The 72,089-nt window shown below is 38.4% G+C and overlaps 2 protein-coding genes, 1 long non-coding RNA gene and 2 pseudogenes across 5 annotated transcripts; 2 read left to right on the top strand and 3 right to left on the bottom strand.

The window, feature by feature from the left end:
• Nucleotides 1–15,473: 15,473 nt before the first annotated feature.
• LOC128127778 (receptor-like protein EIX2) lies at nt 15,474–18,602 on the bottom strand. Its single transcript, XM_052766465.1, has one exon. It carries the CDS (start codon nt 18,600–18,602, stop codon nt 15,474–15,476), a length of 3,129 nt encoding a protein of 1,042 aa, XP_052622425.1.
• A 1,303-nt stretch (nt 18,603–19,905) lies between these two features.
• On the bottom strand, nt 19,906–24,546 carry LOC128127585 (uncharacterized). Of its 3 annotated transcripts, none has more exons than XR_008225473.1 (4): nt 24,251–24,546; nt 22,878–23,205; nt 21,529–21,613; nt 19,906–21,026 (listed from the first exon to the last, which is right to left on the bottom strand). It is a non-coding gene; the product is annotated as an uncharacterized LOC128127585 (long non-coding RNA). The 3 variants fall into 3 exon arrangements; XR_008225472.1 differs by lacking the exon at nt 24,251–24,546 and adding an exon at nt 22,439–22,570 and having other exon boundaries at nt 22,878–24,093; XR_008225471.1 differs by lacking the exon at nt 24,251–24,546 and having other exon boundaries at nt 22,878–24,093.
• Nucleotides 24,547–34,851: 10,305 nt separating this feature from the next.
• On the top strand, nt 34,852–43,554 carry LOC128127777 (disease resistance protein RPV1-like; annotated as a pseudogene).
• Nucleotides 43,555–43,708: 154 nt separating this feature from the next.
• Nucleotides 43,709–53,985, top strand: LOC111914805 (disease resistance protein Roq1). The gene is made up of 7 exons (XM_052766464.1): nt 43,709–44,027; nt 44,086–44,270; nt 44,364–44,570; nt 51,005–51,859; nt 51,943–52,515; nt 53,286–53,361; nt 53,456–53,985. The coding sequence occupies exons 1-7, from the start codon at nt 43,709–43,711 to the stop codon at nt 53,587–53,589; spliced, it is 2,349 nt and encodes a 782-aa protein (XP_052622424.1). The 3' UTR covers nt 53,590–53,985.
• A 254-nt stretch (nt 53,986–54,239) lies between these two features.
• LOC111913710 (kinesin-like protein KIN-14S) lies at nt 54,240–65,387 on the bottom strand (annotated as a pseudogene).
• Nucleotides 65,388–72,089: the final 6,702 nt, after the last annotated feature.

Genomic DNA, 72,089 nt, shown 5'->3' with positions numbered 1-72,089 from the left:
GGTGTCCAGTCCGTCCGACGTTTTGGGCAGCTTGGTCACGAAGTCCATAGAAATCCCCTCCCATTTCCACTCAGGGATTGTCGGTTGCTGTAACAATCCTGAAGGTTTCTGGTACTCCACCTTTACTTTGGCGCACGTAAGGCATTTACTAACATAGGTCGCGATTTCCGCCTTCATGTTAGGCCACCAATAGTGTTGTTTAATGTCCAAATACATCTTGTCCGATCCAGGATGAATGGAGTATCGTGTCTTGTGGGCTTCCTTCATAACGGTCTCCCTAAATCCTCCGATTTTTGGGACCCAAATACGGTTCATGAAGTAGTATACCCCATTCTCTCTTGCTTCTAGGTTCTTTTCCTTCCCGCGCAATGCCTCGCTAATTCTATTTCCCGCTTTCATAGCCTCCGGCTGGACTGATGCAATTTGAGTGGCCAGATGAGATTGAATGGTTATCGAGTGCGTTTTCGTACGGCGATTAGTGTACTCCTTCCGACTTAATGCATCAGCTACCACGTTGGCCTTACCTGGATGGTACTTGATCTCGCATTCGTAGTCGTTTAGCAATTCCACCCATCTTCGCTGTCTCATGTTCAGCTCCTTCTGATTCAAGATGTGCTGGAGGCTCTTGTGGTCCATGAAGATGGTGCACTTTGTACCGTACAGGTAGTGCCTCCAAATTTTTAGAGCAAAGACCACGGCTCCCAGTTCTAGGTCATGGGTCGTGTAATTTACCTCGTGCGTCTTTAGTTGGCGGGACGCATATGCTATCACTCTTCCACGTTGCATGAGAACGCAACCTAAGCCCTGATTCGACGCGTCACAGTAGACTACAAAATCTTCCGTTCCTTCAGGCAGAGATAGTACAGGAGCGCTACAGCGAGCTTGCTTCAAGGTTCGAAACGCAATCTCTTGTCGGTCTGTCCACTTGAATGGCACGCCCTTTTGTGTAAGCAAGGTAAGCGGCTTGGCGATCTTAGAGAAGTTTTGGATGAATCTCCTATAGTAGCCTGCTAGGCCTAAGAACTGACGAATTTCTATGGGCGTAGTCGGAGTTGTCCATCCTTCCATAGCTTTGACCTTAGAGGGGTCCACATGAATTCCGTCTTGGCTAACCACGTGGCCTAGGAAATTCACACTCCGAAGCCAGAACTCACACTTGGAGAGTTTGGCGTAAAGCTTTTCCGATCGCAGAGTGTCTAGAATTTGTCGTAGATGTTGGCCATGCTCCTCTTTGCTTCGAGAATAGACGAGGATGTCATCGATAAATACAATGACGAAGTTGTCAAGGAACGGTCGACATATTCGATTCATTAGGTCCATAAATGCGGCAGGTGCATTTGTTAGACCGAAGGGCATTACGACGAATTCATAATGTCCATAGCGGGTTCGGAAAGCGGTTTTGGGAATATCCTCTTCTCGGACCTTGAGTTGGTGGTATCCAGACCGTAGATCTATTTTGGAGAAATAACTAGCTCCTTGGAGCTGGTCGAATAGATCATCGATTCGTGGGAGTGGGTAGCGGTTTTTAACAGTGAGTTTATTCAACTCTCTGTAATAGATGCACATTCTGAAAGATCCGTCCTTCTTTTTGACAAAGAGCACCGGAGCTCCCCACGGCGAGTAGCTAGGTCGGATAAATCCCTTGTCCAGAAGCTCACTGAGTTGGCTGGACAATTCCTGCATTTCAGCAGGAGCCAACCGATATGGTGATTTAGCGAGAGGAGTCGCTCCTGGAACAAGGTCGATTCGGAACTCAACCTGTCTCTCTGGGGGTACTCCTGGAAGATCTTCAGGAAACACGTCCGGGAATTCACACGCTACCGGAATATCTTGGATGTTAGTTTCTTCTTTGGTCCTGTCCACTATGTGAGCCAAGAACGCCAAATTGTTCTTTCGCAGATGTTTTTGTGCTTTGATGCACGAGATGAGGCGAAGATTCGTACTGGGTTTGTCTCCGTAAATCACTAGGGTTTCGTGATTCGGAAGACGAAGGCGAACGGCCTTCTCGTGGCACAAAATCTCAGCATGGTGGGGGGCTTAACCAATCCATGCCGATAATTACATCGAAACTCCTAATTGATACTGGCATTAGGTCTATTCGAAAAACGTGCTAGTTAAGGGTTAGGGTACATCCGGTGTAGATCTCCTCAGTGGATTCGGTTTTCCCATTGGCCATTTCCACCGTATATGTTTCATTTAGCTTCTGGGGTTGTTGTTTTAATAAATGTTTAAACTTCTCGCTCACGAAACTTCGCTCCGCTCCGGTATCAAATAAGATGCATGCATAAGTGTGGTTTAGGAGGAACGTACCGGTCACAACTGCGGGATCCTGAACTGCATCACTCTGACCCATAGTCAGCATTCTTCCTGCCCCTCTGTTTCCTGAGTTGTTGTTAGGGCAATCTCGGCGGAAATGCCCCGTCCTTCCACACCCGAAGCAGGTGTGGCTAGGCCCTGCATTATTGCCGCCGGCATTGGTGTTGTTGTTATTGCGGTAGTTGTTGTTGTTGTTGTTGTTCTGGTTGTTTCCCTGACTCTGGTTCCTAGGAGGGTACGTCCTGCAGAACCTTGCAGTGTGTCCCCTCCGGTTGCAACTGGTGCAATGGAGTTCCCTGCATTCGCCGTGATGGTGGAGGCCGCACTTATTGCAACTGGGAAGATTACCGGAGTAGGGTCTTGAAGCATTTGAAGCAGCTGAGGCTGGAGCATGTGGTGTGGCTGGAACCGGTGCGGTGACAGCGTTAACTGCCACTGTTTGCTGCTTTTTAGAGGTCTCGGGGCCCTGACGCCCCTTCCTCTTGGGGTTCTTCCCTCTCCTGCCATCACCCTCCTTTTTCTTCTCAGTCTCTACTGGCTTCTCGCCCCTTTTGTTGTTATGATCGTACAACCTCTTGGCCAATCTCTTCGCACTGTCAAACGTTTCAGGGTTCGCAGCTATCACATTCCCTTGAATGGGGGATGTCAGTCCCCAGATGAATCGTTCAACCTTCTTTCCTTCTGACGTGATCATACCCGGGCACAATAAAGATAATTCGCTGAATCTCGAGATGTAGGCGTCGATGTTAGCATTCTGCACCATGAGGTTCCATAGTTCCTGCTCCATCTTTTGTATTTCGCCTCGGGGGCAGTACTCATCCATTAACATTTCTTTCATTTCTGCCCATGGGATAGAGTTGGCGACAGGGAGCGTCATAGCTTCCACATGTCCGTTCCACCAAGTGAGGGCTTGGTCCACAAAAGTGCAGGCCGCGAACTTCACCTTCATCTGCTCGGGGCAATCGCATATCTCGAACACCGACTCTACCTTCTCGATCCATCGCTTCAAGGTAATCACCCCTCCAGTGTCGTTGAAAGTCTGGGGTTTAGCGTTCGCAAAGTCCTTGTAGGTGCACGTTTTAGTGGGTCCTTGATTCGTCCCGTTGTTCGAACTTCCGGAGCCTTGCCCATTGCCTCCTCCGTTGTTCCCTCGGTGAAGTTGTGCCATAGCTGCGGTGACCGCAACGGACATGGCTGCCTGGAAAGCAGTGGTGTCGACTTCGGGCGAAGTTGGCTCGGGATTTCCGCGAGTAGCTCGGCGAGGCATCTTTCTGTCATGAAACGGAGAGATGTTGAGTGTATGTGGTCTCTGTGAGGTCGTGATCCTACTAACTAGACGTATGGTACAAACCTAAACATTTCTATCATCAAGCATACAATCATAACTTCTCAACACATAACAACTTGTAATATCATAGCAAAACACATAAAAGTTTATTAATATTATCCGCGTTTAGTACAAGAAAATTTGCTCGTAAGAGCATACATAAGTGACACTAATCCGACAGCATAACGGCTCCATGAGTAGTGTAGTCACTTAAACATAGAGCCTAAGTACATAATATAGTTCCTAATGTCCTACCATGATAAGTCCATCCCTAATCGCGATGTGCTGCGTCTGGAGGTGGTGCCGAAGATGTGGATGCTCCCTGAAGACGAGCCACTAGGCGTTCTGCGTCCTGAAGTCGAGACTCCCACCTTACCTGCCTCATGTGAAACTCCCGGAGGACATCACGCGTCTCCTGCTCCGCACGCTCGACCCTAGTCCACAACTGGCGCACTTGATCAGCAGTGCCCTGAGCAAGGTCGCCGGTGTCCCGTAATCGTCTCACCATGACCGGTAGGGCTCGGTTGGCCGGTCCTCCGTCCCTCAGATCAAAGAACTCCCGTGACATGCCAAACGGGGGTCGCTGTCCCTGATGTCTGCTCCATCTCCAAAGATCGATGCCCCAAGGAGGGGTAGGTCCAGTGGGACCCACACGATAAGCAGGCACCCTGATCGGGTAAGGGGGGTTGATGACCTCGGACTCTGCGTCCGAGCTACCCCCTTCGCTATCATCGAGCTCCTCTTCGAAATGCTCTTCGTCTTCTTCGGGTTCGGCAGGCTCTCCCTCGACTTCTGCCTCCGGTTCCCCGTCAGATTCTTCGTCAGGGTCTTCCTCAGGTTCCTCTTCAGGCTCTTCCTCAGGCTCCTCCTCCTCTAGCCACCCGTTGTTTCCCTGATTAGGGAAATAGGGGTCTCCAGGGTGATGAAAACCAGCCATGCTGTCTGCGCGAGTACGTAAATATGCTAACATTATTCCTAGGTGCTATGACTATTGTACAGACCAAGCAAACGTTCTCTTGTTGATGATAAAGGGTATAGTTTTAGGTTCCCTAGCTATCCCGATCTCATCAAGACGTGTGTTAGTTTTACTTTGGAGAGAATGTAGTTGATCAGGCTACATTCACTCCTAGGTATCACTAAGAACAGTCTCGAATCAACCGAGATACCAGCATTATTGTGTTTGATTCGGCGTTAGGTTCTTATCCCTAATGCAAGCAAGCGTGTTTTATTTACTTGTTTTGTTCAGAGTTCTGTTAGTCCCTCTTTTTGGTTTATAGTTGCATATCAATGTATGGCTCGACATGCTAGTTCACTATAAACAAAGCTCTGATACCAACCTGTCACACCCCCAAACCAGGCGGCGGAAACGTTCGGGGGCTGTCGTGACTCAATTGAATACCATAACATTGTATATATATGAAACGTAACAACATTCGTCACCATGCATTAATATTGTACAACCAGTAAAGTTTACATGAAGTACATTGTTCAACCATTACATTCCCAAAATAAATTGTTCGATTCGTACATAAATAAACGGCAAGCCATCACAGAATACGATTTCCTTTGATTCACTGGTTCCCTGAGAATACAAGTATTTAAAAAAAACGTCAACATATGAAATGTTGGTGAGTTCATAAGTTGTATTTGAAACAATGTTTCGTATCGTTTGAAAACCACCAGAAAATCCGATATTTTCTGAAAAGAGAAGCTTTTGAAAACGTTTGTGAAGATCCATATGTATGCTTGTTTGTTTCTATACTTGTAAAAAGAAAAAAAAAAGATTGTTTATTGCAATTGTAGGTATTTCGAATCTGTATGTATTGAAAACCCTAGGAAAACCCGATGTTTTCCTAATTTTTTTGAATTCCATGAATTTACATTGAAACCATTGCAACGCATGAAGTTATCATTACCAGGCGACATTGGATTATTTTTTAGCATGATTGTCTGCTACAAACACGCGTTACACAAACGACTAGTCTATAGCAATACTGACGATCCCGTAGGCGTCGTCCGTACTAATCACGTTATCCAACCGCCCTGACTACGTGTAGTCCTACATCCGAAGAGAAAGAGGACACGAAGGCCTCGATGACTCCATTAGCCGGTTGGGGATAAAAGGTACGAGGGGTCCCAGACCCGCCTCGCATAAAAGGTAGACTCTACTAGCGACACCAAAGGACCCTTGGGGACTAGTAGCATACAAGCCATTGAAAGTCCGGTTACGTCGTGTCGGATCGGTAAAACCCAACACTTCGTAAGATAGAAGTCTTCGGGCCTTAAGATCAGGTCGTTGGGCTAGCTAGGCTCAACGAACAAGATTTTACACTTGTGGGGCCCAAAGATAGTGCGTAGACGTCTGTGCACACTCGCATGTATAATGAATTCCAAATCGTTATTTGTATGAATCGTAGTGTTGTAGTATCATAGTGTCGTCGTGTTAGTAGTTTCGGATTTTTATTGGTTCGAGACCGAACCAATTCGTTTAACAACGACTTTTGGTGTTGTAATGTATTGTATTTTGTCGATAGTCGTGGTACCATTATTTGGTCAAATTGCATGCATTGAATTAGTCTTGAAAATTTTCTGTTTTCAGCCCCTCCTTGTTTGTAAAATTTACCTTTTCAACCCTTTATTTTAAATACTTTCCAGTTTGGTCCTTAAATCAATTTTCTTGACATTTTAACACCAAAAATTATTGAAATAAATATTTTCCAGCATATTTTTCATAGAAAACAGCTTAAGTCCCTGAAATTTCAGTTTTCTCGGTTATAACCCTTCTTTTTCGCAATTTTGACAATTTTGGCCCAAATTGTAAAATTTTTGCAACTTTGGTCCTTTTTAAATTTAAAAAGCATTTCAAACCTCTGAAAAGGACTTGGAACACTTATAGTCCACTGTTTTACAGAAAATCACAGTTTTGGCCCTCCAAAACAGAAAAATTCGCATAATGGGCCTCATTGGGCCGAAATTGTCATTTTTAGCCCATTAAGCTTGAAATTTATGTTTTTAATCCTCTAAATGAGTATATTTCCAGAAATTGTTTTATTGAAACTGTTTTGACACACTTCATCCATCAGAATTCGTGATATGTCAATTTGGGCCCTTAATTTTGTATTTTTCACATTTTAGGTCCAAAATTTGTGTTTTTAGCCCAAAGGAAATTGTTACTAAACCACTTAGCTATTTTTCTTGAAACACTTTGTATGTAGAAATACATTTGATGCTAAAATCATTTAACTTAAGATATATCTCGGTTTTGAGGGGTTTTATGGCTAGATCCAACATTATAGCACACAAAAGCATACATGTAAGCATGGAAATCATACAAGGCATACAAAACACATATAGATCTACACTTTCACTTGTATTCCCCCCCCCCCCTCCCACAAAACTCATAAAAACAGAAAATAGGGGGTATGAAGCTCACCTTAGGATGTAGTTTCGGTTTTTGGTGAGAAGATGGAAGAAAAATGAAGTGATTTTTGGCCTTAGCACCCTTTGATGAAGATTTCGACCTCTAGGATGCAAGATCACAAGAGTGAATGAATTTAGAAGAGATTTTAATGAAGTAGAGGGAGTTAGATCATAAGTTAAACATTAACTTACCTTAGATGGTGAATTTCTTTAGGATGATTCTTATGCTTCAAGCCAAATTTTCGAGACTTTTGAATGGAGAGAGAGGATGATTTCTTGAGTAATTTAGAGAGAGTTTGTGAAGTGTGTGTGTGGGGGTTACTCTCGGCCGAAACAAGAAGGGAGAGGGAGAGAGAAGAAAAGACCTTGAGGTGATGTTTGCATGGAAGAATGAGAATGCATGGATGTTTGAAGGGTAATGCTTAGATATCCTCCATACAAAGATGATGTGTCATGCAAGAAGTCAACTCCTCCCTTTTATTTGGGCTTGGGCCGAGAATGGTGGGGGAAAAGAGAATGTTTGGGCCTTAAATGCTTAAGCCCAATTTTCATGGTTAAGTTGAGTGATTTTTGGTCCAAATAAATATAAAGGTGATTTTTATGACTTGTTAGGGTCAAATTAGGTTAATTATGGTTCATAGTCATTAATTTATTTCATTCTAGGCCCAATGTGGCCCAAAATGTTGAAATAAATTGGTGTGGGTCCAATTAGAGCCCAATTAGGGTTCTAAGCCCATGATAGTCTAATTGGAAGCTTATTGGTCCATTTGGATCCAATAAGGGTGTCCTAGTCCAGAATGGACTTAAACAAGGACTTCTAGGGTTTCCAATTGTTTGATGACTATTTGTAGTACTTGTATAATGTATTTGATTGAAGTTTTTGAAGTCATAATCATAGGTGTTACACATGTTCTTAAGTTTTGATTCACATTAGCTTGAATGTATAGATTACATGACACAAAATTTCCAGTTGTGACATCATCCCCCCGTTAGAGGGAATTTCGTCCCGATATTCTGTTTGAAAGCTAGATTTGAGAATGCTAGAATAGGTGAGGGTACTTTTTCTTCATTTGGTCTTCGCGTTCCCACGTGAATTCTGGCCCACGCTTTGCGTTCCACCGTACCTTCACGATCGGGATGCGGCTCTGTTTAGTACGCTTCACCTCCCTGTCCATGATTTCGACTGGTTCTTCGACGAACAGGAGATTCTCATTGATTTCGATTTCGTCAAGAGGAATGACAAGGGTTTCGTCTGATAGGCACTTCTTTAGGTTTGAGACATGGAACACGGGGTGTACACCGTTTAGCTCCGCGGGTAGTTGTAGTCTGTAGGCTACCGGACCTATTCGGGCGACGATTTCGAAAGGTCCAATGTATCGCGGGTTCAGCTTTCCCCGTTTTCCGAAACGTATAACCCCTTTCCAGGGTGAGACCTTCAACAATACTCGATCACCGACCTGGAATTCTAAGGGCTTTCGCCGTCTATCAGCGTAGCTCTTTTGTCGGTCACGCGATGCTTGTAATCGAGCCCTGATCTGGACGATCTTTTCTATGGTTTCGCGAATGATCTCCGGTCCCGTTAGTGTCCTGTTTGACGTATGCGTTTTTGCTAGCTGGGTGTCACCTACTTCCGCCCAACATAACGGTGATCTACATTTACGCCCGTACAGTGCTTCGAAAGGAGCCACCTTGATGCTCGAATGGTAACTATTGTTATATGAAAACTCGATCAACGGTAGGTGGGTATCCCAAGACTTTCCAAAGTCTATCACACATGCACGAAGCATGTCTTCAAGCGTTTGAATGGTTCGTTCACTTTGACCGTCCGTTTGTGGGTGATATGCGGTGCTCATATCTAGATGAGTGCCCATTGCCTTGTGGAGTGACTGCCAAAAGCGCGACGTGAATCTACTGTCCCTATCCGAGATGATAGATTTTGGCACTCCATGGAGTCTTACGATTTCTCGTAGGTACAAACGCGTCAGTCTCTCCATCTTGTAGGACTCTTTGATTGGTAAGAAATGGGCAGATTTCGTCAGTCGGTCGATTATTACCCATATGGTGTCCAGTCCGTCCGACGTTTTGGGCAGCTTGGTCACGAAGTCCATAGAAATCCCCTCCCATTTCCACTCAGGGATTGTCGGTTGCTGTAACAATCCTGAAGGTTTCTGGTACTCCACCTTTACTTTGGCGCACGTAAGGCATTTACTAACATAGGTCGCGATTTCCGCCTTCATGTTAGGCCACCAATAGTGTTGTTTAATGTCCAAATACATCTTGTCCGATCCAGGATGAATGGAGTATCGTGTCTTGTGGGCTTCCTTCATAACGGTCTCCCTAAATCCTCCGATTTTTGGGACCCAAATACGGTTCATGAAGTAGTATACCGCATTCTCTCTTGCTTCTAGGTTCTTTTCCATCCTGCGCAATGCCTCGCTAATTCTATTTCCCGCTTTCATAGCCTCCGGCTGGACTGATGCAATTTGAGTGGCCAGATGAGATTGAATGGTTATCGAGTGCGTTTTCGTACGGCGATTAGTGTACTCCTTCCGACTTAATGCATCAGCTACCACGTTGGCCTTACCTGGATGGTACTTGATCTCGCATTCGTAGTCGTTTAGCAATTCCACCCATCTTCGCTGTCTCATGTTCAGCTCCTTCTGATTCAAGATGTGCTGGAGGCTCTTGTGGTCCATGAAGATGGTGCACTTTGTACCGTACAGGTAGTGCCTCCAAATTTTTAGAGCAAAGACCACGGCTCCCAGTTCTAGGTCATGGGTCGTGTAGTTTACCTCGTGCGTCTTTAGTTGGCGGGACGCATATGCTATCACTCTTCCACGTTGCATGAGAACGCAACCTAAGCCCTGATTCGACGCGTCACAGTAGACTACAAAATCTTCCGTTCCTTCAGGCAGAGATAGTACAGGAGCGCTACAGAGAGCTTGCTTCAAGGTTCGAAACGCAATCTCTTCTCGGTCTGTCCACTTGAATGGCACGCCCTTTTGTGTAAGCAAGGTAAGCGGCTTGGCGATCTTAGAGAAGTTTTGGATGAATCTCCTATAGTAGCCTGCTAGGCCTAAGAACTGACGAATTTCTGTGGGCGTAGTCGGAGTTGTCCATCCTTCCACAGCTTTGACCTTAGAGGGGTCCACATGAATTCTGTCTTGGCTAACCACGTGGCCTAGGAAATTCACACTCCGAAGCCAGAACTCACACTTGGAGAGTTTGGCGTAAAGCTTTTCCGATCGCAGAGTGTCTAGAATTTGTCATAGATGTTGGCCATGCTCCTCTTTGCTTCGAGAATAGACGAGGATGTCATCGATAAATACAATGACGAAGTTGTCAAGGAACGGTCGACATATTCGATTCATTAGGTCCATAAATGCGGCAGGTGCATTTGTTAGACCGAAGGGCATTACGACGAATTCATAATGTCCATAGCGGGTTCGGAAAGCGGTTTTGGGAATATCCTCTTCTCGGACCTTGAGTTGGTGGTATCCAGACCGTAGATCTATTTTGGAGAAATAACTAGCTCCTTGGAGCTGGTCGAATAGATCATCGATTCATGGGAGTGGGTAGCGGTTTTAATGAGGATTTAGGGTTACCAAAACTAACGAGTTTCGTTAGTTTTACCATAATCACTCTCAAGAATCGAAATATCATACTAGCGGGACACCAGCCAAGGGCTATTCCCCTTGGACCCCGCTAGGGGCGCTGCCCCTAGACCCCGCCAAAGGGGTGTTGCCCCTTTGGAAACCCCGGACCCAGGGGCGCTGCCTCTAGACCCCCGACTAGTCGTCGAACCGGCTACTAAGTTGATCTTATACATGCGTGCACTCCGTACCAACCCGTATACATATTAGAAAACAAATTAAGATGCCCCTTAGCTCACATGATAATTCAAGTTACATAAAATGACATGGTGAAACTAAAATCACCAACATCTTACTCCTCTGCATATTGTTCTTTACACGAGAACCACAATGATTCTTTGTATCCTGGCTGCCACTGCAGGTAGCAACGCTGACACCAAATGTTCCGACGATGTAAGAACTTTATTTTGCTATTCTGATGACCAGATATGTCCTCTGCACCGTCAACAACCATTCTCACACACTCTGAGACCAAAATACTCGTTGTAGATCATCAACTACTCGAAATTGCTTTGCTTGTGATCAATCTTCTCAAAAACAATGTATCCTTGTTATCATCTCCGACAACCCCCATCGATGTCGCCCTCTTATCTAACCACCACCTCCTACGATTACAAAAGCCTAGTATAGGGTGGAGTTACCAGATTCTTTGTAGCGGTCGTTTATCACTGTTGTGTGTAACTCAACTCAATCGCCATCATGTTTGGACAACATTAACCTCCTTCAAGTAACACACATGGGAGGAGCTCTGACGGTTCTGAACATGATAATCAATTTTCCTGAAGTTGGCTGACCATCGACCAGAAACCATTCCCAAATTCATCTTGAAAACTGACAAGCAGAAAGAACACATAATTTATATCAAGCGATTCTTTTTATATATCGAACTTCAAGTTAAATTTCCATGGGACTCTAAAACATGAAACGAAAAACATTTCTGTAAAATTTGATGATCAAAATCCCTAATAGAAAATCTCAATTTGTTTATACCTAAAATAGAAATAGAGTTATTATGTTCGATGAGAAACTAAACGGACAAAACACACAATCGAAGGAAGGCGTCGAGAAATTGAGAAAAATGTTAGAAATAACTGAAATTGAAAAGGAAAGATATGTGTATAAACACATGCGTCTCCTGTGTACTCGTTTCCTAAGTACTTCTCCATTGATCTTCTTTGTATGCACTAGAGTTTTGGTAATGTGGAGGCAGGGGATGAAACTGAGCAATGTGTATGTGTGTTTGTGCGCGCCTTTCTCTTGCCTTTATCTCCACATATGGGAAGACTTTTTAACTGTTATTGGTTTATCACTAAACCAACCGCCATATGATTGATATGTAGATGAAAGTTTGACAGATGGGAAGAAATTAGAATGACGAAGCTACATGTCAACACTTTCTAGCCAAATAAAAAAGGCAAATAACAAACTAACCGATTATAATGGGTTTGTTACATAAATTAGCGGTAAAACACAAGTTGGTTCCCTTCATATGCAAAATATATAAATAAATAAATAATAATATGACAAACATTTTAAAATAAAACGATAAATTGGTTGGGCTAAAGTGACAATGAAACAAACAAGTTGGGAGCACGTTGAAAATTATCCAAAGTGTAATCTAATACTTAGAATCTCTTGAAATGATACACGAAATTGTAAATTTAAATACCGATATTATGATTTCGATATATCTAAGTCGGAAATGAGATACACGAACATGTGGATTTGTTAATAGGAAAAGGGAAAATGTCATCTTATCCTAACGAACTTGTCAAGTTTGTTTTTAAAAGGTCACCCAATTAATCTTTTTTGTACATTAAGGGAACGACATATACATTGACCAGTTGAAATGGTCCCTTGACCTGTAATAAAGAGTTTCTATGACAAATCAGTAAAAAAAAACGGTGAGGTGGCTGCCTAGTCACAGCTGATGTGGCAATTGACTATGGTCCACAGTCAACCCTTGTTCCCCAAGATTGGACACCCCCTTATATAAATAAAGCGATGTCCTAATGAGTTTATCACGCCCACTTTGTTACCCTTATCGGTCTCTTCGTTTGTTCTTCCTTTCGTTTCCCACTTTGTGAGTCCATCGAACCACCACTTCGAGATCTGCAACCATTAAAGAACACAACCCATAAACGTTTATTAGAAAAATTGCTACAATGCACGTGATGAAAGTTAATTGTAAAAAAACATATATGAATGGAACAAGAATGGTTTGACTTTGACTGTAGGTAGCAACTAAATTACAACATAACCTATATATGGTGTGTATCTAATACTGACTAACAAAGTATGCAAGTACAACCAGGGACACCCTTTATACCAGAAATGTAACTTCTAGCAACCTTAAAACAGATGTGAGATGAAATATAAGTCATAAGATGAAATGAAGGCATCACCTGAGTGAGTATATAATATTTCTCTTTAAGACTAAACACACTAGGTTTATCAAATGAAGGCATCACCTGAGTTAGCATTCACACACATATCGAGAAGCTGCAAAACAAAGAATCAAGCCAATCAATGCATGATTATTTCATCAATAATTGCAAGTTATTGAGCATATTATGGTTTACACATGATACAATTAACATCAACCTAAAAATCCATTACCGATAAACACCCGTATGTCGGTTTATGTATCTGAGTAAAAGATCGAAAGAACATAAAAACTCGCAAAGACCTTGAAGTAGATGTAATCATCGGCGTTGAAACACCTTCATAAAGATGAATATAGTACCAATTATTGATTGAAAAATGGAAATTTCAAACTTCATGGTTGGATTCACAAAACAACCACCATGCTTTTTTTTACAAGAATTAGTATACAATACTTACCTAGTTCTTCATGATGTTAATTGGGTCATAAGGGCCTTGTAATGACCGATTGCTTCTTGTAAAACAGCACCCATTTGCTAATTTGTTAGTTATTCCAAAATCAAATGATTTTCGTGAAGAAAAATCACGAATTTACTTCAGAAAGGGAAGAACAGAATATTATCCATAATTGAATTTATTACCCACCCATGTTCAAGGTAAGCTTTTGGACGTTGTACATTGAAATCAAGATCCCATCTTTGCAAAGAGATCAACGAATTCTACCAGTGAAGTTTTTGTGGAACCTCAAAACTACCAAATATGTAAGTTTTTTCCCGATACATTTGGGAATATTTCCACCGAGTTTATTGTCACCCAAATCTATGACTTCCTAAACTTGTAGATTCTCTAATTCCCGAGGAAATTTAAGCAATATAATAATGAATTACGAGCAATTGAACATGGAATGCTACTAGAGAGCTGATTTGAGCTTAATCTCATGCAGATTCCAAACACAATTGGTAATTTTCACCTGATACAATAGACAAATTTAATAATTTATTGTTCCATTAAAAATATAACCAAAACTGCAATGTTCAAAGGCATTTTAATATATATAAACTTACACTATTTTTAGATGAAGGGTAAGATGGTAACTTTACTTGGAACATGACCAAAATTGCTATAAAACATCAAAATAACCACCAATATTGCAACAAATTTTTTTATTGTTTTGGAACAAAAATGCTTTTTTGAGGATAACTAGTCAAATCTATTCATAAGAAGTCTAATTACTTTCACGGTAAACCTCACATATGAATTTGAAGTCGATAAAGTAGCCTCCAAAGTTCACCTATTTGTTCTGTTATCATTTTTTACACTTTATTAAACCTTAAAACATGGGCTCCTTTAACTGAATGCAACATTCATTTTATTTATTTGTTTGTGTTTATTATTTAATCAGGTTGTGGTATATATTAGACAATGTGTTTTCAAATTATATGGTTCAGGCAAAATATTTTATCCACTTGAAGCAATTCAAAGTACACAACAAAACTCACCAGTAATTAACATGGTTTAATGGAGGAGAGGAGCAATCATGAAGAGCCATGCGATGATGCACTCAAAATGATCTAAATTAAGAAACAAAATTTATAAAGTAAAGAACAAGGTTACGCATGATACAGTATCAGAAGTGACTTTATGACCCTCTTTACATCTATTGTCAATGATGATATGCCTTGTTGAGGATTACATAACATAAATGATGATGAGAAAAACATAGCTATCCTATCCTATCCAAAACCAACAGTTTTCTGTAACAAATACCAACAATACAACTTCATGTCAATCAGAGTGATTGTTTAATTAGACTGAACACCATACAAACAAACACAAAAATATGAGATTAACCCTAATCTAATCTCATAACTTGTACTCATGAGAATATAATCAAACAATCAACCAAGATCACTGCCATTGCAGATTCATACTAGACCATAGTCCTCTCTAAATACCAAATCCAACAAAAAAAAAAAACTCCACCTTTCACCCAAACATCCTCTTTCTATACATGAAAAAACTAGAAATTTTACAAATGAAGAAATAAATAACGAGTCAATTACATGTTTCTTACTTACTTGGACCAATGTAGATGAAAACCGGGGGCAGCAGCAGAAGGTCGAGAATTAAAAAGAAAAAAAAAATCTACAACTCAAATACATAGTAATCTAAATCTACAACTTGATCATGTATAAATACCAAATCCAAAAGAAATTTTGTAAATTAGCACCTCTAAACAACACTGATATGACAAAGGTCATACAAATACAAAATCCAAATAGTAATACATTAGAATAAGCATATCTCAAAAGCAAAACCATCACTGATAACATGCATTCAAGAACTACTTGCATTCCACATGATCTATGCAGCTATTCTCTTCCTCTCTTGAACTTGGCAACTCTTACCACAACTGCAACGTATATCTTATCCATGGTTTCCTCAGCAAACATGAAAAGTTTGTGTCTCCACTGCTTCTTGAACATCAGAACTCCAATAACACCCCAAAACCCTGTTCCAAAACCACTCATTATATCCACATAAAACAACCATACCTCCATCTTCTCATCAGCTGCTTTGTGTTTCTTCTTGCTTGTTGTTGTTGGATCTTGATGATTTGAGCAACTATTTGGCAGTGGAGGTCCACATAGACCTTTGTTCCCAGCATAAATTGATGGATCATCAATAAGCGTCTGCAGTTGATTTCCTGTTGGAATTTGACCCGACAAATTGTTGTGTGACAGATTCAAATGGCTCAAAAAGTTCAGAGCTGCCATGCTTGGAGGGATGCTCCCGCTCAACTTGTTTTTTGAGAAATCAAGAGTTTCCAAATTCATCATCTTTCCAATGCTCTCTGGAATACCCCCTCTCAGATGATTATTAGACAGATTCAGACCCACCAACATAGAAAGTGCAGTTAGCTCAACCGGTATTTCTCCCACAAGTTTATTGCTTGAAAGGTCCATGTTATAAACCATTCTCCAAGTTGTTGTATATTCAAGATCAACACCTTTCATGACCTGAATCACATTCTTATCAGAATCGAAATCTGGATAATGCTCATATATCGAGTGACTCACAACCATGCCATTTAAGTTTCCTACACACGGAGGGATGGTTCCGGTTAAGTTGTTGTATGCAAGATCCAAAATTTGAAGATTTGAATTTTTGCAAAGAGATGGAGGAATTCTACCAGTGAAGTTGTTTTTGTGTAACCTCAAAACCACCAAAGATGTAAGTTTTTTCCCTATCCAATTGGGTATATTTCCATATAATTTATTGTCACCCAAATCTAAGACTCCCAAACCTTGTAGATTCCCTAATTCTGGAGGAACTTCACCAGTAAAGTTATTTTTGTTCAAATTTAACCAAAATAATGATGAAATAAGAGCAATTGAGCTAGGAATGGCACCAGAGAGCTGATTTGAGCTTATACTCATGATAACCAAACCCTGCAGATTCCCCACACAGTTGGGAATTTTCCCACTTAACATGTTTCTTGAAAGATCAAGCCCTTTCAAATCTGTTCTTCTGCATAATGACCTTGGAATTGACCCACTGAAAAGGTTATATTCCAGAAGTAATACAGGTAAATACCAATATACATCATCATTTTTCGCATTAGGAAGGTTTTTCAAAGATCCGCTGAGTTTGTTGTGAGAGAGATCTAAGACAGGAATGATGGGCATCTTCCGCAGCCATGTGGGCAGCGGCCCCGAAAGTGTAGCATTGGACAACTCTAACCTCTTAAGTTTCCTCTGATGTCGAAGCCACTGCGGAAATCCATTCCCGATATTGCAAGAGCTGAGAGAAAGATATGTCAACTGGAATGGAGGTATCCACCCACATGAAACATTGAATGTCAGCTTAGTGTTGGAAGAACTATCCAAGTACTTCAACATCGAAAGGTTAGCCAAATGGGCTTCAGTAACTGCTCCTTCCAAAGAATTGTTAGAGATATAGAGATGACGGAGTTTGGCAAGTTGCCCAATTGAAACTGGAATAGTCCCTTCTAACAAATTAGATTCTAGATACAATTCTGTTAAAGCTGCTAATTTTCCAAGGGATTCTGGAATTGAACCATTCAATTGGTTAGAAGAAAGGGCGAGTTGGGTAAGATTCCCAAGGAATTCTGGAATGGGACCAGTCAACTGGTTTTCAGATAGATCAAGTACTTGTAAAAATCTTAATCCTGTTACAGATTCAGGGATTGAACCAGTCAGTCCATTCTGCGATAGATCAAGGTGTCTTAAATTCGCCAGTCTTCCAAGTGTTTCTGGAATTCTACCATTTAAACTCCGACTTAATTCCAGAAACTCCAAAGCATATATGGAGCACTCCGATGCATTTTTTGGTGAGTCAGTCATTTCCATATCAAACTCATTATATGTTACACTTAATCGTTTCAGGTGGCACTGTCTCCAGATACCAACATGCTCAATTTGCTTAAACTTGTTACTAGAAAGATGAAGGACTAGAAGTTTAGGCAGAATAGGAAGAGATGAATTTAACATGGTATCTGAAAGGTCAAGGACTTCTAGGGAGCTCATGTTTGTCAATACAGATGGAAATATGCTTCCAAGTGGATTATCGCTAAGATCGAGGTGTTGGATGTTATCCAGCCCACAACCTGACATATGAAGCTCTGACAAAGAAGGGATCATGCTTAGTAGGTTTGGAAAGTTCCATGCCAATAAACTAAGATTAAATCCAGAAAGACTGAGGAATGTTAGGGATGTCATGTTTTGAAGAAGGAAGGGGAGTGGACCTTTGAAAGAATTGTAGCCAAGATCGAGGTGTTTTATATTAGGAAGTATTCTACTGGAATTAAGAAAAGGACCAAGATTAACATTGGAAAGTCTACAATGTGACAAACTTAACTCTTTTAAGGAGGGAATCATGTGAAGCATCATGTCCCAGTTTTGTGCTCCACTAAGATCCACATAACTCAAGTTGAGAAGCTCGAGTGACGAAAGGCCAAAAGCCCATGCCATATCATCTGCCTTGAGTTCATTATAATTTGAACTGAGATCAAGAACCTTTAAATTAGAAAGATTTCCAATGTGAGGAGGAATAATACCATCAAAATTAGCATCAGAGAGATTCAGGTAACTCAGGTGTTTCAAGGATCCAATAAACTCAGGGATCTGACTTCCTTGGAAATCATTCCCACTCAAGTCGAGGTATTTGAGATGCCTCAACTCTGCCAAAGAAGAGCTCACCTTTTTACCAACTAAGTAGTCATAGAAGTAATCTCCTTTGAGATGAAGGCGTTGAACATTTCCAGTGACACCGTCACACTGGATTCCTTCCCACAGGCAACACTCATTTCCAACCCATGATGACATCATTCCTGAGTCATCTTCGACAATACTGTGTTTGAAGTTGAGAAGAGCAAGTCGCTCTTTCTCAGAGCAAAGGACACTAACATTTCCAACCCCCAAACAAGTATATGTGGCTGCAAACAAAAACACACATATGAAAATGAGATGGATCCCCATTATCAACCTTAACTCAGTTTTAGTTTAGAAGAAAGTTGAAGTAGAAAGATGGGTTGTGATGAAGAAGTGATGGGTTATTATGATGAAGCAACGAGTACATTTATAAAGCCATAAATGAATATTGGAAGACTTGGAAGTCAAAGGAGAATTTGTATCCACAACCTTATATTCTTATGCTATTTTTTTTTTTTTTGTCTGTCAATCAAAAAAAGTGATTTGTGGGACAAGACTATTCCACACAGCACATGGAATTCTATTTCGCCACAAATTTTTAACAAAATATGAATTGAATAAAATGCAGTATTTGACAAACAAGCATCTCCATTTTGATAAATCATAGATACATTATAAATATTTTTAAGTGATGGTTACAATTATAAACTGGGAATTTAAAATCATGGCTAAATATGAAACTGCTAGATGGGTTGAGTAAGCCAAATGAGTGGAAATCTAATGCTTACAAGCTTCTAATCACATTATTTAGAAATCATGTTATTATTGAGTTTAAATAAAAACAGTGTTCAAGATTACTAATCAATATGTTCACATTTATGATACACAAGAGGCTCCATTTAGTTTTATTATTATTTTTGACATTACTTGTATCAGAACTTGGCCTCCCTAAATCACATGCAATATTCAGTTTCTTTATTTGTCTTATGTTATTATATGAAAATAATAATTTTAATTTATCACAACAAAATTACAAGTTGCAAACTAAGCAGTATATCATGCACTACTACATTATTCAAGTGTTTTAAAAAATGTGATGAAACAAGTTTATCCACATGCTTTTGGTCTTTGTCTATATCTACTTTTCCCCAAAATAGGCATGGAAATCAATGTTTAATTTGTATCCACAAAATTGTATTTTTTGATCATGAGCTAATACTTCCAATCTCTTGAATCACATTATTTATAAAAACTATATTATTATTTTTATAAATTAAAATACACAAACTTGTGAATTCAAAAACTATATTATTGTTTTAATATATTTAAGTCAGAAATGATACATGTTCTTGGGAATTTCTTCAGAAGAAAATGATACATAAGACTTTGAAGTCAACATGGAAGTCAACGGACAATTTGTATCCACAAACTTGTATTCTTTTGGTCCAGGTTCACTTTTAATTTTCTGTTAATCAAAATAAGTGGTTTTGGTTCAAGTTTATTCCCCATAGCACACGTAATTACTTGGTCACAAGTCTTTAACAATTTATGAATTGAAAAAAGCACAATATATATTGACAAACAAGCATTTATGTGTTTGAGAAATCAAAGATAGATTATAAATTATTGTTCTATATTATAAAAATGATTTTTGGTTTCAACGATTAAAAAACTAGATACAACAGAACAAGTTGTTTTTAGTATTATTTGATGTAACAATGTTAATGTGTCAAGGAAAGGAAACGTATTTTAATTTTTGATTTTTTAGCTTGTTCCTAAAAGTATGCTGGAGAAGGGTACAAGACTTGACATTGCATTTTGTGGAGTGTTTATGAAAATAAAATTTTAATTTATAACAGAAAATTTATAAGTTACAAATATGATGACTAAGTTGCCCATGCATGTGATGTGATGAAACAAGTTATTGTGATGGGAGACTTGGAAGTCAATTGAAAACTTGTATCCACAAGACAAGACTGCATGCTTATAGTCTATCTATATTTACTTTTCCTTTGACCAAAACAAGACATGGAAATCAATTGTTGATTTGTATCCACAAAATTGTATTGATTTGGTCATGGGCTATTTTTCTTTTTAATTCTCTCAATCAAAGAAAGTGATTTTTGGCTAAATCAATTCCCCATGTCACACGTAAATGCATTTGCCCACAAAAACAATATATATGATGGTTTTAAGACTTATCATAATTAAAGATTATAAACTTGATTTTGAAATTTAATGATTTACAGAAATACCTAAAATATATTTTATTTATTTTAAAACTTATTCAAAGTGTAATCTAATACTTACAATCTCCTGAATCACATTATTTTAAAACTATATTGCTATTTTTATGTATTAAAGTCAGGAATGATACAGGAACTTGTGAATTTAAAAAACTACATTATTATTTCAATATATTTAAGTGGGAAATGATACACGAATTTGTGAACATGTTAGCAGGCCAATAGTACATAATAGTTCTAAATAGTTTCACGGTAGACCTCACATATGATTCTTAAAGTCCACAAAGTAGCCCCCAAAGTTTATGTTATATCTTTGACACTTGGGTTCCCTAAATTACAGGAAACATTCGGTTTGTTTATTTGATTATTTTATTAAAGTGTGGTGTATACAAGACATGGTGTTTTTCAATTTTACAAGGTTCACATAGAAAAACTCACCCACTCAGAGTTAAAAAAAAAATGACCTGTAACATGGTTTGGAATATAATGATGCATCTTCAATGACCTAAAGAAACAAATCAAAAAAAGTAAAGGGCAAGGTTAGTCGTTATATATATATATATATATATATATATATATATATATATATATATATATATATATATATATATATATATATATATATATACATACATATATATATATATATATATATATATATATATACATATATATATATATATATATATATATATATATATATATATATATATATATACCCTCAAAACACATAATACAAAAGGGTTGAACCAAGGGAAAAACTAAAATTACAGAAACAAGGAAAGCATCATAACACAAGAGATAATGAATACATAAAAGCTTTTTCACGTTCTGTAGGTTGGACCAACATAAATATAATGATAAAAAAACCCTACAAAATTAGAATGTTTTGGATAGCTAAAATGTGTGTATAACCTACAGTAAAGTAATTAACATGTAGAATTTCAAAGCCCAGTGGTCGGCATATTTAAAAATTAATAACCATTATATCTCTTGCAAGAAATTACCTTCCCAATTAAAATGGATTTTGCATTCTTGAAGCTATCACCAAATCTTTGACATTCGCCAGATGCCTATTTGCAATGTTTTCACCTGATACATGAATTGAAAATTTTAATTTGTTGCTCTGTTTTATAATATAACCTACTTAATTATAACAAAAAGAATGCTCAAAGACATTCCACTAAAGACTAATCCATATCTCAATTCAAGCCCTCCCTTTCTTAAACCAAATTGAAACTTAATGTACGTACTACAGAGGCATTGTCTAGGTATTGAATTCAATCTCATCAACAGCAAAACATTATAACTATATATAGCATTTCTACTAATTGATGCCATTCTTTTATTCTCTTGTCTTACTTACTAGATATGCTTATATTTTGGAAACTAATAGTGTTATAGGAATGTAACATTGAATGGTTGATTATGTTACTTATACTGACTCAATGCTTTCTTACTTGTTTTTAAAAGTAATTACAATAACCTGTCTAATTATGAGCAAAAAAGATAAAGTTGGTCCAAACAGAAAAGTTTGTAAATTTTGAGGGTGATCCCAATGGTCCAGAGCACATAGTGTGGTGGAGTTTGGTTTGAAGAAAGTGATTGTCAACAAAGCATTACTACATTTATAAAATAAGGAAAGCAAAATGAAGAACATTCACAACCTCAAAGGAAAAAAGTGTAAGCAGGAGATGTTTTCAGGGAAAGTAAAAGAAAGAGTATTTGAAGTGTCTGGGGATCAAAACTGGAATTCAGACTCTGAATCCAATATAATTGAAAAAGAGTGGTGTCTTCAAGAAACAATGTTAGAGTGCTTATCTATCAATATAAATGGAGTGGAGAAGGATTTTAAGAGAGCTTGGGTTAGAAATATGGTGCTTAAAAATCAGGTTACTTTTGCTGGGGAAAAAGAACCTGCAATTATGCAGTAGCTGAGGCAATTGAAAGATCTGGTGAGCTTGTGTCAATGTGGGACCCCAATCTTTTTGATGTTATCAAATTAAAGGAAGAAATTATATTGTAGCAAGTAACTGAGATACGGAAAACCTGCAACACAATACGTGACCTCATCATTTAGTTGATTCTTTTTTACTTAAGTTGACATCAACCCATAGTTTTAGCATATATATAATATTCTCAAATTTCATTACTTAACATTGCCTAATTCACTCAAATCACCATTACCCATTTTAATCGAGAAATTGACAAAATTAGGTCAGGAAACACAATCTCAACTCAACTTTCTTCTAAGTTAGTTCTATGTCTTGATTTAGCATACATCCCAACAACTAAACATCTTACAACCATTAATTTAACACAACTTAAGCAAACTTTACAAATGTAATCAACATACCTCGACTAAATCGGCACCCAGTTCAACCCAGAATGACTTCTCCTCAATATTACAAGCCATATGCTTAAAACGACTGTACTATGATTTTCAATTCATAGATTTACTTCATGAATTCTCCTTCTTCCGTCTTTCGCTTTACTCGAACTTCCTCGTTTTCATCTGATACGAGATCTGGTCATATTTCCGTTATTTAATATATATTTAATTCATTTTAGAGTAAAACACTTTTTTGGTCCCTATGGTTTTGCCAAAATAGCGCTTTTGGTCCTACTATTCGCTTTTTGTCATGGGTGATCCCTATGGAGGGTTTTGTTACCACTTGTGGTCCCTGCATTGTAAAATCTAACCGTTTAGATGTTATGCTTTTAGCATAGGACTAATTTTCCCTTGTTTTATCTTTTCTTTATTGCTTATTATCTACTACTAATCACTACTGCTAATTAGGTCTGTTCATTGGGTAATTTTCGAGCTTCGGGTAATTCGACTTTTTTCATAAAATAATATGAACCGAAACCTAAACTATTTACAATTCGGGTCTTATAGTTCGGGTATCCGGGTTGATGATTCGGGTTGGGTATTTTCGGGTATACCAGAAATATACTTTAATGAAATTTATTTATGAATAATTTGGGCATTGTTCCTTGTTGTATGAATAAGATTGAAAAAACATTGTGATAATAGATTTTTTTAATAAGCTAGTAATATCATCACCAAATGAATAAAAAACATGTAACAAATAATCATATTACTTTTACCATCTGAAAAGTTATATTAGGTTTCCTTTTAGGATATTATATGCTATATTCATGAAATCTTATGTTTGAGGACCATATCAAACGAGGAATGTATCTGGTGACTTTAATCATATTTTTGTCATTGTTAACTTATATAAGATATTGATAGGTTTTACATGTAATAATACGGAAAAATCATTATATTCTTAAGGGTACGTGCAACCTACTTTGATCTATGTCATAACACTATTTAAGCAACATATTATTGAACATCAAATCTTCTAAACCCTAATGGAAAGCAAAATTCACAAAATTGCATACCTTTTATTTGTTATTGTAAACAAATCTTTGATTCCAACAAAGCAATCTAGAATTATCTTTGAAAACAAGCTCTATTTGTGTGCGAGCCTCTAATGGTTCACACCCACAACACAAGAACCATAGAAAGATTAGGAGAGAGGCGAGAGAGGATCAATTTTTGGATCTAGTATCTAAGAAAAGAGTACTTGAAAATTCCAAAGTATAAGGTTCTATTTATAGTTGAGTAGGAGACATGTAGAAACCATGATTTGAACATAAAATAATATTATTTCAAATAAGACAGTTATCTGGTTCATTGATTATTTAAATAGAAGCAACCTGAAACGCTTTTAGGGTCTCCAAATCCCCATCATGTAGCCATACACCACCACCGTATTGCTCTTTTTGCCACGATCACAACCAGCACTACCTCACAAATTTCCTAATCATCACAAAAATTTGCCACAAAAAAAAGTAATATACATATCTTCTAAAACCATATTTGAATCTTCCAATCTTTTTGCTTTGGATAGCCCATCTATGAGTGTTGTGTAAGTATATTGATCAGAAATCATGACCTTTATAACACCCGTGTTCAAGACTAGTTTAGCTTTATATTTTTAGGAGGTAAAGATGGAGTTTTAGGGGAAAACCTATGGCACGACATGGTGCAAGGATGCCCACAGCGTGGGATTAAATAAAAGCACATATATTTTATTGGACCGCCACGACGTGGGCAAGGGTTGCCACTGTGTGGCAGCTGTTGTAACAATTGGTAAAAATTAGTCAGTGTTCGATGGTCAAACCACCACGAACCGCTATGTATTAAGGACCAATTGTGTGTAATCTTATGTTTATAATGTATATTAAAGATATCATATTCATAATTACTTTCAGAATGTCTCAAGCTACTAAAATCATCTATCGTTGAAGATCGAATCGAAAATCACCGAAAATTAATTTTAGAGTAAATTACACCAATCGTCCCTATGGTTTAGGGTAATTTGCGTGTTTGGTCCCTAACTTGTTTTTTAGCTCGAAAGGTCCCTACTATTTGTTTTTTTTTACGTGTTTGATCCATGTCTTACCTAAAAAGACTATTTTGCCCTTGATTTTTTTTATTTACTTAAATAAATACACCCCCAACCCCAACCCCACCCCCTCACCTTACCTTACCTACCTCACCATTTTTTCCTATTTAAATAATAGTCTTTTAGCATAGCAAACGAGCAGATCACTTCAGCATAACAACATCATATATATCAGGATACATATCTAACAGATCACTATAGCATAGCAACATCTTACATACCAGGATAACAATTTAACAGATCACTTCAACATAGGAACATCCTACATACTAGGATACAGATCTAACATATCACTACAACATAACAACATCCTACACACCAAGATATAGATCTAACAGATCACTACAGTATAGTAACATACCCGATACAAGGATACAGATCTAGCAGGTCACTACAACATAGCAACATACTAAATATTACCGCACCAAGAATAGATAACCATATATACTTAGAGGTAAGATAGCCACCCGGACATGTGGTGCTACTCTAGAACCACAACGAAACAAGGAACATGTGAGAGAGCCTAGACCAAGAGTCCTCAGTCTATCCTACATGACTATATACAGTCCGTAAGGCATCCTTCTATTAACATATAACCAGAACTAGTGGGCTGACATGGGTGCCTTCGACCTACGATACAATGAAGTGAAACTCACCTGAAATGAAGGAACCGGAGAACATTGTGATACGCTCCCTGATACACTGCTTGCTCCCACAAATCCATTAACATTAGAACCATATAAAATCTTATTCACCAGTTAAAACCCTCAAGTTTGACCTAAAGTCAAACTTGGTCAAAAGTCGGTGGTCAACGGAGTCAACAAAAGTCAAAGCCCAAGGTTGGTTGAGAACACCCCTCTATAGGTCACCTATCCATCCGAATGACCAATTCTTAAACACAATCCAAAATACCCAAATACCCTTAGATCAAACTTGTTCAAATTCAGGTAAAACTCAAAATTCCAAAAAGTCAACTAAGTCAACCCAACTGAGTATGCCCAGCGTACTCATCTGTATGTCCAGCGTACTCGATGGTTGACCAGGTACATGCTTGTTGATTGTGTACGCACGTCGTACGCCTTGTACGCCCAACGTACGCAACTGACTGTCAATCTACTCATTAAGAGCTTAATCCTTAAGCCCTTAAGTCCAATTTCAAAATCTAAGTCCAAAATGATGTCGTTGACCATAAAGTTTCCAATTTTATGATCTTACATGGCCATCAAGTGCCCAACACCAAAGATCGTGTTATGTCGCATGTTTTTTCGTTTGAGACACTTTTTTTGCTCTTTTTTTATACCTTTTCTAATCGGACATACAAGTATTGTGTTTTTGTTAACTTTTGGTTATTATTTGTTGATGTAACACTTCTAAAAACTAGTTATATTTGATATAAATATATATATATATATATATATATATATATATATGTGGTAATATAATTATAAATTAATACAAAATCGCTGCCTTACATCACGCCTTGAAAAACGCCATGGCTCGCCATAACTCGTTAAGCTTGAGGCTCGGCCTTGCCGCCACGCCACACCTCACGCCTTTTAGAACCTTGGTTCTAATCATTTTGCACAACATAATACTATCATGTCTTGACTAACTGGAGTTACAGAGAAGCGTAGTGAGAATAAAGAAAGATTTTAGGGTTTGAGTAGTATCAATTTGATGAATCGATCGATTGAAAACATGGAGAAGGTGATTGGGGTCGAAAAGTTTGGTTTTGGTGAAGACCATGTTGAGTCAGAGATGGCGTAGCAGTGACCGTTGTTGATATCGACGAAAGAGATTGGCGTGTTAGTGGTGATGTCGACATGCCTTTAGTGGAGCTTAACAGAGAGGTGGATAATAAAGGAAATGATCAAAGCCTATGGTGGTGTTGAGAGGTGTGAATGTATGTTGTTAGGAAGAAGAAACAAATATCTACCTTCTTCCATAATATAGCTTGTGTAACAGCCTGGATTCCCAGGTATTATTCATTCTTATATTTTTTTGGTATTTTGGGAGGAGTCTCGACGAGTTGGAGCTCAAACTCGCCGAGTAGGATCGCGGTTTTGGACGCGGGTTCGCGTCTGGACTCGGCAAGTCCAAGGAGTGGACTCGGCGAGTCCACGCTGTTTAATGAAACCCTAATTCCCCGGGTTTGGAGCCTATTTAAGGGCACTTATAGCCTCCCATTGCGGCTACCAGTCCCTTGAGAGAACCCTAAGAGAGCTAATTCGTTTTGGGAGAGAGGAAGTCACTTTTGGGCCTTTGTATTCCTTGTTTAGCAAGAAGAAGGTGGCAAGAGCAAGGAGGAGGTGGGATTCCAGCAGATCCAGAGTCCAGAGGCTTCGTTTTGAGGTAATGGTTCGAATCTCCTTCAGTTTTAGGGTTGATCTTTAGAGTTAGGGTTTTATAACCCCTTTGGAGAGTGATTATGTGAAGCAAATGGTCCCTCTTCGAGTTTGTGCCTTGGATCTGGACTCAAAGAGGTCCAGAGACCCTAACCCTTGGAGCTTTTTGGGTTATTATGGAGTCATTGGACCTAGGTGGTTATTTTTGGGACCAAATCTCCTTTTGATGCCTTGTGGGGGTTATACAAGCATCAAGTTTCAAACTTTACGTGACATTCATGCTTGGGAAGGCCAAATCTATGGTTTGGGAAAGCAGATATGACCTCAAAAGGTCAATAGAGTTTGTGCATGGCATGAACTCACCGAGTTGTTCTTGAGACTTGGCGAGTAGGGTTGGGGTTTCACGTAAAGTGTTCAGCGAGTAGACTCGCCGGGTTGGGGGATGGCCCAGTGAGTCAGGAGAGTCAGTATGGGGCTGAGTCAAGCCGGAACTCGCCGAGTTGTTCTTGAGACTCGGCGAGTTGAGTCGTGGTGGCCCCGCGATTCATGCCAGGTGGAACTCGTCGAGTTAGGGAAGTACTCGACGTGTCAAGAGAGGATCCGAGGGAGTCAGTGAACACGTATAGACTCGCCGAGTCGCTTTGGTGCACTCGCCGAGTCCGGTCAAAGTTAACCGTTGACCAAAGTCGACCAGTGTTGACTTGATAGGGTTAGTCAACCTTAGTTGTGAAAGTGTTAATTAGAGATATCTTGTATTATAGGAGGATTATAGCTCGGGGGATCGAGCACGAGTGATTTCAGGGATTTACGAGTTATCGAGATACGCGAGGTGAGTCTTCTCACTATACTTTACCTTGAGTAGGTAACTAGAGTTATGTGATGCAGTGTTTGTATGCTATATATGTGTGTTATGTGTTGCACTGCATTATTCTATGTGATTTATGCTGTGCATGTTTACAGAGTTAGAACCTGAGGGTTCACATAGTTTGGGTGCACGAACCCACAGAGTTATAGCCTCGAGTGGCTAATATATGTTATATGTGGTATTTTGGGGAACTCACTAAGCTTTGTGCTTACAGTGTATGGTGTTATTTGTTTCAGGTACTAGTGATGACCATGAGAAGGCGCCGGCTTGATCAGTACACACACACGGGATTTTTATGTTATGAGATCTTGGGATTTTTATATGGCATAAATTGAGTTTCAAACTTTGATGTTTTCTGAATATTGAATGAATTATGGTTTTTATAAAATGCGAAAAATTGTTTGAAATTTACGGTGTTACAAGTTGGTATCAGAGCCTTGGTTTGAGGGATTCGGGTACAGCTTCAGGAGTATTTGAACTCAAACTGAGGATTTGGAAAGTATTTTCAAAAGAGAGCCAAATTTTCTAAAAGAAGTAAAAGATTTTTAGAGAAACTCAGAGCAGAAACGTGTGTACAATCAGTCAGCGCCCGAACGGTGATTTCCTAAAATACCCTTATATTATATGTTTATGAGATTGATATGATGTATTCTCTTACTAGAGTGGGCTAGGCATTCCTATTAGGACTAGAGTGCCCTGATTTGTGATGCCTTAGCCTAGGGAGAGGTGAGCTGCTATGAGATGCTTGAGAGTGAATAGTTAGCAGCGAGGAGCTTATGAGAGATCTATTAGAGAGTGATAGAGTACTTGGAACTTGGGATCCGAAGAGGAGGATTTGGGGTGTATACTGAAACGGTGCGGACAGTAGTAATGGGCCCGTACTACTGAAAGCACCGGGGCGGTGTACAGTTCAAATAAGAATCTTCGGAATGCCAAGGATCAAGGAGGGATGAGTTGTCGAGTGTGAGTATGCTCGAGTGAGTTCTAATTTATCGTATGTTGTATTTCAGAGGTAGATCATGGTGAGGACACATCTTATGCCTGAGAGCAGTGGGGCCAGTGATGAGGAGATCCGCCGGATCATCCACGAGGAGGTGCTTGCGGCCATCAGGGCAGAGATACCAGAGATGTTCGGGTCTATTAAGACCACGTTGATTGAGACTTTCGACGAGCGTTATGCTGCTCTTTCTGAGGCTGCTGTTGCGGCGGCCACTGCAGTTGTTGCTGCTGCGAGGCCGCAGGGTGGTGATGCATTGCTGTTCCGAGAGTTCAGCAACACAAAACCGCCAGAATTTGATGGTACCCAGGACCCGGTGGCGGCTATGAGATGGATTTCAGACATAGAGGGGTGTTTCTTCACTTGCTCATCTCCTGAGCATTTGAGAGTTCGGTTCGCGTTGAACCAGCTTCGCTTGGGAGCGAAGGACTGGTGGAAGTTTGTGACAGCGCACTTTTCGCCTGCTGAGCTTGCGGCAGTGACCTGGGAGAGGTTCACTGCCATGTTCCGAGATGAGTACGTTCTCCAGGTGGAGAGGGAGCGTTTGGCCCAGGAGTTTCTGACCCCCAAGCAGGGTACTGAGTCTGTTACGGTGATTACCAGGATGTTCCACGAGAGGGCGATGTTCTGCCCTGAGCACGTGTCCACTGAGTAGGCACGTATGAGCCGATATTTGAGTATCTTGAGGCGAGACATTCGGGAGTTCATGGCGAACTCCTCGTACCGGACATTTGCCGAACTTCAGGCAAATGCCCGAAAGAGGGAGATTAAGCTAGAGACTCAGGCCAGGGAGGAGGCGGAGTCTCAGGGGAGGGATCGGCGACCGGCACAGTCCCAGCCGGTAGCCAAGCGGGCCAAGCCCGCTGATCCTAAATCTGGGAGCCAGAAGGGCCGCACTTGTGGAAAGTGCGGCAAGGGTCATGATGGAGTTTGTAGAGCTGGATCTTGCTACAAGTGTGGCAAGGAGGGGCATATGGATAAGGACTGCCCCAAGGGGTTTGCAGTGTGTTTTCACTGCAACCAGATCGGACACCGGAAGGCGGAGTGTCCGCAGTTGCGAGGATCAGCTCAGGAGCACCTCAGGGATCTGCCCCTGCCGCCATCAGAGCTATCAAGAGTCGGCCAGTGAAGGCCGAGGCGCCGAGGGCACGAGGGAGAGCCTTTCAGTTGACCGCGGAGGAGGTCCGCGCAGCGCCCGATGTCGTGGCTGGTATGTATTCTTTCGTGTATTTATTTTGATGTTGAGATATTATGCTTATATTATGTTATGCGTAGGTACTTTTCTTGTGAATTTTGTACCTGCCTTGGTGTTATTTGACTCGGGTGCGAGTCGGTCTTTTGTATCTTTGGCTTTTAGTCAGCATATCAGTGTTAGTCGCGAGGCGCTGAGTCGCCCTCTGAGAGTTTCCATAGCTGATGAGAGGGTGATATATGCCACGGAGGTGATCCGCGGGTGCGTATTCGAGATTTTTGGTGTTGAGTTCCCGATTGATTTGGTTCCTATTGCGATGGGTGATGTCTGTGTCATTGTGGGCATGGACTGGTTGAGTAGATTCGGTGCGGTTATCGACTGCGAGCGACAGCTGGTGACCATACAAGACCCTAGTGGGGGAGTTCTTACGGTGTACGGCGAGGGTACACGTTCTGGGTCAGCGTTTTGTTCGGCCGTTAGGGTGAGGCAGTGTCTACAGCAGGGCTGTAAGGGTTTTGTGGCGTATGTGATGGATACGCGGGTTGATTCCGAGAGGCCAAGGTCAGTTGAGGAGGTTCCGATAGTGCGTGAGTTCCCAGATGTATTTCCAGATGAGTTGTCGGGTGTGCCTCCCGTGAGGCAAGTGGAGTTCAGTATCGATTTGGTCCCGGGGGCCGCGCCTATCGCCAAGGTGCCTTATCGCCTTGCACCTCCAGAGATGCAAGAGTTGTCCTCGCAGCTTCAGGAGCTGTTGGGAAAGGGGTTTATTCGGCCGAGCAGCTCGCCGTGGGGAGCGCCTATCTTTTTTGTCAAGAAGAAGGATGGTTCACACCGGATGTGCATTGATTACCGGGAGTTGAACAAGCTGACGGTCAAGAACCGTTACCCGTTGCCGAGGATCGACGATTTGTTCGATCAGTTGCAGGGAGCATCTTGGTTCTCCAAGATCGACTTGAGGTCTGGATATCATCAGGTGAGGGTGCGAGATGAGGACATCCAGAAGACAGCGTTCAGGACGCGTTATGGGCATTACGAGTTTGTGGTGATGCCTTTCGGGCTCACCAATGCCCCGGCAGTGTTCATGGATCTCATGAACCGAGTGTGCAGGCCGATGCTGGATCGGTCAGTGATTGTATTCATCGATGACATCTTGGTATATTCGAGATCTAGAGAGCAGCATGAGGAGCATTTGAGGGAGATCCTCGGAGTTCTGAGATCGGAGAGGCTTTATGCCAAGTTCTCCAAGTGTGATTTCTGGTTGTGAGAAGTCCAGTTCCTGGGGCATCTCGTTAACCAGGAAGGGATATTGGTTGACCCAGCCAAAGTTGAGGCGGTGATGAGTTGGGAGGTGCCGAGGTCACCCTCCGAGATCAGGAGTTTCCTAGGGTTGGCCGGTTATTATCGGAGATTTATTAGGGATTTCTCTAAGATTGCAGTGCCACTCACCAGATTGACCCGGAAGGGTGTCGCTTTTTCATGGGGCCCCGAGCAGCATGCCTCCTTTGAGACGCTTCGCCAAAGGTTATGCGAAGCCCCGGTGTTAGCCCTCCTAGAGGGGATGGAGGACTTTGTGGTGTATTGTGATGCGTCAATCTTGGGGTTAGGAGCGGTGCTGATCCAGAGAGGGCATGTGATAGCATACGCATCGAGGCAGCTGAAGCCGCATGAGACGAGGTATCCCACCCATGACCTAGAGTTGGGGGCAGTGGTGTTCGCCCTCAAGATTTGGCATCACTATCTGTACGGGGTTCAGTGTACGATATATACGGACCATAAGAGCCTGAAATATTTGATGGATCAGCCCAACCTAAATATGCGGCAGAGGAGGTGGTTGGATGTGGTTAAGGATTATGATTGTGAGATCCTGTACCATCCGGGCAAGACTAATGTGGTAGCCGACGCCCTGAGTCGTAGGGCGGAGAGCGCCCCGTTGCGAGGTGTATGTTTGCGTTTGATCGTAATGGCTCCGATGTTGGACACCATTCGTGGAGCACAGGCTGAGGCAGTGAGGTCGGAAAACCAGAAGAAAGAGTGAGTTATTGGGTTGGTATCGGAGTTCGTTACCGATAGTCGGGGGCTTATGACATTTCAGGGGCGTATTTGGGTACCGTTTGTGGGAGGGACGCATACCATTTTGATGGAAGAGGCTCATCGGTCGAAATTCTCGATCCATCCTGGGGCCACTAAGATGCATTTGGATCTGAGGAGGGAGTATTGGTGGCCCTGTATGAAGAGGGATGTTGCGTGGTTTGTTGAGAGGTGCTTAACCTACCGTAGGGTTAAGGCCGAGCACCAGAGGCCGCATGGTAAGTTGCAGTCGTTGGAGGTTCCCGAATAGAAGTGGGAACAGATTACCATGGATTTTATCACCAAACTGCCAAGGACTGCTAGGGGAGTCGATGCAATTTGGGTGATTGTGGACAGGTTGACGAAGAGCGCCCACTTTCTTGCTATTAGTGAGAGCTCCTCCGCAGAGAAGTTAGCAGAGATGTACGTGAGGGAGGTGGTATCTCGGCATGGGGTGCCGATCTCGATTGTCTCAGACCGGGATGTACGTTTCACTTCCAGATTCTGGAAGAAGTTTCATGAGGAGCTGGGTACTAGGCTGCATTTTAGTACCGCATATCACCCCCAGACAGACGGACAAAGTGAGCGCACGATTCAGACGCTCGAGGACATGCTCCGGGCATGTGTGTTGGATTTCGGTGGGAGTTGGGATACGTACTTGCCCTTGGCATAGTTTTCCTACAACAACAGCCATCATTAGAGCATTGGTATGCCGCCCTTTGAGCTGTTGTATGGGAGGAGGTGTCGGACCCCCATTTGCTAGGGAGAGGTCGGACAGCATGTGATGGGCAGTACAGAGATCGTGCTTTAGACGACAGAGCAGATCCAGCAGGTCAGACAGAGGTTGTTGACCGCTCAGAGTCGTCAGAAGAGTTATGCGGATAGACGCCGGTCCGAGCTTGAGTTTCAGGTCGGCGACTTTGTGCTCCTGAAGGTCTCTCCTTGGAAAGGAGTGATTCGATTCAGGAAGAGGGGCAAGTTAGGGCCCCGATATATTGGTCCATTTCGGGTGGTCGCGAGGGTAGGTAGGGTAGCCTATCGGTTGGATTTGCCAGCAGAATTGGGGCAGATTCATGACACTTTCCATGTGTCGCAATTGCGAAAGTGTATAGCCGATGAGTCGGCAGTGGTTCCATTAGAGGATATTCAGGTGGATGCGAGCCTGAATTATGCTGAGAGACCAATGACAATCAGAGATCGGAAAATCAAGGTTCTGAGGAACAAGGAGGTACCCTTGGTTTTGGTCCAGTGGCAGCATTGGAAGGGGTCCGAGATGACTTGAGAGCCGAGCGTGAGATGCGCGAGCAGCATCCAGAGTTATTTGCAGAGCGAGACTTCGAGGGTGAAGTCTAGTTCTAGTGGGGGAGAATTGTAATAGCCCGGATTCCCAAGTATTATTCATTCTTATATTTTTTTGGTATTTTGTGAGGAGACTCGACGAGTTGGAGCTCAAACTCGCCGAGTAGGATCGCGGTTTTGGACGCGGGTTCGCGTCTGGACTCGGCAAGTCCAAGGAGTGGACTCGGCGAGTCCACGCTGTTTAATGAAACCCTAATTCCCCGGGTTTGGAGCCTATTTAAGGGCACTTATAGCCTCCCATTGCGGCTACCAGTCCCTTGAGAGAACCCTAAGAGAGCTAATTCGTTTTGGGAGAGAGGAAGTCACTTTTGGGCCTTTGTATTCCTTGTTTAGCAAGAAGAAGGTGGCAAGAGCAAGGAGGAGGTGGGATTCCAGCAGATCCAGAGTCCAGAGGCTTCCCCCCCCCCCCCCCCCCCATAAAGCTCCGCCCTTGTTTGTTCATAAACGAGCTTCATGCCAAACGATTCTTGGAAAAGTTATTGGAACGGCCGTGCTAGTGTTACCAAAAATCCTGAACCATTAATAGCAAAAAAGCCAATACTGGGATCAAAATTTTGAATTTTGGTAAACAAAAGGAACCAAAACTACATTTTACATCAAGCACGATATAAAAAAAATAAAATTTTGATATAAAACAAATTAAGTCTCAACTGATAACTAAAACATAAAATTTTCTTAGTTAAATAAAAAAGGTTCCAAATTATACTCAACTGATAACTAAAACATAAAATTTTCCTAGTTAAATAAAAAAGGTTCCAAATTATACTGGTTTTTATAAAATTCGGAGCCGGAGTAAATAATGAAATTTGGGAGGTGTATATATAAGGATAAATAATTTACAAATTAGCATAATAGATAGGGCAAAACAAAATTCTAAGGATATATTATCAAAATTTAAGGTTCTGGAGGCGAGAACGTTGAATACAGAAATCTAGGGACTAGATATTGAAACTCCATAACTTGAGTAAATACATAAAGGAAATTATAACTACTTTCTCATTAATTGAATCCCCTCGATAACTGATCTAGAGAATTGAGAGAAAGAAGTCAACGCTAGAGGAAAGGTATCGATCCACGCTGAAAGAAACTAGAGGAAGAACGCTATGAAAATTGAAGTACGTATAAGCTTGCCAATAAGTTGACTGCAGAAAAGGAGTCTACTAGGTATTGCTGAGAATTTGAGGTACGTTGCTCAAACTGATAACTTGATGAAGTTTAAGTCATCGATAATGAAATTGAAGTGTTAATGAAATTTATATGAGTTTTTAATTAAGCTTTATCAACGAGTTAAAAAAAAGTCGATCTGGAATGTGAGAAGCGTATTTTGGCCCAAATTAGTCAAACGTTGTGAAGTTTTTAATTCCTATTGTTAGATGATTAAATTAAACAATTTGTGAAGTTAATATGCTGATTTGTATGTTATAAGGGTATGTAATTGGAGGGATTAAGCACCAGATAATTGGGGATTATATCATTAGTGCATAACATTGTAATCAGATCAAAGATACTCTTTTTTTGATTGGGATATGATGCAAGTCTTATTTCAAAAACATAAATAATACCTAAACCATAGGCACATGATAGATTGTTGTTAACATATGTTGAATGATACGGTGTTTCAAATTGAAACTCTAGGCATCGTTAGTTGATAATGATATTAAGTTATAGGAAATTGTTTATTATTCACATGATGATGTTCTTTGTTGGAATTGATAGATAACTACAAACATGCTGGATTATGACGCTGGTATATATAGGTAAAGAGTCTGATACAATTTGATTGCAAATTGCAGAAAGAAATTGATAAAAGAATAAGAACGGATAAAAGAAGGAAAATAGTTGTATCTAAAAACTTGTCAACTTTCAAGAGGTTGACTCTCTATCTCCCACCAAAAGTTTCTTACAAAAAACGTGGTCGTCCCCTCTCTAATCTGTATACACACACACACACATCTCAGCACTCCTAACAAACCCGAAAAAAGCTGAAACTGACACTCACTTTCACTGTTCAGGCCTAAACCAAGTGTCACCACCTCCTCAATTATCATCTATTTGATGTGGTACAAAAGGAAAATAATGAATGCATGATCCATCGATTATATGAATTGGGAACCTATTTATTTAAAGAAGGATAATTGATGCAAAATCTCCAAACCCATCCTTCTTTTTCACTAGCAAAAATGGGCTCGAGAAAGCGCCCCGTCTATACTTAATCATTCCGCCTCTTACAACTCTGTTACCAGCCTTTCTTTTAATCTTTCTACATCATATTTTTGAAATTAGGATATCAATACGGACGGATATTTAATGGCTCTTTTATGTCCTTCAATACAATTCCATGTTTACGTCCGTGATCGGATGGTAACCCTTTGCGGATTTGAAATACTTCATCAAATGCGTCCAATACCCCCGATCTCTTAGAACATACTATCGTTTCTTCATAGTGTCCCTCCATAAACTTTTTTATGAGACCAAGGATCTCCTTAACGACGTGCTCTCTCTCAAAGTTACATGTTCACTTCTCCACTCGAACTTCATTCCCTATGTTTTCCATTTTACTTGAATCGAACCTAATGAAGCCAACTATTGAATCACCATGACAATGCAAGCCAACGAGCAACGAGGGAAGAAATCGTTTAGCATTTTGATCCCTTTCATCCAAAGTTTTATGGATTTACACACGCCTTCGCCTTCTACCGTCTCGCCACTCCCATTGGAGGGTATTCCAGATTGCTAATCCCTCCTTTTCCACTAAAATTTCATTAAAGTGAAGTTATGGGATGCCCCGCTATCAATTAGTACCACCAACTATTTGTTTCCCCACCATGAATCCTCCTACTAAATTTAAGAACACTTTTATGACACCGTTTTCCTTGATAGAGAGATAGAGAGGTGGATTTCTTTTACGAGCCAAAAAATTAAAAGTAACCGATTTAGAAGATCATAACGCATGTTTTGGCACTAACATGAAACTTTATTGTCTATTTTGTATTAAAATTAACAATGTTGCATGAGGTCCAAAAAAGTTAAAACATCGTTGCATAAATAAGTATCTAACCCTTTTATTATTAGTCATAATAACAATAATTGTTGAAATTACACAAAATATTGTTCCCAACATCTTCATTTCTTATATCAATTTAGGACAAAGAAACAGAAGGTTTTCATGTACTTACAACTGAAACCTCACTACAAATCCTAATCTACTCTCATTCAACTACACTCAACCCTAATCTAAAACAGATTATACGAAGAGAAACATCTGATTATTAATCTATCAACAAAACAACCAAAAGACTTTAACAACTTGTTAACAACACAAGATCAGAGAGAAGTAGAAAACACGAACAACGAAAGAAGAGAAAACCCTAGATCTATCTTGTAAGCTGAAGACTCTCATCTGCCAAAATATCTTCTCTCTCTTCTTTTATATCTCAGTATTAAGTATATGGATCAACCCGACCATATCAAAAGATCCGCGTGCGTATCCGTCCCTGCATTTACACTCTAAACCCACTACAAATACTTTTAACATAATAACTCCTTTAAGAAAACAAATAAATATAAGATTGAAATACTCCACTATTTTCAACATTCCCCCTCAATCGAAATATTTATTTGTTTTCCTTAAAAATATCAACGAGACCCATTTTTTTAGATAAAAAATCATGTTGTTTGATATTCAAAGATTTTGTAAGTATATCTGCATTCTGTTCAGAAGAAACAATTTTAACAAGTTTTATAACTCCATTTGAAATTTTTTCTCTTACAAAATGCAGGTCAATCTCAAAATGTTTAGTTCTTTCATGAAACACTGGATTAAGAGCTAACTTAATCGTTGAATCATTATCACAAAATACAGAAACTGGAATAAAATTCTTAAATCCTAATTCAAAAAAGATTTTCAAAACCCAAATTATTTCACATGTAATAGACCCAAGAGCTCTATATTCAGCTTCAGTGGAAGATCTAGAAACAGTAGACTGTTTCTTACTTTTCCATGAAATCAAACAATTATTAAAATATACTAAGTACCCTGTTACAGATTTCCTTGTAGTTAGACATTTTGCCCAATCTGCATCAACAAATCCACTTAACATAAAATTATCAGATTTAGTTATTGCAATTCCTTTTCCAGGACATCCTTTTAAATATCTTAACAACCTTAAAGCAATTTTTAAATGAGATTTCCTAGGTTTGTGCATAAATTGACTTAGCACTTGAACTCCATAAGCAATAAACAAAGAAGCACACAATTTTTCATTCCATTTTCTAGGAGCTTGCTTTAAACCATATAATGATTTTGTAAGCTTGCAAACCCTAGAATCATTTTCAGAATAATATCCAGGGGGAAGAGACATATACACATCCTCAGATAGATCACCATAAAGGAAAGCATTATTTATATCTAACTGATATAAAGGCCAAGAATTATGCACAGATAAGGAAATAACAATCCGAATAGTCACAATTTTTGCAACAGGAGAAAAGGTTTCTTCAAAATCAATCCCTTCTCTTTGATTATACCCCTTAGCAACTAACCGGGCTTTATATCTTTCAACTTCACCATTTGACTTATATTTAATTTTAAAAACCCACTTGCAACCAATTGGTTTTCTGTTTTTAGGTAAATTTGTTATTTCCCAAGTGTGATTACGATGAAGAGCTTCCATTTCTTCATTCATGGCATTTACCCAATTAGGATCAGATAGAGCCTCATAGTAATTTTTAGGCTCTACAGTCTTATTCAGATTCGAAATAAAACATTTAGCATCAGTATTAAGCAAAGAATAGTTAACAGATCTTTCTATGCCATATTTATATTTTCCTTCTATAACATAATCAGCAAATTTAATTGGCATATGTGATTCACGTCTAGACCTAGATGCACCTATAGATAGTTCTACTGAAGGGGTTGAAGACATATGACTATTTTCCGCAGACATATCAGAAGATAAAGGAATAGAACCAACAGAATGAGGCATATTTACCTCGCCACTACGGTTGACTGACTCAATTAAGTCACTGTCATCCAAGTCAGTAGCTGCATTAATACCATCCTCCTGTGACTCCACTCTCAGTTCATCTAAATTTATAGAATCATTTAAGTATTCATTTTTATCAAAGTCATCATAGGAAAAGGGATCAACAGGACCAAAAGTATTAAAAGTTTTATCACCAACAATTGACCTCAATTTATAAGGAAACACTGACTCATAAAACTTCACATCCCTGGATACAAAAGAACAATTAGTATCCAAACTAAGAAGTCTATAGGCTTTCTTATCAGATGAATATCCTAACAAAACACATTTTTCTGCACGCACAGAAAATTTATCAGATACATTTTGTCTAGCAGCAAAACAAAGACAACCAAAAACTCTTAAATGATCAAAGTTAGGAGTTTTTTTAAAAACAAGTTCATAAGGAGATAACCCATTCAAAACAGAAGTAGGCATTCTATTTATCAAAAAAACAGAAGTTAAAACAGCATCTCCCCAATACTTAATAGGAACCCCTGACTGAAACATAAGAGAACGTGCCACATTAAGAATATGTCTATGCTTTCTTTCCATAACTCCATTCTGTTGTGGAGTGTAAGCACAAGAGGTCTGATGAATGACTCCATGTTCTATACAATAAAACTTCATTTGATTATTTACAAACTCTGTTCCATTATCAGACCTTATAGTCTTAATGTTAACACCAAACTGATTTAATAGAATATTTACAAAAACCTTAAAACAATCAAAAACTTCACTTTTAGATTTTAAAAGAAAAGCCCAAGTTGCCCTAGAAAAATCATCCACGATAGTCAAAAAATACTTATAACCCTCAACAGAAGCCAATCTATAGGGACCCCAAACATCTAGATGAATCAATTCACCTAATTGAGATGAATGATGCTGACTATGAGAAAAGGATTCTCTAGTCTGTTTTGCTTTATGACAAGTATCACAAGGAGGTAAGGATTCACTTCCAAAATTCAGTTTATCTTTTAGAGCACTTAAAGCCTGGTCAGCAGGATGACCAAGTCTACTGTGCCAGGTAAATTTTGAAACAAAACACTTAGGAATAGTTAAACTAGCAGAATTACCTAAGGGAACATGATCAAGGTAATAAAGACCCCCTGATTCCCTACCATTCTCCACCATCTCCTTTGACAATGAATCCTGAATTTTACAATTATGTTCAGAAAATACAACTTCACAACCACTATCCTTACAAAGCTTGTGTACAGACAAAAGATTAACATTAAAGTCTGGAACAGCAAACACATCAAATAAAGTAAGGTGAGAAGATAATTGAATGTTCCCTATTTTGTTAATAGGAGCAGAAGACCCATTAGGATGTTTAACAAGAAGATTGAGCTTAGACACATCCACTGTGTCTCGAAGTTGTGACTCAGAGGCTATCATATGTTGATTTGCCCCTGAGTCAACAATCCAACTCTGAGAATTATTTTTACTGACAACAGAATTACAACAAGTAAACGAACATGTACCTGCCATATTAGCAGCAGCAGATACATCCTCATTGATAGAACTGTCACTAATAAGACGAAGAAATTTGGAGTATTGTTCACTTGTAAGATAGTGAGCATCACTCTTGTTAACAGTCTCAGAAGAACCTACAATATTGTTATTTGAACTGACAGAAGATGAATTTACAAAAAAGGATTTACTTTGGTTATTACTTTCATTTTTCTGTTTAAAATCCTTTGGAAAACCAATCAGTTTATAACATCTATCTATTGTATGGCCTTTAAGATTACAATGTTTACATTGCAATCCTTGATTTCTGATCCTGTTTAGACCTTGTCCCTTCTTAAAATCATTAACTTTACTGTTAAACACAGACACCTGAGACTTCGAAGGAACAATAGAATTTAAAGACCCATTCCTTTGAAGAGATTCTTCTCTAGAAAGAATGGAAAAAGCAGATTTAACATTTGGTAAAGGATCCATCAAAAGAATATGACTTTTTACTTGATTATATGACTCATCAAGACCACTCAGAAACTGCATTAGTTTCATCAGTTTAGAATGATCATTAAGTTTAGTAGCAGCCTCACATACACATTCAGTTAAACTAGTCAAACCATCAAATTCCTTCCATAAAGAATCAAGTTTATTGTAATAATCGGAAAGAGACGAATCATTCTGTTTTAAAGTATTAATTTGTTGATGGATATTGAAAACTACAGATCCATCAGCCTTATTATAAGTTTCAAATAATTCATCCCAAATATCCTTAGCTTTATCAGAGTAAACATGACTAGCATAAATGGATTCAGAAATAGACCCTAAAATCCAATTGCATACAACAGCATTAACTCGTTCCTATTTAGAGGTTTTAGAGACATCAGTTTTTTCAAGAGTTAAAGTTCCATCCACAAAACCCAACTTATTCCTAGCCTTCAGACCTCTAGACATGGCACTACGCCATAACCGATAATTTTCATTTCCAGTCAGTTTAATGGTTATGATTGAGGCTACAGCATAATCAGAAGGATGAACATATAAAGGATCATCAAAATCGGCAGTAGTACCATCTTTAGGAGTACCACTGCCTTCAGGAGTATCTCCTACCATTCTAAATCACAAGGAACACACAGAAAAGATAGGAAATACACAACACACAGAACAAGTAACCGACCCTGTGTTGACTTAAGTCCAGATGGTCACCACAGTATGTCGGGGCCCAAGACAGTCAACCACAAAGTCAAAGAAACAGCCAAGAAACAAACACAGTATACGCGAAAACAAAGAAGAAAATAGAAGAACAAGAACATCCTCACAGTGCTATAGAAGGCGATGTTGTTTTTTTGTTTTTCTTCAAATCGACTCCCTAAATCCGTTCCCTACAAGGGTTTATCGGTGATGAAATCCGACCCCAAGAGGATTATTTCAGATAAGGGATTAATCGATAGCTTCCAGAACGTATTTCCTTTTGTTCAAACTTGTAGTCAGAACGACAAGAAGATGAGAAGAAGCGCCAATCTGCAAGACCAATCAAAAATCTCGCAGTACCAGGATCCAAAGAGCAAACTAGGGTAAATAGAAAACGAACCCTAGATCTAACATATTTAACAGAAAACAAAAAACAAAAAATAAAGGAATCGATGTACCTTTTTTAAATCGTTGAGAGCGAAGATCACCAAACGACGATCAGCCAACCAAGCCGTCGGGATCAAAGAACATGAGCCTTAGATCTCTGATACCATGTTGAAATTACACAAAATATTGTTCCCAACATCTTCATTTCTTATATCAATTTAGGACAAAGAAACAGAAGGTTTTCATGTACTTACAACTGAAACCTCACTACAAATCCTAATCTACTCTCATTCAACTACACTCAACCCTAATCTAAAACAGATTATACGAAGAGAAACATCTGATTATTAATCTATCAACAAAACAACCAAAAGACTTTAACAACTTGTTAACAACACAAGATCAGAGAGAAGTAGAAAACACGAACAACGAAAGAAGAGAAAACCCTAGATCTATCTTGTAAGCTGAAGACTCTCATCTGCCAAAATATCTTCTCTCTCTTCTTTTATATCTCAGTATTAAGTATATGGATCAACCCGACCATATCAAAAGATCCGCGTGCGTATCCGTCCCTGCATTTACACTCTAAACCCACTACAAATACTTTTAACATAATAACTCCTTTAAGAAAACAAATAAATATAAGATTGAAATACTCCACTATTTTCAACAATAATAATGCTAATAACTTTAAGATAATTTGAATTGTAGAACTTTATTCCTCATCATGTTTTGTATACTTAGAAAATGATGTGGAGGATGAAATGACAACAACTTGGGCCAAATATCATCTTATAAGGTTTTAGATTACAAATTGGGTAATTTTGGTGAATAAAATGTAAGTTTTTGCTAATGTGGATAATAAATAAAGTGCCTTGCTTATATTGGCATATCATCAATCTGAAATCAACTCGATTCATCTTTTTTTTTTAAAGCTTTTGGGAAATTGGAATTCTTTTGGAAACTCAAATCTCTCTCTCTCTCTCTCTCTCTCTCCATATGTGTGTGTGTGTGTTTGTATATATTATAGCTATCTCAACAAATCAACATGTCAAGTGGTGAGATATTTCTTGAGCTTTCATTAATTGGAAATTTCTTGGAAACTCATCTCTCTCTCTTTCTACAGACATAGTTTGTTTCATTGAGGTGCTGGAACTGCATACATTCTCTCACAACAAATCAACATACCAATGGCATCTTCATCATCATCTCCGGCCTTTTCTTCTCAATCATGGAATCATGATGTTTTCCTAAGTTTTAGAGGAGAAGATACTCGCAAGACGTTTGTGGATCATCTCTACACAGCTCTTGTACAAAAAGGGATATACACTTACAAAGATGACGAGACACTTCCTCGGGGCGAATTGATCAATCCATCTCTTATGAAGGCTATAGAAGAGTCACAGATTGGCGTCATCGTATTCTCTGAAAACTATGCCGATTCTTCATGGTGCTTAGATGAAATTGCACATATCATGAAATGCAAAGATACGAGAGGCCAAATACTTATACCCATATTTTATGGCGTTGATCCATCTGAAGTTCGAAAACAGAAACAAAAATATGGAGAAGCATTTGTTTAGCATGAGTTGGAGAACAAAACCAAGGTTGAATCATGGAGAAAAGCACTTGTGGATGCAAGTAACATTTCTGGATGGGAACCATAGCACATTGCCAATGGGTAATCTTCTTTCTCTTTCTGCACTGTTTATGCTTAAATCATGTGTGCTCTATCAACAGCAACCTCAACCAAAACTCCAGCATATCCTGGTCTACCTGAACTGTTATAGACTTAATTGAGTTCTAATTCTAATTTTAATTATGTATTTAATCCCTTGCTTGTTAAACGATGATGAGGCTATGGAGCTCTTTTGCAAGCATGCACCATGTGGTCACAAACATAAAAAAGATTATGAGCTGCTTTCAAAAAGTGTGGTTTCTTATGCTGGTGGACTCCCATTAGCACTTACAGTTCTTGGTTGTTTTCTATGTGGAAAAGACATTAATGAGTGGAGGAGTGCAATAGCCAGATTGAAAGAGATCCCAGATACAAATATTGTGGAAAAGCTACAGATCAGCTTTGATGGACTTACACCGGTTGAGAAAGAGTTGTTTCTTGATATTGCATGCTTCTTCAGAGGTCAGTATAAAAATGAAGGGATAATGGCAATGCTTGATGCTTGTGGTTTTTACCCTAGGCATAAAGGTGTTGTTAGAAAAGGCGCTCATAACAATTTCAGATGGAAGGTTTGATATACATGATCTGTTGCAAGAAATGGGACGCTACATTGTTAGAGGGGAACACCCTGAGAATCCAGAAAAACATAGTAGAGTTTGGAAGAAGGAAGATGTTCTAAAAATTTGTGCTATGGATGCGACGAAGGTAATGATTAAGCTATCTATGCATGTTATATATGTATAGTTTGGAAGAAGGAAGATGTTCTAGAATCCTGATATCATTTTGCATCTATTACAGGAACTTGACATGGTTAAAGCAGTAAGATTTGAATGCAATAGCTATGATCTAGTAGAACTTCCTTCGGTTGCAAACCTGAAAAACCTCCGGTGGATTGATTGGAGAGGTGATCTTGCAAGTCCATTTCCTACTAACTTTCCACCAAAGAACCTTTGTTGTCTGATATTGGATGACATCTCGCAGAAACGACTTTGGAGGGGTTATAAGGTAATTCTTATACTCTATCTAAATAACAAATTAAAACAAAGTGGATGAAGAATTATCGACCTTACTTGCCTAATTCAGAGATGAAATTATAAGTAGTTATACGGCTATGAGCACATAGTTATGTCACTCGTCATTGGTGTCATGAAGCAATATCACTTTATTTTGGTATGTTTTTAAATTTGGTAAGTAGGGCTTAACATACATATTTTAATCTATGTGGCTGAGGTTGAATATCAATATTTTTATTTTATTTTTAATCTTAATCTAACCCTCCGGCGTACCGGCGCGGTAGGCCTGTTATAACCATAAATGATTATATATCGCCACCCATTCCTTTCTCCTCTGCCACCATCCCCACCAGCACAACCGCCACCACCACTACCACCATCTCTGACACACCCCACCACTGTTACCTCTGTCACTTATACCGCCGCCAACTTCGTTGCAACCACCTCTTCTACCACTGTCATAATCATATATGATTACTCAGTCTGTGAGTCTGTGAATAGATATATATGTATAATCATTTATGATTAGGCATACCCTGCTGCTGTCGGTACACTACATCGTTAAAGCGGAAAATGAGAAATATGTGGTTGAGGTTGAATCTTAAGATCTCTATTTTTTTTAATCTCAAGTGAACCGTCCCGTGTGTGTGTGTGTGTGTGTGTGTGTATATATATATATATATATATATATCCGGTAAGAAATTTTTTTTGGTAGGAAGGTAAGAATTTTTTCTACATATTTTTTTTACGAACAAAATAAATGAATCACTAGATGATTCATTTATAAGATGATTCACAAGAAAAAAATTCCCAGAAAAACATCTTTATGATTCATTTTTAAGTAAATTAAGAAAAAATTCATTTTTATGATAATTTTAGTGAATAACAACAAAATCATTATATAAATGAATCATCGAGATGTTTTTCTGAGAATTTTTTCTTGTGAATCATCTTACAAATGAATCATCTAATGATTCATTTTGTTTGTTCACGAAAAAAAATGTAGAAAAAAAACTTCTTACCTTCCTATCAAAAATTTCCTTCTTATTTAATCTTGACTATATATATATATATATATATATATATATATATATATATATATATATATATATATATATATATATTTATATGAGATCCGTTGACAACTCATAGTTTCCGGAGAACCTGACAATTAAAAGTGGAGCGTTAGATCAAAGTAAACTCATTAAGGGTGTGATCGTCATCTAAACAATCTCATTTAGTGTTCAATTTTTTGTGTTATTGGAAATATTATTAAAAGTCTTAAAATTAACATAATAAATACGAAATTTCATATTTTTTTTAAATAAAAATTTTAGATTTTTTAAAAAATATAGATTTTTTAATTTTTTTTTGAAAAACTTTAAATTTTTAAAAAATTGAAAAAATATTATTTTTTAAAAACTGCTTGGACCTTTTAAAAACAGTAAATTTTGAAAAATCAATAAATTAAAAAAAAACCTGCAATATTTGTAAAAAAAACTATAATTTTTTAACCAAAAAAATCAAAGTTTTAGGTGCATATATGCATATTTTTCAATTACATATATGCATCTTTCTTATACTATAATATTCATAAGTAATCATATATAAAAATCCATTGTTTTTAATAATCTATAAGCACAATAATACAAGTATTTTATTCGATACAAAATAAAATATCAAAAAACAAAAAATACTACAAAATTTCAAAATGTTTTTATGTCTTCGTGTCAAGATTTCCATATTTTCTTTAATTCATCACTTTTCACCTCTTCAATATTTTCCAGAAATTCTTCCAAATCTACAAGAAAATGAAAAAAAAAATTGATTAATGCAAGAAAACTCACAAAAAATACATATGTGCATATAGACGTAATTCATATGTTATTCACTTGTGATTTGTATGTGAATCACATGTAATTCATATGAGATTTACGTGTTAATTACATATGAATCACATGTAATTCATATGTGAATCACTTGTGAATTACTTGTGAATTACATGTGATTCATATGTAAATTACATATGAATCACATGTAACTCATATGGGATTCACTTGTGATTTATATGTGATTTACATGTGAATCACATGTAATTCATATGTAAATCACTTGTGATTTACTTGTGAATTATATGTGATTCATATGTAAATTACATATGAATCACATGTAACTCATATGTGATTCACTTGTGATTTGCATGTGATTTACATGTGAATCACATGTAATCCATATGTGAATCACTTGTGATTTACTTGTGAATTACATGTGATTCATATGTAAATTACATATGAATAACATGTAACTCATATGTGATTCAATTGTGATTTACATATAATTCATACATGATTCCATGTGATTTACATGTGAATTTAAAGGTGGTAAATATGTAAATTAAAGAGTGGAAAGTTGTTATGATTGGAATACTACAAATGTGGATATGTAAATTCAAGATTGGAATTAGAATTGAAATCGGAATGTGAAATTTTGGTTGGCTGGAATGAATTCAATAATAAAAATGAAATCTTTATTTATATTTAAATATTTTTTGTTTATTATAAATGCATAAAACTAAGCTTTCTATTTTTATTTATTTCAATATATGTAATGGGAGCATTTTGGTCTTTTATTAAAAAAGAAAAAATAAAAATATTGAGTACCTTTAATGGAAGCAGTCATGGCAATGAAAGTTTGTTCCACATTGGTGAAATCTTTTGAACTGGTTTCAAGAAAAGAATTCCAAGTTCAATTCACTGGAAACAAAGGACAAAAAAAAAATGAATTTATAAACTACTTTTTCTTTATGTTTTTTCTATAACGAAGATGATGAATAATTAAATTAAAAAAGATTTTTAATCTTATAAAGATAATTATTCCCATATCACGATACATGTTATGATCTAATTAATTATAAGCCACTTTTAATTAGAAGAAAGAGTACCTCATCATCAAAGAGTCTGTTCATTGCATCATAATTGATTTTGAACTTAGTTTCTGCACAAATATGCAAAAAGATATACAGTCATAATAAGCAATATAGCAACAATTTTTATATGTTGATATTTCCAAAATTACCCTCACACATATCCATATAAAAAGAACAAACCTTGTTGGTGAAAAGTTGACTAGCAGCTTCTGCAACAGATTGGGCTGGCTTAGCATTCTTAGCTTCCAATGGTTGTCCTTTTTTTTTTTTTTTTTTGTCTTTCTTGTTTCATATAAAATAATAATTCATGGATATTACTTGAAAAGTTAATTGATCTCTATTTTTTTTTACCATTTATAAAAAAAATATGAAAAAAAAGAAAAAAAAGTTACCTCTTTTTTGCTTGCAACAGTTTCAGCTGCAGCAGCAACAAGTGCTTGTGCTTCCTGAATTTCCCATCAGAAAAATCATTTTGAATAGATTGCTCACTTGCAAAGATCACTAGTTTTAATTTTAATCTAAAATCTAAATGGAAAATATGGAAATTAGTAGTTATTTAAGAAACACAAATACGATATACAATTAATCATAAATGTAGCATAACTCACCCATGTTATGCAACAATATGTAATCCCCTTTTTGCAACCTGCAATAAGGTTCCAAAAGAAAACTCAGTTATGAAAAAAAGAAAGTTATGGCAATTTTAATGGTGAAAATGAAAATATAATGTAATCAATGCCACTAATCTCTTAGCTTTGTGCAAAAACAGTAACCCATATGTTTCTTCCTAATGTCATTAGAGTAATCGGAGGCATTGCCTAAATAGAAAAATCAAAGAAAAAACAGATGAGTTATAGTTCGTTTTCATCAAGGATTTAGAAACAAAAACACAAGCCATGGTAGCCAACTTGGTGCCTAAATATCAACATATATTTCTATTTGTGTGCAATTGAATTCATATTGTGAATGTTTTGAAATCTTAAAAAGCTATACAACCAATAGGATAATTACACTAAATTAAGGGAATCAACCTTATTCAAGTTCCATAACGATGGGGAAACTTTACTAGTACATGTATCAACTAATTTTGATGTAAATAATTATAAAGGAAATTAAATTTGCTCAAATTACTTTTTCCTTCTTATCCATTTTAGATTTCTTTCCAAATTAAACTGTGTTTTTAGGATGTGTTTTTCATTTAGTCACTTTAAATCCAAAGTAAAAAGAGACAGAGGAGCAATATTTTATTTTGATTCCTAGTCTTTTTTTTCTTATGCACCTACTGTGTCTCTTTATTTTAGTCAGAGCAAAACAACCTTTGCAAGTTTTGTTGATTCATCAACCATTCCAGATATATGCTTATCAGGTATTCTTGGAGCCAGCAACAAAATCATCATAATGGATTAGAAAACTAGCTTTTTTTAGCATCACATTCACCTATTAAACAATTAAATTAAGTGTAATGAGTTCGATTGAAAAGCAGAGTAAGATCAAACTTAGGTTAAAAGTCAAAACCACTTCCATGAACTATAAAAATTTGGTTCAGAGCTCGATAGGAACTCTGCTGCTATTCATCAATGGTAGTACAACATATGAAATTCAAGGAGACGAGAGAAGATTAAAAGGCCAGAAAAAAAGGATTCCGCTAAGCGAGATTAGAACATAAAAGATCGAATCTTATGAGAGATAAGCAAACCTTACAAATAGAGCAAGGCTCAACAATCGAAGCTTATAGCAGAGATGCGAATCGACAATCAAAGACGAGACGAAGATTTATTGCCGGTGAGGATGAGAAAATGTGAGGCGGAGATGGAGGATTTAACGTTGATTTTCTCAAGGCTAAACAACAGGAAGAAAAAGAGAGATCTCTGGCGGAGCTGGTATCGGAAGGTGAATGAGTGGCATGAGTATCTAGATCTGGCGAAGCATCAATCGTCTCCGGCGAAGGAGAAGGAGGAGCAGGCATCGTTGCTGGAGAGGGAAAGGAGGTGGCGATAGGTATGGATGGTGATGATAAATTAGTAGTTTTGATTTTAGGAATTCAGAAAATCTATACACCTAATTTACCCCTATAATTTTTTGTTAAAAAACCACATATACCATTGAAGCTATGTTTATTTACCATATTGCCATCTTTGATCTTGACCGTTTAGTTTTTTGATCTAGTGGTCCACTTTTAATTCTCGGGTTCTCGGGAAACTATAGGTTCTCAAATGATCCTTCCTCTCTCTCTCTCTCTCTCTCTCTCTCTCTCTATATATATATATATATATATATATATATATATATATATATATATATATATATATATGGGTAAAGTGAATATACCTAACAATCTTATATAAGCTTAAGTACCTAACCTCATCAAACTACGTTATTTTGCATTAAATTTTCATTGCAATCATCCAAGGTTCTTAAAGTTCATCCCTAAACTTGATTTACTTCAAAAAAATTTGGAAATTCATCATTATATTTCTCCTATATCTTTTCATTTGTAGCGGTAGTATATGAAGCCCATCAGGTGGTATTCGATAGAAAAAACGTGATGTAAAAGAATGATATATTCTTGAAAGTCCAAAGATTTTGGAAGTAATCAAGTTATGGGGTTGAAGTTTAAGAACCTTAGGAAATTACAATGTAAATATGATACAAACCGATGTAGTATTATGGAGTTAGGTACCTAAGCTTATATAAGGTTGTTAGCTATATTCACTTTACCCATATATATATATATATATATATATATATATATATATATATATATATATATATATATATATAACCCTCTTTATTTGGGCGCTGATAAACATGACCGAAACGACCAGTTGTATCATAGTTCCGTCATTAGATGGTCGGAAGTGTTCCAACAATCGATTCTTCAATTCCGTCATACTTATAATGTTTGTCGAACCCTACTTACCAAAATTAAATTGATAACTATTAAGGAAATACTAATCTTAATTAAATATAAAAGATAACCCTCTTCATTTGTGGTGGTGATAAACACGACCAAAACATATCAAAGGCTTGTTAAAAAAGATCCACATTATGTAAGGTAGGAATCTCCCTTCGTCAAGTTAGAAGTGTTCATGATTCAGGTCAACTATAACCTGTCCAGTTCATTTGTTAAACTGGTTATTTGGATTGTGTTGTTCTTTGATTTTCGGGTGAAACCAAATAAATAGCTTGTCGGATGTTTTAGTCCCAGTTTTATATATTTTTAATGGGAAGTGATTCGCACCCAACAATTTTTCTCCATACACAACAATTTATGTTTTATGGAGTTGTCGAATGTTTTTGTATGGAAATTTTTTGTTGTGTATGAATCAGTACCCATTTTTAATAGGGGCTGGCCGAAGCCCAAACTTTTGCAAATAGTATAATTTCTTTAGTATATATTTCATATGTTTTGGCTTGTTTCACGTGTATATATTTTTTAATTTACTTTAAGCTCTTATTACCTTGATATACTTTGACTTGTTTGCACTTGTATGGAACAGCATCTTCCAAATCTGAAGATCTTGGAACTTGTTAGATTGAATAACCTAATCATGACACCAGATTTTGATAGAATTCCAAATCTTGAAAGACTCATTCTTCGTGGATGCCAGCGTTTAAAAAAGATTCATCCATCGATTGGAAACTTGGAAAGGCTCATTTTCCTATCTGTAGAGTTTTGTTCTGGTCTTAAGATATTTCCACCGATTAAGCGACTAAAGAAACTCGAGACCCTTTCATTATCAGATTGCCCCAAACTTTTTAAGCTCTTGGGGATCCAACAGAAAATGAATGGTCTACTGCATCTTCATTCAAATATTAGTGGGAAAGAAGTTGCATCCTACAAAAAGTATTCTTCAAACTTTGTCGTTACTTGTTGGACGTGTGGTGACACAAAAATTAGAAACCCAGCAGAGGACCTGATTGATGTAGAAGAATGTTGTTTAGAGGAGCCTTATTTACCTCGCAACAACAATACAGTGTTACGGTTTTTTCCCAGAGGCTTAAGAAAGTTAAATCTCCGGTACTGCAGTCTGGGAGATAAAGACATTGACTCTGCTGTTTGGGAGTTTCCCAACTTGGAAGAACTCAATCTAAAAGGAAATAAGTTTTCAAGATTAAATTTTAGTCGATGGCGACTTCCTCAGCTCAAATGGCTGGACGTGTCATGGTGCCAATTACTTGTAGAATTGTGGGATCTGCCATCAAGTATAGCTGTTGTTATAGCGGATAATTGTTGGTCACTTGAAAGCTTTGGAGATATTTCAAACTGTAAGTGGTTGTGGAAAGTCTCATTGTGTGGGTACAACAAACTTGGTCCACTTGTTGGTGACATATTACTAGACTCCATGCTCCAGGTTTACTTTACCTTTACGTTTGGAATTTCACTCTTTATATAAAACCCAAAAAGCAGAATAATTGAACGTGTTTTCCATGGCAGGGAAATGCTCTTGAAGATCACTTTATCAGTGTCAATCTTGGATATCAGATGATTCCAAGGGGGTATTTTAGTAGGCTGTTTAAGGGAACAAAATTTACATTGCGTCTTCCATATGATTGGTACAATGACTTTTCTGGGCTCTTAATATGCATTGTTACCAAAGCAAGACATCCGCGAATAAATATAATCATCAGGCAGGAGGTGGATGAAGATATTCTCTCCGTGCTTTGGCAAGAGTCTAGTGAAGCACCAGCAGATCCTAAATATGATGGAAGTGGGTCAATCATAGGATATGTTTCCTTTAGTTCACTGAGGCACACAACATTATTGAATTCTTCATACAATATGATATCATTTTCCATAGACGGAGGGCATCTGAGTGGTTTAGCAGCTAACAGTTATGTTGGAGGTGAGCTTGTTCCTTGGGGAAGTAAAGGTGATGAGGTGAAAACAACAGATTGCTCGGAATTATTTTGGGACAAGGAAAATGAAGATGGTTCAAACACATTTACAATCCGACCACATGATTCAAAGTCTTCGATTGAGATCTTATGGCGGCCTTACTACACACAGGTCTGTGGACTTAACTCACTTTCTGAAACTTCTTCTTTTGCATGTTCTCATTTGATAGTCAGTGGTAACGTGTGTTTTTGAAAACCAAAGTCGATCTACAAAATAATATTTCCATCTGTCTCCAACTTTCAAATCCAACCAACCAACCAAACACATTATAGATTCCAAATCTTACCAACTGTCGGGTTTTCCAAACAAATATGTTTCTTTTTTCTTGGACACCCACTAAAGTCCATTCATTTGAATCTGGTTTGTAAATCTTTCAAAGGATTTGACATGTATATATGGTAAATGACAAAATTGCTCTTCTTTCGTAATTATCTTATCTGTTTCACTAATCATTTTAGATAATTATAAAAATTGTTAAATTACTTTCCTGAAAATTGATTTTTTTTACACAAACTGCATAAATACTTCAAAAAAATAAAAGAAATGATTCTTGTCACATATCATTCCAACATATAATACTTTTGTGAATTAATTCTTACATATTCAATGGGATATTTCATAAAAAAGATTGTTGGCTCGTGGAATCATATACCTGTGGTCCAAAAAATGAAGTAAGAAATTAGGAAAGGTAAAATAAAATTGCTGCTGAACCTAGCTAGCTATTACAGATGAGAACATGGATATGTTGTCTATATCTGCAGAAGAAAGCCTAAAACCCTGCTGCAAAAATAAAACCAAACTTACTCTTTTTAGCCTCGTTTAAACTAATTCTGGAGATTAACTTTCATAATTGGTTGTTATTACTTTGTATTCAATTGCAGAAAGTGGTTGTCAAAGTGAATGTACACGATGATAAAGGAAAGCGGAAGGTTTTGAAGGCAGTTTCCACCCTTTCAGGTTAATAATATATTGTGTTTGTTTTTGTTTTCCTTCTATTTTCACGTGAAACCATATGTTTGACTAAAGCTCGTTTTGAAATATATACATACAGGGGTCGAGTCCATAGCTTTCAGCATGAAAGAGAAGACACTGACTGTCACTGGGGACGTTGATCCAGTTTTTATCGTCGGAAAACTGAAAAAGTATTGCCACACAGAGATAGTGACCACTGAAAAAGGTTGGTAGAAGCTTTCAGCAGGACCTTCAATCCTGAAATCGTACAAGAGTATCACAATGATTGTGTTATATCTAAGCTCTTAGACTTGAGGGAGTGATGTCAGCAATACCCACTACAAAAAATATGTCAATTAGTGACCAAAACGAAATGGTCACTAACAATAGAATGAGTCGTCACTAAATGATTTAGTGACCAAAATTTCGGTCGTCACTTTTCGTCACTATAGGTCCGTCACAAAACCGATTTAGTGACCAGATATAAATGTGGTCACTAAACAGTGACTAAAATATAGTCGTCACTAAATCTGTGACGACCCGCTTCGTCACTAAATGTTGTCACTAATCAATGAAAGTCGTCACTATTTTATCTACTTAGTGTCCAATAAAAGTCGTCACTGTTTTATCTGATTAGTGACCATAGAAAGTGGTCACTGGTTTATCTAATTAGTGACTATAACTGGTCGTCACTGATTTAGCCTTTTAGACAAAAAAGGGTCAATAATTAAGAAATTTTGAAATATTAAATGTCATTTTTAAAATGAAATTATATCCGATTAGACAAAAGAAAAGGAAAATGCTATAAATGTTTATAATACAACAATAACCAAATAAATCTTCATATAAGAACGGATGATTTCCCACCTAAATTATACATGAAATTATAGAGTTGCTAACACTACAAAAGCAAAATAGAAGTAATCAAATGAAAAGTTCCATTTGTTGGGCATCCTTATGGAATACTTTTCAGACTCCTGCAAAATACAATGATAAAATGGTCATTTACCAAATAGAATGGTCAAATAGTCATTCATTAAATAGAATGGCCAAATAGTCATTCATTAAATAGAAGGGTAAAATGGTCATGTAGTCAAAGGAGAGTAAGATATTGTTTCTTTTGTTGGTAAGCATTGTTTCTAAATAGAAGGGTAAAATGATCATTTTCTCAAACAAGAGTAAGATACTATTTCTTTTGTGAGTAATCATTGTTTCTAAATAGAAGGGTTAAACGATCATTTAATCTAACAAAATTAAGATACTGTTTCCTTGTTAGCAAGCATTGTTTTTAAATAGAAAGGTAAAATGATCATTGGCCAAAGAGAAGGGTAAAATGACCATTTACTCAAGAAAGAGTTAGACACTACTTCTTTGTTAACAAGAATCATTTCTAATTAGATGGGTAAAATGGTCATTTACTCGGATTCAGATAGGTTATTCTAGTACTGGATACCCATACACGACTTCATGGGAAAAAATCTAGTAAGCTATCTATATATGTGTCTCTTTTCTACTTAATACAAAAAGTCAAGGAAAAGAAAAGGGTAAAATGATCATATTATATGGTAGTAGTGTAACACCCAGATTTCCAAAAATAAAATTTTCATTTAATTAATCAATTTAATATTAAAAACACTCGTTTAAAATCTTATTCACATTCAAATTACAAAACGTAGTTTCATTTTCGTTATAAAAGAAGACCAGGATCCTCCAAAACTCAACTCTTTCTTCGGTGTGTACAATCGAACCGTTGCCATCCCGCGTTACTGTAAGAACCTGAAACAACGTAACATAAACAACGTAAGCACGAGGCTTAGTGAGTTCCCCAATATACCTTACGCACATACGCCATCCGGCCCGGACCTCTCGGTCCACATAACATTGCCTTCCGGCCCGGATCTTTCGATCCACATAACTTTGCCTTCCGGCCCGGATCTTTCGATCCACATAACATTGCCTTCCGGCCCATACACATACATAGCACATAATACAAATACTCTAACACTTAAAGCACATAAATCATATATCATACCTGCCCTTTCTGTCACATAATACATTGCCTTCCGGCCCATATATAAGCATGTATATCACGCGTAGCAACTAACTTTCCATGCATAGCATATAACCATAACACACAACAAACTTGACCTTCCGGTCACACAACCAAACCCTTCCGGGTGAGGTATAGTGAGAAGACTCACCTCGTAGTACGCAGGCTATAACCTCTTCGAGCTACTCGCACACAATCCGCTAGTTCCGCAGGTTTCCTATAATACCACAGCCTTAGTTAATGATCTTATCAAACAAGGCAACTGACCCCTCTAATATATATACAGGTCAACGGTCAATCCTGACTGAACTCGTCGAGTGCAAAGGGGTAACTCGACGAGTATAAGCATCCTGACACCACTCGCCGAGTCTGAAGAACGACTCGACGAGTTCCAGTAGATCTTCAAGCTACTCGCCGAGTCTGAAGAACAACTCGGCGAGTCCTAGTGAATCTTCAAGCTACTCGCCGAGTCTGATCATCCGACTCGGCGAGTCCACGCCATGCAGTCAATCGAACTGCTTCCTGAGATACGTATATTCCCGAAAAACGCACTAATGGGACTTCTGGACCTCTAATCATCCTATTACCAGGATATAAACTTTTGTATAACAACATAGTAATCCATTAGATCACCAAATGGGTTTCACAAGCCCTAAATCCATGCACACATTCACATAACAGGAAATAATCCGAAAGATTACCTGAATCATGCACTCTCAGTGTCCCCAAGCCTCAAAACGTGATTCCCTTGCTGTCCCATTAGCCATAACCTTCTCCTTCTTGGACCATAACTTCCCCAAATCACCAATGATCTTCAAACCTTGTTCTGGATGCCCACCACCGATTTAGGATCCTTCTCAGTCGGCCAAAAGGCGTGAAATGACGGCATGCAACCCTTAAATACGACCCAATACGAAACGGCTAGGGTTTCTGCTGAACAGCGTCGACTCGCCGAGTCCATATCTGGACTCGTCGAGTCCAGTCGCGAACCCACGATCAAATCTGCGACCCTACTCGGCGAGTCTGGCTCCAACTCGCCGAGTCCCTCCTTTAAAACACCCTAAAATGCAATTTAACAATACTTGAGATTTTGGGCTGTTACAACTCTCCCCCACTAGAATTAGACTTCGCCCTCGAAGTCTCGCTCTGAAAATAATTCTGGATGCTGCCCCCGCATCACACGTTTCGGCTTCCCTAGACACTTCCAATCTCTTCCGAGGCCGCTACTGAACCCAGTACCAAAGGTACCTCCTTGTCCCTCAGAACCTTGATCTTCCGATCTCCGACGGCCACTGGCCTCTCAATGTAACACAGGCTCGCATTCACCTAACCGTTCTCTAGTAGAACCACTGCTGACTCATCCGCTAGACACCCCTTCAATTGCGACACATACAAGTGTCATGGATCCGATCCAATCCCGTTGACGGCTCCAAACGGTAGGCCACCCTTCCTACCTTCGCACCTTCACGAAAAGCCCCAACATACCGGGGCCCCCCATTTACCCCTCATCCTAAATCGAAACACCCGACAGAAATACGAAGTCGCTGACCTGAATCACATACTCGCAACGGCGTCTGCCTGCATAACTTTCCTGTTAACTCTATACAATCACTAACTCTCTTTAACCTGCCGAGTCTGCTTTGCCAACTAAAGTACGTACTCTGAACTGCTCATCACTTTCTGAAATCGGAAATTACCCAAGATGCACTCTGCTCCAAATCTCGATCACGCCACCCATAAGGGTTAGGAAACCCTGAACCACCGGATCCCCGATCCAAAGCCCACTTTGCCCATTCCGGACCGACTGAGAGGTCCGTTCTCTCTCTCAGATCAACTCTCACAAGTTCCCTCTTGCCATCACATACACATACTGAACTAGTCCCAACACCCGCAGGTTGGAAGACCCGATACACTGATGATATCCTCGAACATCTCCCAAGATGAACCACTACATCCACCCTACACTCTGATCAGATTCATACTGGGAATTTAAAACTTTCTCTCTCCATGCATCCCTTCTGGGCCTCAACAGACATCCCAACCGGATGGGTTCCTACTCCACTGCCGCGAGCACGATGCTCAGAACCATACTCGAAATACTCTAACCATAACTTTGCTCTGCAGCTTTCACTTTCGTGAACTTGCACCCCCTTCGGAGTTACATCCCCTCCTCTTTTCCTTCTCCACGGAACTCTCTCTTGAACATAATGCCACTCCAACCGGTGCCACGGTGCTCGCCCCAAGCGACACCACCCTTTTTGCGTAACTGCTATTCACATACTCTGGTTCTCATTGCAGGGGCTCTCAATCTCATGTACTCTCTCCACTCATCAAGATCACTACTTCAGCTGAACAAGATCACTAACCCGGGGCCAGACCTTCCAATGCACTCACACTGCAACATACACCATCCGCAATCTCAAACTGATCCAGCAATACCAACAGAGTCTCCAGCATGACTGGACCGACTCTCATCACACATACTAGCCACTCGAGGCTATGTCCCTGTGGGTCCGTACACCCAACTCTACGAACCCTCAGGTTCTAACTCCGGAACCTTCCGGTTCCAGCTCTAGAAACATGCACAACATAATCCCGTGGGATTGATGCAGTACAACCATCACGTACCCCAAACGTACCAATACTCTGATCGTAAAATTCCGTTTACTTACTCAAGCTTGATCCCGACCTCCTTTCAGGCCTCCATAATCAAATGCCCTAGGTCTGTATCTCGCCCCACATACCCAACACTCGCTCTCGTCGGCCTATACTTTGCGCTGACAAACATTGCTGAACCCCGGCAGCTAAGCACCCTCACATACTCATCGATCTCCCGGAGAATTTTACAATTCTCCCCCACTAAAACACTGACTAACTGCCACCGATCACCATTAACGACCTTTCAGAACCATCCTGCACAAAGAGAACATTTACCCACTGACTGCTTCCCACAAGCGTAAGCAACCCTCAGCAAAACACATCTCCTCCCTGATCAATCCGCTCAAAAGAATCTGATCCTTCAATTATCTACTCCACAACTGCAGATACTACCCGACAATCAACCCAGTGCCGCATCTCCCCTAACAACCCTCACGAACGATAACCAAGGGAATCCTCGACATCAACCCATAACCAACTCACAATCTGCCCAAAGGATGAACATCACATCGAAAACCGCACAAGACTACAGACACTAAAATACCAATTACAACCATACCCAACCATCAGGGAATAACGAATGCCAAAGCGAAAACCTGAAGCACCAATCCATAACCATGCCCGACCCGCGAAACAACGAATACCGCATCGAAATCCATACAAGATACCAGCACAAATAATACGCCACATCCATGCAAGACAATTAAGACATCCCGAAAGCATCATACCTGCCGCTGCCTCCGGCACTGCTCCGTCTCCCTCTGTCGCACGCAGATAAACACGACCCTGAGCCCTCTGGGGCTCCGCTTCATTCTGTCCCCTCAAATCCCGTATTGGCACTGACTGCCAACAATCCCGCGCACAGTGCCCCTCCTTTCCGCACTCGCGGCATGTACCACCGGACCCGCAAGCTCCGATGTAACCCCTTTTTACTCGATCATCGACACCTATGATCTCATGCTCTCCTACTGCATCTCTATACTCCACCTATTACTACTCCTGACAATTCTTGCTTTCTTACATACTGCACCCGGTTCTCCCCCACTAGAGTTCGAACCAACACCAACTGGTATACAATCAACCCACGACTATCTTTCACCAGCGAAGTCGTACCTGCTCCAGAAAAGTGCTGTGCAACACCCGATAGTCCCTCCCCTTATGAAGTCAATCAATCCCCTATACTCTGATCCTCTAGCTAACTCTCCAAGAACTTCTCATCACAGCTGCCTCTAATCGTTCCAAATCCCATACTGATCTAATACTAAGCACCTGCACAGCTCGAGAACATATCTGGCTCGTAGACTGCACCGCAGCATCATCGTTCCTCTCATCTCAACTCATCAACCCGTATCCAACGCCGGATTTGTCCCAAGAACAGGGACTTACTCTCAATACAGACGATAACTCTCCGCACTGCAAAACTCGTCTGAACTCTTCACTGCTACCACTATAACCCAACCTGCTATTCAACGTCTACGGTCATGGACCGTTTTCGGCGCCGACTACGACTGCATCGGGGCCTGCCTCATCTCACGCTACTGCCACTCAACCTCTAACTCACGCCACATGGCGGCCTCCTGCGATACCAACACGGTCTCGCGTCTCTGCGCAGACACGAACTGTCTGATACTCCCCCTCTTGAGCATACTTGGATTCCGGACCATCTGAGCCTGCTCCGAAGCGATCTCAGGGCAAAACATCGCCCTCTCAATAAACATCCCGGTGCTCTCAGTCACCGACTCCAAATCCTGTCTCAGCTCAAGGAATTCCCGAGCCAATCTCTCCTTTTCATCTCGCGGAACATAGCGAGTACTGAACATCCCTCTGAATTGATCCCATGAAACCGCAGCCCTCTGCGCATCGGAAAATGACCTCGTGGTCAATCTCCACCAATCCTTCGCCCCGAGCCTCAATAGGTTCAGAGCACACCCCACCCTCTGATCAGTAGGGCACAAACTCGTGGAGAAACACCCCTCCATGTCTGATAACCATCTCATAGCAACAATCGAGTTCTGAACTCCATCGAATACGGGAGGCTTCGCATAATAGAAGTCCCGATACTGAAACCCCGACTAGTCCCTTTCTTTGCCGTTGCTACAGCCGCTGTAACTGCCGCGGCAGCCGTCTCTGCGAAAGCCGCATATCGCTCATCAAACTACTTCAATCATAGTGGTCCTGATCGACCCAAACAATTCTGGCGACTCAACCCGCAACAATGCAGCAACCTCATCACGCCGGATCTCGCGAATCCTCGCATCCCGCTCGCTCGTGCTCGTCCGATCGATAACCGGATAACAAGATAGCCACAAGCATCATCCACTACGAACCATGGTACTCATCCCATGACATCCTTCCTCAACATGCTTCGGTGTATGGTACCTGAACCATAGCACCATTCCTCAACCTGCTCCAATGTGTAGCACTCGAACCACAACATCTATCTCAATCTATTCCGATGTATGGTGCCCGGACCATAACATCACTCTGTATCCGCTCCGATGTATGGTATCCGAACCATAACATCACCCCTCAACCTGTTCCTTAGGACCTTTAGGATGCTCCCTGTATCAAGTATGGGTCCTCTGCTTTCAGTAGTACGGGCCCATACTACCTGCCACATCTACCCATACTTTCCACACGGACCATCCCAGAGTTCCTAAATAGCTGATCGACCTACTCTTTTCACCAATTCCATCTTGCACACTCGCTTCCCAGCGAAATCCCCTACTCTACCCGCGCACCCATCTTGGCTAGGTTTAATCTCTAGCCCATTCCGCCGTCCTCCCACTTCTTTGCTATCAGCTGCTGAAGAGCTCCTGATGATGCCAAACATCTACCTCCTGAGTATCGTCATACTCACTTAGTAGCTGTCTCCCATCATCGAGAACTCCACAAAGCACGAAGCAAGCAGCATTCGAGCATCGAAGCATACATAGGACTCCTTAGCTGTGATAGCTCCACCTTCTCGGCTCATCCTCGGAAGTACCACTGTACTCTGTAGCTCTACCCCTCGTGCGTTCTAACTAGATACTCTCACTCATCCCATACACACAAAAGCATAACGCACATATAACAGCAACCCTAGACTAAGGCATCACAAATCAGGCCACTCTAGTCCTAAGATGTGAAATACCTAGCCTGTCTCTAGCATGCAATAATATCTCATAAAGTGCATAATAGACATTTCATAATACAAAAGTAAGAGTATTTTGGGAAATCACCGTTTGGCTCTGGCTGATTGTACACACTGCTCTTTCTTGCTTCCTCTTTGAACTCTTATTCACTTTTAAAAAAAACCATTTATTTGGAAAACTTTTTCTTACTTCCTCAGTTTGAGTCCAGATTTACCCGTAGGCGCGTCCGAATCCCTCAAACCAAGGCTCTGATACCAATTTGTAACACCCAGATTTCCAAAAATAAAATTTTCATTTAATTAATCAATTTAATATTAAAAACACTCGTTTAAAATCTTATTCACATTCAAATTACAAAACGTAGTTTCATTTTCGTTATAAAAGAAGACCAGGATCCTCCAAAACTCAACTCTTTCTTCGGTGTGTACAATCGAACCGTTGCCATCCCGCGTTACTGTAAGAACCTGAAACAACGTAACATAAACAACGTAAGCACGAGGCTTAGTGAGTTCCCCAATATACCTTACGCACATACGCCATCCGGCCCGGACCTCTCGGTCCACATAACATTGCCTTCCGGCCCGGATCTTTCGATCCACATAACTTTGCCTTCCGGCCCGGATCTTTCGATCCACATAACATTGCCTTCCGGCCCATACACATACATAGCACATAATACAAATACTCTAACACTTAAAGCACATAAATCATATATCATACCTGCCCTTTCTGTCACATAATACATTGCCTTCCGGCCCATATATAAGCATGTATATCACGCGTAGCAACTAACTTTCCATGCATAGCATATAACCATAACACACAACAAACTTGACCTTCCGGTCACACAACCAAACCCTTCCGGGTGAGGTATAGTGAGAAGACTCACCTCGTAGTACGCAGGCTATAACCTCTTCGAGCTACTCGCACACAATCCGCTAGTTCCGCAGGTTTCCTATAATACCACAGCCTTAGTTAATGATCTTATCAAACAAGGCAACTGACCCCTCTAATATATATACAGGTCAACGGTCAATCCTGACTGAACTCGTCGAGTGCAAAGGGGTAACTCGACGAGTATAAGCATCCTGACACCACTCGCCGAGTCTGAAGAACGACTCGACGAGTTCCAGTAGATCTTCAAGCTACTCGCCGAGTCTGAAGAACAACTCGGCGAGTCCTAGTGAATCTTCAAGCTACTCGCCGAGTCTGATCATCCGACTCGGCGAGTCCACGCCATGCAGTCAATCGAACTGCTTCCTGAGATACGTATATTCCCGAAAAACGCACTAATGGGACTTCTGGACCTCTAATCATCCTATTACCAGGATATAAACTTTTGTATAACAACATAGTAATCCATTAGATCACCAAATGGGTTTCACAAGCCCTAAATCCATGCACACATTCACATAACAGGAAATAATCCGAAAGATTACCTGAATCATGCACTCTCAGTGTCCCCAAGCCTCAAAACGTGATTCCCTTGCTGTCCCATTAGCCATAACCTTCTCCTTCTTGGACCATAACTTCCCCAAATCACCAATGATCTTCAAACCTTGTTCTGGATGCCCACCACCGATTTAGGATCCTTCTCAGTCGGCCAAAAGGCGTGAAATGACGGCATGCAACCCTTAAATACGACCCAATACGAAACGGCTAGGGTTTCTGCTGAACAGCGTCGACTCGCCGAGTCCATATCTGGACTCATCGAGTCCAGTCGCGAACCCACGATCAAATCTGCGACCCTACTCGGCGAGTCTGGCTCCAACTCGCCGAGTCCCTCCTTTAAAACACCCTAAAATGCAATTTAACAATACTTGAGATTTTGGGCTGTTACAAGTAGGAATAGAGGGTTGTTACCTTCATATAAGGTAATGCATTATAGATCATAGCAATTTCACTGAGATGCTATACCTACACTCACACAACCAAAAGTTACAATTTTTATAAAAGAGAGTAGAAAAATAATGAGAAACAAAATCTTGAACCTAGTTGACCAAAGAATGAAGGTCAAACCTGAGCCATAAAAGCCAGTATGGAGTAGAACCAAATGTCTCCTTTGTCCCAAAGAAAGAGTATCTAATAATCTAATTATCAACACCATAAATAATATATGGTTACAAAGTAATGAAATCATTTACTTTTTTCTTCCATTTCTTCAAGCTCAAATATTTTTTTACCTCAATAGGATATAAGCCAAAGAGCTAACAATAGGATGTGTTTGAACCTGTCACAATCAAGTTTTTTTTTTTTTTTTTTTTTTTTTTTTTTTTTTATATATATCTCAGTAAAATTGTAATAAAACTAAAAATTATTTAACTAAAAGGAAGAAAGCTCTAACCTCAGGAAAACTATATAGGATTCCCCACTACATACAATCTTGAACTTATTTGAGGCAATGTTGCTGAAATTGGGAGTGGACACAAATTTTGTGATTCTTCTGAGAGGGAGGTATTTTTTCCGATATTGTAGTTAGGCACCTAAAACCACAAAATAAATAAATAAATAATAATAATAATAATAATAATAATAATAATAATAATAATAATAATAATAATCAGTAATTGTTCTTTAATGTTGTTATTATATCTTGATTTACCTTTTCTTGTAGAGTTCTACATATGTGTTCTCTTGCAGAAAGACGGAGTTGCACAGACTGAAGATTATCCTGCAACTTTTTGGTTTCTTTCTCATCATGTTTTGCTTTCTCAGTCTATTTTTTAAGAAAATAAACAACAAATAATTAATTTAATAATATAAGAAAACAATATAATAAATAAATGAAAGTATTTTGCTAATTAATTACCAGTTGTTTGTACTTGAATAGCTCAGTGACATCAGGTTGTTTTCTAGCTGGTCATATTCAACACCTCTCACTCTGCATGCAAAATTCAGGGAACAAATTATTTCTCCCAAATCCGATGAAAATCAATGTCATACAATCACCTCCTGCAAGAAAATATCAATCTACTTTTACTAATTTATTTATTGTAGTATTGTAATTTTATCACAACATTATGTACAAAGAAAGCTCACCTAGAGAGCTCTGAAGAATATGGGTAAGCTTTGAGTTCCTGATTTGGTCAAAAAGAAGATTGAAATAAGAAGTAAATAAATAAATAAATAATCTAAGATGGGGTAGATGAGAGACATACCTGTAAGGAATGTGAGAAGTCTTTGATGCAAGAGCTGAAATCACATCTCCTAAAGCTGAAAGTGATTTATTTATGAATTCGGATTCCTTCAATCTTCTCCACATGTTCACTTCCCACCAAATTAAATAACCACGAACTGTCCATTCACCAAATTCTCCCCACGAACTGTCACTCTCAATAAGCTACACAACAATATTTTCCATAAAGATTCCACCTTGATTTTATATTCACAACTACAATGCTATAAATGAATACACACACACACACTTACCAGTGAGATTGGCTACTTAGCTCATTGGCATTGGTAGATCCAACAGATCTGACACGACTCCCGCTTTTGAGCAGTTCCCATACTTCATATGTCTTGTACACAGGCACCTCCGAGAGTCCAGGAACTTTTTGCGTTCCTTCAGCTGATTGCTTAATTTCCAACCTGGATTTGTATGTTTATGAATAGATGTAGAAAACTAAGTAAGATGGTGTATGTCAAGATTCAAGAAAGCTTACATTTGTTTCCTACTTCCATATTCAAAATCATTAGGAAACAAGAATATTTTTAACACATTTATCCCTTAATCCCTGCCCTCCATACATGAAAACTTCATTAAGACATTAACTTCCAATTTCCTTTATGATACTTGTAAATTGTTGATTCTGATGATTTATTCCATAAACAAACACTCTATAGCAAATGCAAGAGAATATAATTGAGCTAATTAATTACCATTGAGTGTACATATCCAGAACAACGATCTTATCACCGACGACATTAACGATTGGCCAAAATGTATCCTTATCAACCTCGGTAATCTAACCTACAACGACCGTTGGACCGGACATCTCTAAGCGAGATCTCACCTTCACCGAAGACCTCAAGTATTTTTTGGTTTTACTATCGACCGACTTGGTTGAAGCAACGGATCGCTGAACATCTCTGCCGATGGTAAACTGTTTAGTCGGCCGTAATGACTGTGATCCAGTTGATGGCGGCGACGGAATCGGCCGGCAAACATGATGAATTTGTAACGCCATTGTAGCGATGGAGGGCACTTTATCTCGGAGTATCTGAATGCTTGGAGAGAGATGTGATGGAGCGACGATGGACTGGCGGCGACGGACAGGCGGCGATGGACCGGCGACAATGGTCCAACAATGATAGGTCGGCGCGATGTTGTCAAACTGGAGATTATTGTGTATCAATTTAGGGCAAAAGAGATGTGTTGAGTCGATTTAGGGCATAGTAATCTTTATTGGTAGTCAAAATTAGTCAACCTTGTTTATCCCCCTTACTAAACCAATTAATCGTATTTATAAAAATTATCTGTGTAATTATAATTTGGTCAAAATTAGTCAAGTGTCCTTATTTACCGCTTTATAGTCACTAATTGTTTTTTTCTTATAATCCATCAGTGACCACTATTGGGTGGTCACTAATTGTTTTTCCCGATTTTAAAGAGTAAACGTGTAGTTTTAAATAAGAATAGGTAGTGACCATTATTTTTGGTCACTAAACCTCCAATGCAGTGACCAATTTTTTTGTCACTAAATTTCTAACATATTGACCATTATTTTTATTCACTATATAGTTAACATAGTGACAATTATTTTTAGTCACGAAATAGTTGTTATGATATGAAATAAAAGCAGTTTAATTTTTTCGCGTTTTAGTGACCGAGTTAGTGACCATCACATATAATTCGTCATTAAATTTGTAGGATTACCAAAATTTAGTGACCACTTAATTTCTAGTGACTTAAAGATGCTTTTAGTGACCAAATTTCAGGTCGTCACTAAAAATTAGTCACTAATAAGGTATTTTCTTGTAGTGACTACACTCTACCTCATTTTGCCATAAATTAAAATTCAAACAAAAAAAGTTGCAACAGATTAATTGCTCAGAATACAACTTATTTAGGGGTTTCGTCATACATCATTATAAACATTAAATGACATTTCCGTATGCACGTCTCCCACTTTCACCCTCATCTTGTAATTAAAACTACAGGTCGATTTTTTTTCCTCAAGATAATATTACAACATTCATGTTTCTTTATATATTAAACATGTTTTTATATTTACTTCAATACTTGTATGCTTATTCCATTTACTATTGGGGAATTTCGAAAATTTGGGTTATAAGAAATCTGGATCACAAACAGGAATCGTGTTATACACTTTCCTTGTTTGATATTTCGACCCTAATTGCCTTGGGTATCACAAAATCCAAACTAGGATAATTCCTGAAAAACGGTTCTGATTTTAGGCACAAAACACAGAATCAATTTTGAGAGAGAATGAAGAAGAAATTGATTTCCGTTTTTCTGTGTTTCAATGAAGTCGTTGTGTTTCCCGGACTTATCCACACAACGGATAAAACGAGAACAGTTTTCAACTTTCAGACTTGACACAGTAGATCAGGGTTCGGTACTAACAATATTTAGTAAATACAAGTGTGCACTCCCACACCTCCTAACTTGTATTATAACTAAAACACTTTTCTTAAAACACTTGTTAAATCCATTACACTAAAATATATTTGGTGATTAAATCACCAACATTTACGAAAAAAAAAGCTACAAATTTCTTTATTTGTGTAAATGAAAAATTTGACAAATAGGTTGGTTCCCTCGATAATAAATTAATAAAAAGATAATATAAAATGTTATCTTAAGCTATATTATAAACATAGAAAGTACAGTTAGCTCAACAAATATTTCTCCCACAAGTTTATTGCTTGAAAGGTCCATGTTCAAACTATATGCCATCTTCTTCCATTTTCTTGATCAACACTTTTCATGATATTAATTCTTGAAAACTAGTTGTGAGCATAGCATTAAGATCTTTACCGGACAATTCAAATTTGCTACTATTGAAGAAGCAATTGTCTTTGTAAAATTTTGAACATAAACTGTTTACAAGGAAGGACGGTTAAAGGGGTAGCACTCAAAAGTAACTCACTTCATGCCTCAAAAGATGATAAATATGCATCATACGTGACGAGAAAATTGAGTAAAATGATGAGATGGTTCAAAAGAAACAAGGAAGCAAGATAGTAGAGATGAACAACAACTTTATCAAACAAAAGACTATGCATGCTTCAATGACTCATTACTTACATCTAAAAGAAGTCAACAAAAAGGATACCAAGCCTGTGTACATTGACAAACTAAATGTCCATTCTCTTAAAAGAAGTTTTCAATCAAATATTCATTATATCATTGACATGGACTCATGAGTCATGTCAATCTATGCACATTGACAAACTAAAAAGGAACATCAAGAAATTGCTCAAATACACATCAAGGGCTTGAACACCCGATGAAATGGTAATAACACAACTATCTTAGTCAAATCAAAAAAAATATAGGAGGTGAAAAAAAAAACTCAAGCAATATGTTCAGGTTTATTTTCACTGCACAAACAGGTTAAATTCAGAGGAAAAGTACAAGGATATTTGCGGAAATATATTTGACTAAATGTTATAAAATCTACCTCTTCTTTCATAAGAATCGTTCATGCACAAACTCCTACCTATTCGTATCAATCATGCAGGACAAAAACAAGAGGTGAAATATTACAAAGATGTTAAAAATCAGAAATTACAGATAGATGGAAAATTTATAAGGAAAAAGAGCTAGATACATACAAACAAAAAAAGGATGATATTTTACATACTGATTAACCTTTCATCGAATCTCATAACGTTCAAACTCATGAGAGCAGTAGAGCCAAATAATCAACCAAGACCACTACCATTGCGTATTCATACAAGCAGACCTTAATCTTTTATAAATACCAAATCCAACAAAAATTTCCACCTTTCACCCACACATCCTTCTTCACTAGAAAAACTAGAAAATTTACAAATGAAGAAATAAATAATGAGTAGATTACTTGGTTCTTACTTATCTGGACCAATGTAGATGAAAGCTGAGGGCTGCAACAGCATGTCGGGGGCGAGAGCAGCAACAGAAGGTCGGAAGCAAGATAGCAGAATTAAAAAGAAAAAAAAAATCTTACAACTCAAATCCATAGTAGTCTAATCTACAACTTGATCATGTATAAATACCCAATACAGTATAAATTTTGTAAATTGGCACTTCTAAAAGGCATACAAATTAAAAATACAAAAAACTATTATATAATAATAAGCACAATAACATTTCTAAAAAGAAAAACAATCATTGATAACATATACTGGAGACCTACTTGCATTCTAGAGGATCTATGCAGCTTCTCTTCCTCTCTTGATTTTGGAAACTCTTAGCATGACTGCAACATATATCTGATGGGTTTTGGTCATAAGACATCCTATGTGCTCATACAAACCCTAATGCTTGGATCTAGGTTTCTCTATTGTACATGCTTTGAATCCAAGACTATAAACCCTAATTCTAGCATATGGAAATCAATATTAACATATAATTAGGTTTAAGATATTACCTTGATTGTTATGTAGCAATAACAATCCTAAATCTCCTTGAATTGACTTTGGAAGGCTTAGAGTCACAAGTGTCACTCCTCTAATGGCTTACAAACACCATAAGCAAGTGGAGAAGGTATAAAGAGAGAGGAGGGAGGTTAGAATTCGTCCTTAGATGCTCTAGGGATCAAGTACACGAATTCCAAGGCCTTAGGGGTCTTTATATAGGGTTGGGATTAGGTTTTCAGTCCTTATCCTTATCTAGTTGCTTGTCCACCAAGCAACCATAAGATAACTCTTAGAAACCCTTATCCTAGTCAAATTCTAAGTGATTATCACCTCAGATTCGTTCACCATATATATAAGATAATCCTTACCTTATTTTGTAACTATCACATAATTACAATTCAGCCCCTCTAGTTTAATTAATTACACTTGATCACAAAATTAATTCTTAATTAATTATTGACCAATATTAATTAAACAAATATGATTTCTCCTTTAATATATTATTCTTATAACATATTAATAAATCATAATAACCTCTCTCTCTATTTATTTCTCCAATCAAGTTGCTTTGGTGAAGGCAACCCAAAAGGACCATGCACCATCGGGTCAAGTACATACCAAAATAGTTATGGACTTAGACACTAATCCAACAGTCTCCCACTTGGATAAGTCTAACAACTATTCTGCGTATGACTTTAGATCCTGATCTGCAATCGTAGCTTTCCAAAGCCGCTGTCAACTCTGATCATATCAGATACGTGTGTCCTTAGATAAGAGATCATATATTCCTCCATTCTAGATATCATATGAGATATGATTTCAAATCATTCTCTTTGTACTACTTCTCGATTTCTGATTTATGACGACAAACTAATTGAACAAATCAAATTAGCCCTAGCCCGGCCGAGCATTTACGTTTGTCATCACTAAACCATCGAGGGGCCCAAAGATATCGCTTTTATCCTACTTTGGATAAAAGGAACGGATAAACTTTGATACAATGCTTGCTTGCACTTACTCACCGAATCACACACAACAATATGTTTTATAACACCAAGTTACTGGTGCGTTTACATATTATCAATGTGCAACCGATTTGCAAGATACAACTCACACATCTCGGTTTCAAGAATATAAGATGTTATCGTCTCACCAATCACTCGTGATACAATTCATGGAGTGATCCAAGTGAGCGTGGGTTTAATCCAATGCTCAAATCATATTCGTAAGCACTCATGAACGTTGCAGCAAACATTTGCTTATGTCTAATACTTTTCTAGACAATCCACACACCAATTCACGACAGTCTTCATTCATATCTACTTCCAACATATGAACGACTGTGGCCCGTTTGAATAATTCGATTATTCTTAATAAACTCAATTATTCCGGAAGTCAAAACATGCAAAGTGAAACACAAGAATAATACTAATCCCATATGGCCTTAACCCTTTGAGCATAAATAAAACACTTTTAATTTATCACCATATTGATTACTCATTATTTGTCGTTTCGGTTAATCAACTTCTTACTTGAATTACAACACTTGTCCTATGCTCCTAGCATGCACACAATGTTTACTTATGGTTTTTACTTTATGAAATAGATCAAATTGAACACATTTCCAATCTTTCTCATTTCACAACTCCAAATCCTTTTTCCATAAGTTAAAGAATATCAAATTCTTGCTACTTATAGAATATGCTAGATTCTAACATTCTATGCAACTTATCCTTTCGTAATGTCACTGCACCAAAGTCACAAAGACTATTGCCAATGATATTACAAAGTCCTCTATCAGGGATTGTTACAAGACAATTCCATAGACGTGATGTCTCTCACTCAAAGTACATTCTTTGAACATCCTTTTGCATAGAAGTTTCTAATCTAGTCATAGATTTCTCAATATTCAATTCCCAATATGGACACACTTCCATATGTTCCATATTACAACTCATTCTTAATAGAATCTTATCTATTCGTAATGATGTCGATATGGTCCATCCAATATGGAAACATTTCCATATTTTCCAATACTATACTTCCAACTACTCACAAGCGACCAATCCTCGTCGAACTTTGGATTGTCCTTTGATAGTTGTTTAATTATTTTAGTCAAAACCGATTCTAGTCCCTTTTCCCTCTAAATGCGCTAGACATTTGGAAAATTTTAGAATGGTCAAACATTAAAGCATTTGCAATCGATCCTATACCCAAAGCGTATGGGACACGACGCATAATGTTTTATTTGCTATGTTCTCAAAATTCGAATTGTGAAGAGGAATGCCGTAATCATAATCGAAATTTTAAGAACACACTATGTACCCTTGACTAAGTTTATTAACATTTCTCAACCTAATCGTTTAGATTTGAAATGAAGCATAATATTCTCTCCCTTAATTATAGCAAAACAACCTTTCAACTCTTACAACTTTGCAAAGTATGACTCTTGTTTTCTATAATTAATATTGCCAACTTTGCAATACGTGCCTTAATAATCATACAATCATAACATTTATGCTCCCACTATCATGATGATTAAAACATAACACTTATGCTCCCACTAGCTTCGACATGTATTCATAAACATCTTAACTTTCAGAAAACAATACTTATTGAATTTCTTAAGTTCATGTTTCTAATACTTAGTGCTTTGATAATCCTTTATCAATGCTTCTTGAACTTATACACCTTTGCCTTCGATAGTTCATATGTGTGTCTAAACAATTAAGACTAATTGCCAAACCTCACAATTCAAATTATGGAAAGGGATGCCGTAACCATGATTGAATTTGAGAATGCAATTTTACAATCACTATCTTCTTAAAATCTCTCTTAGTGAAAGTATTTCTTCACAATCATTTTCATGAAGGAGGAAATCTTATGACACTTAGATTTGAGCGGTGTATGTGTTCCTATCCATGTGAATTTGTTGAAACCAAAGTTTACGACAAATTCAAACTCATATGGACCGAACTTTCTTAATCTTGATTTCTTGCCTTATGGTAGCACGGCTGCCCACCATGTCTTCCAAGTAGTCAAACAGCTCACCTTTTCCTATCAATGTACCTTTCATCGATTAAGGTGCTTTGCCATTTATGCGTTCAAAATGAGAACTCATAGAACTCTCATGCATAATTAACTCGATTGGATTAGCACAGAACCAAAATAATGTCATCACGATAGGTTGTAAACCTCAACTCGTGTGCTAGTGATGATCGATAAGGTTTATTTGATTTGTTCTTGAAACCTTTCAAGACCATTAAGACTCCCACTGACTCCTTGACATATAAAATTCTCTT

Source organism: Lactuca sativa, chromosome 8 (assembly GCF_002870075.4).
Source record: "Lactuca sativa cultivar Salinas chromosome 8, Lsat_Salinas_v11, whole genome shotgun sequence".
Taxonomy (NCBI): domain Eukaryota; kingdom Viridiplantae; phylum Streptophyta; class Magnoliopsida; order Asterales; family Asteraceae; genus Lactuca; species Lactuca sativa.
This window is presented reverse-complemented; position numbering and strand designations above follow the sequence as displayed.

Excerpts from the sequence above, each read along its gene's own strand:
- LOC128127778 (XM_052766465.1), bottom strand. The coding sequence starts at position 18,602 with ATGGGGATCCATCTCATTTTCATATGTGTGTTTTTGTTTGCAGCCACA.
- LOC111914805 (XM_052766464.1), top strand. The coding sequence starts at position 43,709 with ATGTATTTAATCCCTTGCTTGTTAAACGATGATGAGGCTATGGAGCTC. Across the intron at positions 44,571-51,004 it reads GACTTTGGAGGGGTTATAAG|CATCTTCCAAATCTGAAGAT; the intron begins GTAATTCTTATA and ends TGTATGGAACAG. Across the intron at positions 52,516-53,285 it reads GGCGGCCTTACTACACACAG|AAAGTGGTTGTCAAAGTGAA; the intron begins GTCTGTGGACTT and ends ATTCAATTGCAG.